Source organism: Lactuca saligna, chromosome 5, assembly GCF_052625555.1.
Source record: "Lactuca saligna cultivar CGN05327 chromosome 5, ASM5262555v1, whole genome shotgun sequence".
Taxonomy (NCBI): Eukaryota; Viridiplantae; Streptophyta; class Magnoliopsida; order Asterales; family Asteraceae; genus Lactuca; species Lactuca saligna.
Window position 1 is genome coordinate 114,863,420 of NC_136421.1, and position 72,089 is coordinate 114,935,508.

Sequence of the window (72,089 nt, forward strand, 5' to 3'; positions counted from 1 at the left end):
TTTGGAGCATTAGTCCGTCCAAACGACATAACTAAAAACTCGTAGTGTCCATATCGTGTTCTGAATGCATTCTTCTCAATATCCTACTCTCTCACCTTCAGTTGATGATATCCTAACCTTAGGTTGATCTTTAAAAAGTAGCTTGAACCTTGTAGTTGATCGAACAAGTCATCAATTCTTGGCAATGGATAGTTATTCTTTATCGTTGCCTTATTCAGCTCTCTGTAATTAATGCACATTCTCATACTCCCGTCCTTTTTTTTACGAATAACACCGAAGCTCCCCAGGGTGATGAACTAGGTCTTATGAAACCTTTGTCCAATAACTCCTGAATTTGCATCATCATCTCCTTCATCTCTGTTGGTGCTAATCGGTAAGGTGCTTTTGCTATTGGCATCATCCCTGGTAACAAGTCTATTCTGAACTCCACTTGTCTATCAGGCGGTAATCCAGGAAGATTTTCGAGAAATACTTCCGGATAATCACACACGATAGGAATGCTCTGCATCCCCTTTTTCTCTTTCTTAGCATCGATCAAGAATGCTAGATACGATGTACATCCCTTTTCCAAACACCTTAAGGCTTTCATTAGGTAAATAATTCCAGTACTTACTCTACGTTTGTCCCTATACACCATAAATTATTCTTTCCCTGGCAGGTTTATTTTTACTATCTTCTTTCTGCACAATATTTCAGCATCGTTGGCGCTAATCCAATCCATCCCCAGCACGATGTCAAAACCATTTAGCTCGACGGGAAATAATTTCTCATGGAACTTATTCCCATTCAAATCAATGAATATGTTTTTCATAATATATCTAACAGGTACAAACTTGCTACTAGCAACTTCGACTAATAAAGCATTATCTAGTCTATCGACAAGCAAAGCTAGTTTTCTACCAAATTCATGTGAAATAAAGGATTAGTTGCCTCCAGAATCAAATAAAATTTGGGCAGGCAATTCGTTTACGAGCAAGGTACCTGAAGCGACATCATATTCTTCTTTAGCAGCTTCCAATGTCATCTAGAAGGCTCTCACCTTTGGCTTTGGTGGATTGTTGGGCTTTGTTGCCTCCTTCTTTTTTGGACAATCCCTCGAGATGTGCCCCTCCTCACCACACCCATAGCAGACTTTCTTGGTAAGGGTGCAATCATTGGCATAGTGCCCTGGCTTTCCACATTTGAAGCATGTGGCTTCCCTACCATATTTCCCATGATGCTTCTTCTCGCATTTGTTGCAACATTTCACTTCGCCTCCTCCACCTCCTCTCGAACTAGACTTCGAGAATTTTCCCTTTTTGCTAGACCCCAAGGCTCCGTCGAACTTCCTCTTCTCACCAACCTTTGACCTATCCAGACCCTTCTCCCTGATCTGGGTCTTAGCATTTCTAGCAGCCCAAATTGCGGCTTTCAATGTGGTTGCTTTCTTAACCATTGCACCAAATTCCGCTGGTAGTCCGAGGGAAAACTTGTTGACCTTAGAGAGTTCAGTTGGAACTAAATATAGAATAAGCTTCATCTTTTCCGTGAAACTAGCAGCGTATTTAGTAACGCTCAATTTTCCCTTCTTCAAATTCTAAAACTCATTATTAATTTCCAGAAGGTCCTGCTTGGAGCAGTATTGCAATTTGAGTTGCACCACAAAGTCTTCCCAAGACTTCTTGCTCGCCTCTCCCTTGGGCATCGAGTCAGCTAACAGCTTCCACCAACTCAACACTCCATATTTTAACAGAGGGATCACAAGAGCGGTCTTTTGTCTGTTGCTACATTCGCAACTCTCGAACATTGTCTCCATTTCGGAGATCTAGTTTATGACTTCCACCGGCATCGGGCTTCCAGATAGACATGGTGGCTTGGATGCCACGAAATCCTTATACTTGCACCCACGCCCATCATTTCCTCCATCCTGTTTGATTTGCCTAATAATCGGTGGGTTGGCTTGTCTAACAGTCCCACTGAAGTTTCCTCCTTCCGAATGCCCTTCATTCAATTCGGGTTGTTCAATTGGAATAGAAGGTTCTTCACGATTTTGCTGAAGCAGCTGTCTATTTTCTTCCATTTGACGATCCAACATCATTTGGATCATTGCTTGTACCCTAGCCATTGTCATTGGCTTATGTGTTGCTGCTACAACAGGTACTCGCTCAATCACAGGTCGTTGGTTCCTGCCTTCGTTCGCGATTCCAACTCCACTTCTAGTTCTTTCCATTCTTCATCTATACACTGAATAAGGTGAATTTAGATCCTCATTCTTGATAAATATTTAAATTATCCAAATCACTCTAAAAAGTTTACATGCTAGTTCTAATATTCTCTTCATACGCTTGGAATCCTAAACTCATAAGGTTTCTAGATCCGGTTGGCAACAAACCGTAGATCTGAACAAATAATATCATATATGGCAAATATATAACATTTAGCACATAAAAGCATTTTAGACATCTTTCCTAAAATAAAGTAGTGCTCGTTTCTAAAATATAACAGACACTTATCTCACAATCTTCACTTAGCATTCTAAGTTTAAGTCTAGAAATCCTACAAATTCCTAGTTCGCTTAAACTAATGCTCTGAAACCAACTGTGACATCCCCAAAATCACGTCCCAAAAAGACCAATTTAATTTATGCTTTTAAAATAATTTTTAGAGTGATCCTTTAGTTTAAAAGAGTTGTGGAATTTGTTCCCAAAACATAATATGATAACTAAATTTATCAAAGCATTCCTTAAAGAAATGTATTTTCATATATAACAAAACTCGGGATGTCATGTTCAGATATAGACCAAAAGCATAAAAGGCACATTATAAGCGTTACAACAGTTATATACAACTACTGGCTTATAAACAAAATATCTTCACAAGTTGTCCAACTTATGCTCTCGCGCCACTACCTATAATACAAAGAAACTAAGTGGATCAGGCTTGGGAGCCTGGTGAGCATATAGGGTTTTCAACCCACAATATATAATTATATTTAATTTCACCAACCAACAATAACCCGATTACCCATTCCCGTTATCCTCACTTTACGTCCCTAAAACAACAACTATCACAAGGGACCTAGTCTAGGATTTTTCATTGGGATAAACATTACTGCAAAGGGGTTTCCTCAACAATAGATGTCCTAAACACAACCATGAGGGGGATAGAGTACACCAGTGAACACATCGTTCACAACACCTATAGATTATGAACCTGCTAGTGTTCCACTAGACTATCTAGAAAGAGTCCGTGGTCGTCATCCATACTTCGCTAGATGACTAGATCAACAACAACATCAAGGCCTCTCATCATTTTTATTTCATCATCCATCAACCATCTACCCATTTTTACCCATCATTTTTGTAGATATATATATATATATATATATATATATATATATACACACACACACATTCATACACAACTTAAAACCTGTATAATATACTCATTCAATGCTAATTCCAAATAACAGATAATATATAAACACATAGCACGTATTTTATATAGAAATAAGTCATATCTATGTGTTAGAACAAAGCAATTACACACTCACTTGATAAGATGATGCTCGGACAGCACTACGGCTCTTAAAGTAGTATTCTTCGGTGAAACTGTGATATCTTCACACATCGGGCTTCTCGAGGGTAGAGCTTCGGCTTGAAACTTTTTTCTTCTCGGGATCTTCGGTGCTTCGGGACTTGCTTCGGGTTTCGGGATGATACCGGGGCTTTGAGCGTACTGCAAGACAGCTATAGAGGGTATCGGGAGTGACAGAGGTAACGAATTAGCAACCATGGTTGGCTGCCCTTCGATTTCTATTTATAGGGCCATTTTTCTGGATTCACGTCGTGAATCTCAAAATTCACGTCGTGAGTTCAGTCATGCATAGGTCATTGTGTTCGTCATCAGTCCACTTGCTCTGTAAGGCATCACTTCTGAGTTCACGTCGTGAACACTGTGTTCATGTCGTGAATTTTGACACAGTATCAGGGTTTGTGCCCCGAACTTCAGAAATGCATATCTTTCGCATACGAGCTCCGTTTTCGACGTTCTTTATACGTATGCGTAGGTGAGATTATGTTCTACGACTCTCGTTTAGAATTTTTTGACTAACTTTGACTTTAACTTTTATTATATTATTTTTAGTAGGTCGGGACAGGAAAACTCCGTTAGGAATTCACAACTCCTCCATCTGACGTCCGTTTTCATCTGTCTTTTTACCGTTGGACTAATATCGACACAATCTTTGATTCTCGTTTAGATTGTTCCGGCTAGACATCACTTGATCTCATATTCAAACTTTGGGCTGCATACTGCTAATTCGAAACTTCAAAAAATCATAACTTCCCCATATAAAGTCATATTTAGACATTCATTTTATGTACGCTCTCAGTTTAACTTATTCTACAAATTTCGTTTAGATCACTAAGGCTAAATATCCCTCTATCGTAAATTCATAATTTACGTCACACAGTGCCGTACCGGTTCTGTCATGAAACATCGATAGGTCATAACTTCTTCGTTATAACTCAGATTTTAGCATTCTTTATATATCTGGAATCCTCGTCTCGACCACTACAACTTTCTTCATAGATATTGAGCTTATGTAATATTTTATTATTATGCTTATTCTTGTTCTTAATTCATTTAAGTTACACAATTAAGCATAAAACACATAACACTCAAAATAATACATTTTTTTTATATCACAATGGTTTACAAAGGTTAACCTAGACTATTACATCATCATTAATGCCTAGCCTAGAAACACAGGCATTACACTCTCCTACATTTTGTTCACCCGGCGTTTGATATTCATATATTTAGGTTTATCTTATTGTATATAGATCGAGTTGTTTCTTTTCGCAAATTGGTGATGTTAGAGAGACTGTTGAGTCCAATACTATGGGAGGTTTGGGTCAACACTAAGTTAATTGATTCCTACAATGGTGCCCCGGCAATAAAACCTAATCACACTTGAGAGTGGCCGACAAACGTGAGATAACGCAAAATGTAGAAGAGCTCCATACGAGCACGTCTATATGATTTCTCCCTACTACAGATGTTCTTCATTGTTTGCATGTTCCATTGGGGCTGCGACTGATCATCCCTCCTTACTCACCTAGAGGAGTTGTCCTAGTTATGGTTTATGGTCCCATTGTCATCGGATGAAAAGTAATAAGATGATAGCAAGATCAATTCTGATTATATTGACTAACTGTGATCAGGTTCCACGGTTCTATATATTCGTTTTATGTTTCTTAGGATAGTTCATCCCGAGTTCATTTTAGTCTTGTCTTACTTGAGGACAAGTAAGGTTTAAGATTCGGTGGATTAGATAGTTTCATTTTATTTACTTCTTTTCATAGTTTATTTTTAGTTAAAACCATCTCATTTTAGTTAATCGTCATGCATAATTTCTCTTTTTGTTATTTTTCTCCTTTATCGGGTGTTTTCCAGTCTTTTGAGCTTAATTGCAGAATTTACCATAGACTATTTTTCATTGGAGATATGGAAGGAGTGCGGGACTTTTGGAGGCTTGCGGTTTGCTTGTGGACTTGATGTGGTGCGATTGAGCTTGGTGTCAGCATAAACAAGAAATCAAGTTAGCTTTAATTTTTGGGTAAGAATGATGATGAGGCAGTGAGGACTCGAGTTATCTAAGATTAAAGGAGCATTAGAGCGTCTTTGAAGAATTTGTAAGGCATAATTATGCTCTCAAGAGTTTGTGCATATGGGCTGAAACATTAATGAGAAGATTGGGTTGGTTTTCTAATCAAATGGGCCAAAAAGCCCATTCAGCAGAATCCACGCGGTCCGCGTGGATCATACTGAGAAGAATCTGGATTTTTGACCTCTTTACTCTATTCTGAGAAGGTTGGTGGATGGATTTTGGGGAGATTTTGAATCCGCGATTAAACACTTTTTGTTGGAGATTTGAAGCATTATTCATCATCAAAACTTGGGGAGAACTACTCTTTTTCTCTCAAGAACACTTGGGAAGAACTTGAAGATTTTGAAGATTGGTGTTATTTCATTTCATCTTACACTTAGAACAATGTTGGTAGTTCTAAACTACCTTGTATTTCTTTTATTTTGGCCATCATTGGTTAAATTCTCATTTGGTTGATGAGGGTTTAACCCATGGATGATTAGTTGCTTTGAAGACTTATTATTGTCTTGTGTTTGAAGTTTAAGGAAATATTTTCTAGTTAAACATCTTATTGTGTTTATTTATCTTTGATCATGAGCTTAGATGAATGAATGCTTATTTTTGGTTACTAATTTCTTGGTTAAGTAATGGACCCTCAAATTAGTAACCAACAAATGGTTTATATGTTTGTTTTCATTTCATTTAGACCATGGAAATGTTTCCTCCATAATGATAATGTAAGCATTTGATTATCTTTTGTACTTGGTAACTCTTAGAACTCAAAGCTAATTGATTTTCACAAGATTATATGCTTCATTGATTTTGTGACTTTAATTAAGGGAATGTGTTAGAGCTCCTCTAACCATTTTAAAATCTAAGAAGAGTTGAGGTAATTTGTTCTTATGAATTGCTATAGCCAAGTTAAACCAATTCACAAGTGTTGTTCCTTTTACTAATGATAAGTCAACAATGTCATCCATGTGGTGTATCCCAAAATCAACCAATTTCATTTCATTGAATTTAATCAAATCTTTTACTTGTTTACTTATAATATTTACATTCTAGCTAGTTTTAATTTTGTTAAACAATAAAAAAGAATTAAACCCCCCCCCCCCCAATTTTATTTTTACTTTTGTTTTACAAGTACTTGAACAAGTGATTTACATAGAGATTTAAATTGAACCAATCTCCATGGATACGATCCTTTACCACTATACACTATTTTAGTGTGTAATATTTAGGGTATTAATTTTGTTGGCCTTGACAACCACCAAATTTTGGTGCTGTTGTCGGGGATTGGTTTATATTTAATCAGTTTGTTTCTCTATGCCTAGATCTCATTGTGCAAGTACTCTAGTTACCAGCTTTTAATTAAGATGTAATATTAAATAAAAAAATGTTTCTATATAATATTAAATAAAAAATGTTTTTTTATTATAATATAGTAATTAAATTAAATTAGAAAAAATAAAATAAAAAAATTGAGTGCTAGGAGTGTTATCACTCCTTACCAAATATCATGTTTAGGTGTTAAAAAGGAAAAAAAAAAAAATTATGTGGCATTTAAAATGCTAAGGTGGCAAGGTGTTAAAAGTGTCACAATTCCCCTTAGCCTAAATAAAAAATGACTAAATTATAGGCTAAAATCATGTATAAACTCTAAGCTACACATTAGACACTGCATGTCAATCTGAACTCAAAAAAAATTGTATATGTATTTAAAAATAAAAAAATAAAATAAAAATTGGAAGTTTCTAGCATTGATATTCTGATTTTGGAGAACTGTAATTCAATGAATATGAAACTAAAAATGAAAAAATTATAGCCTAAAATCATATACAAACTATAAACTATATGCTGGAAAAAAACTCATGTCAATCCGACTTCAAACGAATAAGATATACATGTTTAATTTTTTTTTTCACAAAAATTGGTTTCGCTTCTTAAACCTAATTTACCCGGACCTGACCGACCCAAACCCAGATAAAGTCATTCTTTAAACCCAAAACCCGGACCGTTTTACATATTCTGATTTTAACGGTTCCGATTCAAATTCTGATCTGATTTTCCGGTTTGAAATTTCATCCTAGTGTGGAATCTTTAGACCTCTCCTACAATCACTTCTTCGACAATGGTGGAATGGTGGTGTTTGTGAGTCATTAATTAATTAATAATAATAGTTTTAAAATAAAAAAGAAATGCAATGGTGTTTTAGTATGACATGCATTTTTATATTTCACTAGACGTAAAATATGTGTATTACACGGGTTGATCAAAGAAAATAAAATATTAAAATGTAAAATAATAAGTATTTTTAAAATAAAATTTTGAAATAAGGAATGAAGAAACATATTAATTGCAATTTATTATAATATTTATTACATTTGATATTTTATATATATATAAGTATAAGATTATGTATCAAAAGACTTCTAGCCCAGCTGTATCCGATGTTGCTCTCCCTTATTGAGGTTGAGGGTTCAACTCCTACTGTGGACATAGGTTGAATAATTTATGGGTAGTTTAGTGTGTGTGTTTGTGTGTGTGTGTGTGTGTGTGTGTGTGTGTGTATATATATATTTGTATTTGTCATTTAAAAAAAATATAAGATTATGTGGTTTTTAATTTTAAAAATCGAAATAAACCCGAAATTAACAAATGGATAATATTTATTTTAAAAAAATACTACAAAATGACACGTATTAAAACTGATGAGAGATTTTCATTTATTAAAAAGGACACATACTTAAAAGAAGGCGTCTAACCGTAACATGAACTAAAAATGTAATACAAACATACAATAAGGTCGACTTTTGACAAAATCAAGAAACAAGAACTAAAACTATAGAATTATCAACCACATGGACCATTTCTTTAATCTTCTATCTTAATAAAAAAAATCAATTTTGACACGTGGCACTTCCACAAACCATTTTTCGTCAAAGTGAAATTCCAACTATACCCTTCTTTATTCTAAACTAGGCGAATGCCTGCATGTTGCGCAGAAGCATTTATATAACTGAAATCTTTACATGTTTTTTTAAATATAACAATAATGTTATTGTTAAATTTTATATAATAATTAGTATACTAAGGAGATATAATATATTGATTATTTTGAAGAGTAATTACACGAATGGTCCCTATGGTTTGGGGTGATTTTCGCGTGTAGTCCTTAACTTATTTTTTTTTAACTCAAAAGACCCCTACTATTTGTTTTTGTTACGCGTTTTGTCCCCATTGTTTGTTTTTGTTACGTGTGGTTTATATCTTACCTAAAAAGACTATTATTTACATAAGGAAAAATTATGGGATAGGTAAGCTAATGTCAATGGGTGGGGTTGGGGTGTGTTTATTTAAATAAATTAGAAAATCAAGGAAAAAAATAGTCTTTTTAGGTAAGACAAGGACCAAGTGCGTAACAAAAGCTACAACTTTTGAACAATTCAAACTGTTCAAAAGTTGTAGCTTTAAATTGTTAATGATTTACATATAACAACATATTAAATCTAATAAATTAAGTAATGTTAAAAGTTAAAGACATAACTTTATAAGTAGAAGTAAAAATATTATTTTAATATTGAAATATAGTTTATTTATAATTACACTTTAGGTTTGATACTTATTTAACCTTATTAACCAACTTATAATCATTTTTAGAAAGACACTACAATTTATCTCTTTTAACTATTTACAGAATATTCTTTAGGTTGTTTAAGTTGAACTAAAATTTATATTAAAGTTGATCATGTAGGTCATATTTAATTTTACAATTTAAGTATTTTATACAAATTGTTCAATTTAAGTATTTTATACAATTTATCACTTTTAACTATTTACAAAATATTCTTTAGGGACCGGGGATGCGGTGGTGGTAACTGCACTGGTTACACCACGGAAGAATACCGGCATATCCGGTGATAAGTGCTTGAGCTGAAGAACCGATGATAGAAACAGTGGCAGGAGTAGTGGCAGCGTGGACTGCCACTATTTGTTGTTTCTTCGAGAACTCATGTGAAGGCTGACATTTCTCCCCTTCCTCCCAAAACTTTCTTTTCTCACCACTTCTTTCTGTCGGTTCAGGAGTGGTGGCTGCTTGCTCTACATCCTCACTATGGTCGATCAAGATTTGCGCTAGGCATTTGGCGTTGTCGTATGTATCCGGCTTCGCAGCTAAAACGTTCCCTTTGGTTGGTTGGGTCAACCCCCAGATGAACCTCTCTACCTTTTTTCTTTTCAGGGTAACCATCCCCGGACAAAGAAGTGCCAAGTCGTCAAACCTTGAAGTGTAAGCGGCGATATCGGAACCTTTCATCTTCAGGTTCCAGAGTTCATGCTCCAACTTCTGAATTTCACCCCGAGGGCAATACTCCGCGCGCAGAAGTTCCTTCATAACTTCCCAACCCATAGCATTGGCTACAGGTAGAGTTAGGGATTTGACTCGGCCGTTCCACCAAGTCAGAGCTTTATCGGTAAGAGTGCAGGCGGCAAATTTCACCTTGTCGGATTCTGAACAAGCACAGATCTCAAAGACAGATTCGATTTTCTCTAACCACCTAGCTAGAGCAATGACACCTCCTGTGCCATCGAAGAATGTAGGTTTCGCACTCATGAAATCTTTATAAGAACCCTCTTTTCGGTGTCTCTGGCTATTATCTAGGTTTTGGGGCTGGGGACCACCTCCTGAACTACCATGGCTTATTTGTGACTTGGCAGCTGTCACTGCAGCAGTAATGGCTGCCTGAAGTGTTACCAGATCGATTTGAGGAGAAGGTGGTGGTGGCGGAGGGTTGCTGTTGTTATTCTTTGAATTGGCTCTTTTTCTTGGAGGCATCTTGATCTAAAAAGATCAGGAAAGAAAGGATGGTAAGTCCTCTGAGTTGAATCAAGAGATATGACACAAGGGATATCTCATTATGACAGATATATAATTCTATTAAGCGATAAATAGGAAAGAGTTATCAAAGCAGATAAATTATCGCTAAAGCAATGATTGAGGAGCAACGATGAGATAAGGATTTCTATAACGGATTTGGCTTGAGAAATACTCCCATAGTATTTCTTGTCTCGCTGCAACGTTGGCTCATTGTGTGGGTATTGGGTAAGTTTTAGGCATGTCGCACACCACAGTCAGTCCCAAGCACATGTTGGCTGTGTCTCAAATGAATATAGTTGGCCATGCTATATTGATCCTAGACACGACTACATAACTGCCCAGGTTTAACCGCAGCGTACAACACCCATTTACTTATGTTTTGTTCTACTTGTAGTTACGAATTTCGACGGTTGGGTATACTTGTATACTTTTGAAAATACTTATATTTTGAGGTATACTTTTAGTTCAGAGCACTTAGGCCCCTTAGTGTTTATAGTCTTATACCATGTAAGGTTTGGTATACTGGTTTACTATAAACAAGGGCTCTGATACCAATCTGTCACACCCCGAAAACCAAGGCGGAAACATTCCCGGAGCGGACTCCACGTTGAGTATCAAATCCAATGTACATAGTAAACAAAGTAAACAACTATTACATTACATATTAGAATTTACAATTGTTCAAAAGTAAAGTGTTACAAGTGTTATACATATATCATATGAACAAAAGTAGAGACGAGTCTTCTATACACTTCGTCTTCTCCAAAAGGATCGATGGGTACGTGTCTAATATGGACCTAAGAATACAAGCAGTTCGAAAATCAGCATAAAGCTGGTGAGTTCATAAGATGTTTTTTTCTGAAAATGTACAAGTTCCCTTTGATTTTCCGAAAACGTTTGTTATCCAAGAAAAATCTCATATTTTCTTATATGTAAAGTTTGAGTAACTGTTTTATTACACAAATCTGGTTATGTACAATTGTTACCCCAGGAAAATCCTATATTTTCCTAAAAGTAAGTTTAGTTATTCAATTCCAATGTAATGTTTGATTATCTACCATGCTTGTCATATTAGCTAGGTATTCTGATATCCTAATTGTGTTACACTTGAATGTACCTAGATGCATACCTTCGTATTCGTATTCGTATTCCTATTCTTAATCATATTCACATTCGTATTTTATATTTGTATTTGTATTCATATTTGTGTTCCTATTCATATTCGTATTCGTATTTTTATATTTGTATTCGCATTCGTATTCGTATCCCTAATCCTATTACTAATCCTATTCGTATTCGTATTCGTATTTGCATTCATATTCGCATTCGTATTCATATCCCTAATCCTATTCCTAATCTTATTCGTATTCGTATTCGTATTCACGTTCGTATTCACATTCGTATTCGTATTCCTATTCCTATTCCTAACCCTATTCGTATTCGTATTCGTTCTATTTTTAGTTGTATTTTCCTATTCGTTCTGTTCCTAGTTGTACTTTCGTATTCGTATTCGTATTAGTTCTAATTGATGATTAATATGAATTATTCATAGATTATGAAATATAATTTAGATCGTAACACTTTATCAAGAAATCTATGATTTGTCTGAAAGCAAACTTCGTAATTCGAACTATTTGATTAGCACAGTTTTCGATATTAAAAACATACAGAATATAGACATTTGAAAATAATAAGTTTGAGTACAAGATTTTCTTGTACTTTTTCTTGAATTCCCCCCTGAAAACATTTGAAAAGGGGTAGGGGTATGAACTCACCAGTCGAGAAACGTGTCAATTTAGATGCTATGTGTCGGTTCGGGGCTTGATAATGCACGAGGTTCCTATGTAATATGAAATGGTACACAAATGTATCTAATTAGACTTTAAATCGCTAATTGGATATGATTATACACTCCAAGACGCGAAAACACTTCAAATCAAGTGTTTGGAGTGACCCGGGTGACATCTAGGGACGTATAAGGCTCGGTTAAGGAGTTTACTCCTCAAGAGTAAACTCATAAGAGAGTTTACGGTTCTAGTGACTCATTCCCCATGAGTTTACGGCTGTAAACTCATTGGTGGTGTGTTCTTGGGTGCCACAAAGTCTTACAATGCACACGGGAAAGTTCTAGGGTTGATTCCATGGCTTAGGAAGTGATCGGGACTTGAAATGGCCTTGCGATTGGAGTTTACGGTCTATGAAGGTGTTCTTGGGGATTTTACTACCTTGGACCGTAAACTCATGTTTGGTCCCTTCTTGTATGATTTGGTGCTTCAAACGATGGAGTAGAGGGTCCTAGACACGTTTGGAAGCTTGTGGTGGTGTTTAAGGGCATTTTTAACACCTTAAAAGGAGTTTATGGTTCATGCATGGGGGTTTACGGTCCAAGAAGGTTCTTGGGCTGTAAACTCATGTTCATACATCAAATGTAAAGATTTTGGGGTCCTTGGTTCATGCATGCAAGTTTCTAAGTCGAATCTAAGCCCTAGAAGTGTTTTGGAGGAGTTTTATGGCACAAAAACCCATTTTCATGAGTTAATGGCCTAGGGATGTTCTAGGACCGTAAACTCATGCTAATGGTCCTAATCCTCATAAAAATCTCTAATTTGAAGGCCAAAGATGTTAAACTAGAAGCTAGGATAATTACCTTGATGTTTTGAAGCTTGATTTGGGTGTTTTTGGCTCAAAATCGGATTTTAGAGAGAGAGTAAAGAGAGAAAGTAGAGAGAGAGTGGAAAGGCTTCAAATGAGGCTCTCTCAACTTTATATATGCTGAAAGTTTGGGATACGGTGGAATTCTACCCGATACTGTCGTCAAGTGAGGCTTTTGGTTGTAACCGATTTAATTATTTTGTTTATAACTTGACGGAATAAAATTATTATTCTTCCAAATGATAAATTGAGGCATTTCCATGGATTTCTAACGTGTTTGGACAATTATTAAGTCATAATAACAAACTTAAAATAAATGACTTAATTTAGAAACGAACGGAAACAATTTAAGACGACGAATTTTAATGACGTATCGGGTTATGACGACAGAACGAACTTCGGGTTGTCACATGTGAAATCTTTAGACCTCTCCTACAATCACTTCTTCGACAATGGTGGTATAGTGGTGTTTGTGAGTCATTAATTAATTAATAATAATAGTTTTAAAATAAAAAGAAATGCAATGGTGATTTAGTATGACATGCATTTTTGTATTTCACTAGATTTAAAATCTGTGTATTACACGGATTGATCAAAGAAAATAAAAGGGATTTTTACATTTATATCCTTCTAAACTATATATATTACTTCTATATCCTTATAAACTTCAATATTACGTCTATATCCTTTTAAAAATATAAAAATTACATCTATATCCAAATCTATTTTTTTAATTATAATTATATCATTTTTATATTTAGGAAATTAGATAAAAATAAAAAGTACATATAAGTTTACCAAAATACCCCTTTTGACATTAAACGAGTATCTATTCCATCAAAATGGGTCCTCTTCTTCATTGCTTCAATTCTCTGATATTCAGTTGCTTAATAAACATCGGCTGCCTCACCTTCTTCTCACCTACACCACAACCTGTAAACGACAATGCCCCCTTCGTTCCACACTACTTCGAGAAACCAGTAGACCGCCACTCCTCACTATTGTGACCTAGATATATCCTTTCCTTTCACAACAAAGACGTCACCCAGAAATTCCTCCTTGTCTTCTCACCGACAATTTAAGGTTTGATTCTCTTCCGTCTTCTTTTATTCAAGGGTTATTCTACGGTGGTGCCCTTAATAGTTTAAAGTTTCATGTGGATTTGATTTTGCAATTTCTTAATTCTTCTTGGTATTTTCTTATTTTGGGATTTGAAGGTCCGATTTACACATATCTTCGAGTAGATTTATCATGCTCATAGGTGATTGGTACAAAATTCGTTCCAATAAAAGCTTAGATTTGATCATGCTAATGTTTTTATTCCTGTATGAAGTGTTATGAAGTTTAGTATAGTTAGTAATTTTTTTTTGTAAAGCTTAAGATCGATATCAAGTTGGAACTCGACTTTACTTTTGATACCAAACTCTAATACAGCTATAAACAATTTGCAAATGGCTTCAAGTAGACCTTTACAACAGAATGCTCGACTTTTTGATTGAACCTGATAGAATCTCATTTTCTATTGCAGATTGATCTGACTTCCAAGGTATCTTTAATCTTCTCAGAACACCAAGCAAACAACCTAGCACTTTTAGTAGCAATCAGTTTGGAATGTTTCCTACCTGCTGACTCACCACCATCTAGAACTTTTGTACAGGAAATTTGGTATTGGTTTGGACTAATGAAACCAAAGATAAGAAAACATCAATTTTTCAGTATTATTTGGTTCTTTATTTTCTGATCATGGACTTGGTTTCGGATCTATGTTGTATGTAGAAGTTTACATGTTGATTCTTAAGTGCAACCTGTTTCAAAAGAGAGTTGTAATCAGGTGGAATATTTTACACAGATTCTAAATGTGGGGAGATAACTATCTCCTTTCATTCTTGTTGTTCAAAGCTTCTCTTTCCTATCTGTTATAGCAACCATAATCACTTTATCAGAAATTTGTAAGGATTTGATCATTTATTGTTTCGCGTTTCTAGCAACTGGATGGGGACTGATACTACCTAGTAAGCAAGCTCTCTTGATTTTGAATCAAAATCTTGATCTTTTCATTTCTTGAAGTAAAAGTAACTATTTTTTCTTCATTACTAGGTTGGTAAAACATTCAGGCGATTGATTCGATGCACGATTTTGTGGAAATTCACATCACTCTTAGTTATTCAATCTCAGGTTCCAAGGTCTTATCAGAAGTTATTACCAATATCAAGTTGCTACTTTCGAAAAGATCAGCAACAAAAGGCAAACAAAGGCTTTCGAAGTACATTGCTATTTTGGAAACATAAGTATGTTATTTTAGTCTTTTTCCACCTTGTTTCTGGTGGCTTTTGTCTATGTTAATCTAAATTTTGTAGGTTCTTGTTTTCTCTGTATTGTAACTTTCCAAGCATCCTGTTGGTTTTCTTATTTAATACATTTTAGTTATAACATAATTTAATTGTACAATTTATAGTTGAAAACTAAAAAAAATACTTCAAGCAAACATTGTGTTAAAATATTGTTTCAACATTTTGAGCGGTATCTAGTTGGAGCATTTCATCAGCTAAGTGGAAGGCATTGTGGTTTATGATTCTATTACCTTAATCGTCCCAAAACATAATTTCATAAATAGACCCTGTGGCAGAAAATGATTACATAAATGATCCCTATAAAGAAAAACAATTACATAAATGGTCCGAAAACAAATATAAATAGTTGATCAAATTCATAACAATTTTATCCCATGAAAAATCCATCCAAACAAGAAAACTAAAGAATTAAACAATCCATTCATCAAGCATTATAGTACTAAAGTCTAATCAAACTCTTAACAAAAGCTCATGATCTTTTTTGTTCTTTATTCTTGCTAGTGGATGCATCATCAGAACCTTGACGTTCGGGATTTTTGCAAGTCTTTTGATGGTGTCCAAACATACCACAATGGGGGCATCTATGTCTTTTCTTGGGTTCATCACGTGGTACAATTATATTCTTTTTAGGTCGTCCAGGAGGCCGTTTTATAATAGGTGGGTATATCTTCTCGATTGTCTTTATATGCACCCATTGATCCTTTCCCGGCATTGGAGCGATTTCTAAAGCATATGCTTCTTTAAATTTATCAACTGTGAAATATGTATCGACATATTTGTCCCAATCAGGATCCCTCGTAAAAGCAATAAATGCAGCCGCATGCACACATGGTAGGCCTTTAACTTGCCAAACTCGACAACTACATTTTTTCTCATCTAGTATAACCTCCCAACGTTTTCCCTTGTAGTTCACATGTGCTCGATTGTCACTGCTTCTACAAACTTCAAAGTTACCTAAGTTCTACATGAGAAAATAAGACAGGAATAAATTATAGAAGAATTTTTTCCATGTTTTCACAATCCTAAATAAAATAAAAATAGATAATACATGAGAAATTCATTAAACTTGCCTTATAGATTCTCTTGAGATAATTCTTTGCTTTTGGTACTAATGTTCCTTTCCATTTGTTTGCAATTTTTCTTTTTTTGTCAAATCGTTGCATAAGCTTTTCTTTAATTTCATCAAGGAGATCGAGCACTGGTTTATAACGTATGTCACCTACCCAGGAGTTAAAAGTTTCTGAAATATTGTTGGTAATATAGTCACACTTGACAACTGTACCAAACTTGCTTCTACTCCATATCTTCTTATGGTTCTCATTTAAATATAAAATTGCATCTTCACGTACACTTGCAATTTCATTTAACAATCTATCATGCTTACTAACAGAGTAGGTCTTTGCAGCACCCCATAGCTTGGTCATGAAATAATCACCTCGATAATGTTTCTTGAAGTTGCTATATAAATGTCTTATGCATTCGCGATGCTCAACATTAGGATAAACCTGTGTAATAGCTACTTCCAACCCTTTTTGCATGTCAGAGGAGATAACAAGACCGTCTGGTGTACCGATTGCTTTTTCTAGTGACTTGAGAAACCAAGTACATGAATTTGTATTCTCAGACTCAAGCACACCATAGGCTACTGGAAACATGCCATGGTTACCGTCGATACTTGTGGCAGCAGCTAGTACACCATTAAATTTCCATTTCAAATGACAAGCATCAATCCCAATGTAAGGACGACAACCAGAAAGAAACCCCTTAGAGCATGTTGTTAGTGATATAAAAAAGCGTAGGAAATGTTTCTTGTTACCCTGTGTATGCAAATCAATCTCCACAACACTTCCAGGGTTTCTTTGTTCAAGCTCCTGTTTGAAATCATATATATTTACGTAAGATTCATCCCACTTGCCATACATATCACTATAAGCTTGTTCTTTTCCTCTAAAGACTCTCATATATGGTACATCAACATTGTAGCTTTGCATAAGCCACTTTTTCAAGTTGGCGGGAGATACATCTCCATCAGATTTCAGCTTGTCAATTAGAACATCACCAATCCATCCTTGAGTTGCATGTTTGTTACCACACTTGTTGCTTCGAATACAAGAATGAGTTTCTACAAATTTCTTAACCTATAAAATTGCATAAAAACATATACTCATGTTAACGAAATAATCATGTCAGCAAATGTAGTATTTCTTAAATTTTATACTTACTTTAAAAGTAACCTCATCCTGCGTAAGAGAAGCATGGATTCTCCACTCACACTTTTTATCTTCACAACATGCCGTATGTGACAACCGTCAAATTCTGGTCAATTCAAAGTCAAATAAAGTCAACAAGTCAAACCGATCAGCTCAACTAACCCTTGTGTACTTGGACTTACGTTCAGTATTTACTAAACAACTCGCTATTCTGATAAGAAAACATAAATCGAAAAGTAGTTACAACTAGATCTCTTTAACCTAAAAACTGTAGTACGTGGCGAGCCAAACCGATAAAACAATGATGCTTACTCATCGGGAGTGTGTAAGATCCTTAAACGAGGCTTAACAGGGTTACGAACCATGCATTGCGATGCCGGACACTTACAACTATCCCACACGGAACCTCTCTCAATCGTTTTCACTCTATCTCTCTCAATGTCAAATCTCTCCCAAATCTCTCTAAGTATGTGAAATCTCTCTCAAATATCTCTCTGTATGAGAAATCTCTCCAAGAATGTCAAATCTCTCCCAAATCTCTCCAAGTATGTGAAACCTCTCTCAAATATCTCTTTGTATGAGAAATCTCTCCAAGAATGTCAAATCTCTCCCAAATCTCTCCAAGTATGTGAAACCTCTCTCAAATATCTCTTTGTATGAGAAATCTCTCCAAGAATGTCAAATCTCTCCCAAATCTCTCCAAGTGTGAGAAATCTCTCCCAAATCTCTCTCAAAAGCTTCCCGTAACTTTTTGGAATCATTCGGGTCATTCCGACCCTTAACCGGGTCAAAAACGGCTCAAAACGTGGCGAAAACGAGAAAAATAGGCTTTAGGAACCGAAACCAAGAGAGAAGCCTCTTAGGACCCGAAGGTCCTCTTAGGGACCAAGTGCAAGGAGGAGCCGAACCCTCCTGAGCCGAAGGTCCTCTCAGGGCCGAACCTCGCCCAGGAGGAACCGAACCCGAGAGCAAGGAACCGAAACCGAACCGAACCCTCCTGAGCCGAACCGAAACCGAAGGTACTGTTCACCACTAACCGAAACCGAACCTCGCCCTGGAAGAACCGAACCGAAGGTACTGTTCACCACTAACCGAAACCGAACCTCGCCCTGGAAGAACCGAACCGAAGGTACTGTTCACTACAGTTCGTTCGGTTCTGACTTCTCGCCTTTCATCGCCGGACCGAACCCTCGCCCTCGCCTCTCACCTTCCGGTTCGCGCCTTCTCGTTTCTCACCTCCTCGCCCCTTCGTTTCCCTCTGTTCTCTCTCTCTCCCTCTCGGTTCCTTCCTTCTCTCTTCCTCCCTCTCGGTTTCTGCCTCTCTCTCTCTCGGTTCAGCACCAGAAGGCCGAGCCTCGGCCAGAATTCGCATATTTGCCACTTTTAGCCCATTTTTGATATTTTTAACATTTTAAGCCCTTTTTTCATGATTTTAAAGCGGGATTTTCTCCAGAAATTATATTTTAACATAATAAACTCTAAATATTCATAATTTAAACATATTTTGATGAAAATCATTATTTAAATAATAAAAATCAAATGGGTGAATTATTAAAGGTGGAGTGTTGACTTTGCCTTATCCAATGTCACAAGCAACCACCCCACACCCACTCTTTGACTAACCACACCTCCCCACCTTACCTAGGTCACATCAATGTCATTTCCACTCAATTTACACTCATTCCCACGTTTTTGGAGCTGGAACAAACATCCTCTCTCCTCATTTTCTCTCATTTGCCCTCATTTCACTAAGTATCAAACACCACTTTCTCTCAAACTTTTCCCACTCCAAACTCGAGATTCAAGGCTGATCTTCACGTGTTCTTCCACTCTTAGTAAGTATAATTCATCCTCCTTATGATTATTTCACTTCATTCTACTCAAATCATGAATATCTTACACAAACTCCATCATATTAGCGTTAGAGCTTCGAATCTTCAAGTGATTCTTCAAGTGTTCTTGGGTTGAACACTTCTCTTCTTCAACACTTACCTACTGAAATCACTCAAGGTGAGTTCATACTCCTACATTTTCATGTTTTCTCAAGTTTTCAGGGGGGGAATACAAGTTAAAACACTAAGAACATAACTAAATTTTTCTAACAGCCTTCATCAGAAAAGTTCAACTCCATTCACGGACTGTTTTGGGCATCTTAAACATTTTTGTTTTCAAAACTGTACAAGGTGCAAATAGTTCAAGTTTTTAGCTTTAAAATGGCTACTTGCACATCTCCATACGATTTTTCTACAATTTATGGTGATTTTTACAAAACTGCCTATCATTTCAAACAACAATCCGGACCAGTCTGTGATTTTGGACTTTTTCACCCAATTTGGAGGTCATTAAAAATTGTGATAAAAATTATGAGTAAACTAGACACATTTTGTGAACTTTCAGAATTTACGGATCTAGTTTTTGACTTCGTATGATTTTTCTATGATTTTTGCAAAAACGGGGCAGAATGGCTAAAGTTAGCCAACAGCATGTAAATATCATAACACTTTGTATTATGTTGAGCAAAGTGTATAATCATAAGTTTTAATATTTGAATGTGTTTCCTTGTTAGTTTATCATTATGAACTGAAACTAAGACATTCATATTAAATATTATTCATTCATTTTGGAACACGTATTATTTAACTATAAAAAGTATAGTTTGAATATATTTATAACACTAATACATTTCCATAAAAGAGTTCATACATATTACATACATTTTAGATAAACTATAATAGGTATAGTTTATGATACATCACTCAACGCACTCGTACAAGAAGGGTACATTCATACAAGAAATATTTATATTCACACACATTTCACGTAAACTTGTTAACCTATATTGTGAGACTCTCTCTCTCTCTACCCGTACGTCCGAGTGCGGGATATAATTCCTGGTAGTTATAATCAGAATCTCCTTGAGGGAGAACGTGATACTTGTATATAGATCTATATTGGGATTGACACCCCACACCTTGCTGCTAGCTACAGTTGGACCTGCAGGTCTACGGGTGACAAATGTCATTTCATTTTTCGCGACACTGAGAACGTCGTGGCAGGTTCACATAGTCATAGTATGATTATAGCGACTCACATAGGGAACAATCCATAAGTTTACGGGATTTTATTTTTAAAACCTAAATGAGTTTTATGTCGATTTAAAATCACTTTTTATCTCTATGAGTACAAATATTACTGTACACTTTTGGTTTTGGTAGTTACGACTACACATCATTTGAAACCACATTTATACTTTTAAGTATGGACAATACTTGTTATTTCTCAGTCCTCTAATTTAGGACTACGTATATACAAAGTACCGGGTCTCTATACAAAAAGGGGTACAAATACAAAGTGTCGGGTCTCTATACAAAGTTATTCTGATATTAAAACTATACTTCCTCTAGAATTGTTAGACTTCAACTATAGTCGCTGAGCGTATATGTTTGAGTCATATAAGAATTTAGTCTTGGTTGGCCTAGAATTGGTGGTGCCCGCCTCATCTCCTGTTCCTCGTTGGGTTGTGGACCTAGGGCAGACCCACTATATTCAACGTTTTATCTAATTTAAATCTTATATAACTTATATACACTGGACGTTTATAGAGGAACTCTACGGGTCATTCTAGGGCTCATTAATGCATCATATAGGAATATTTCTATGCACACTTAACTAAGAAAATATTGGATTTTCTGGAAATCAAACTATATCGATCTTACAAGGAAAAACGGTTTCTACTTCAAACAAAACTCTTATGAACTCACCAACCTTTGTGTTGATACTTTTTAAAACTACTTGTATTCTCAGGAAATCAGTGAGACAGGAAAACTTCATCGCTTTGAGGATGGGACGTTAAACCGTCAACAATTTATTTTGACATCATAATGTAATTGCTTTTGAAACATATAAACATATACTTTGGTGTAACTTTTGCAATTATATATATGGTGGTTGTTTTTACTTTGAGCACTATTATACACGTTGTTGTGATACTGTACATGAAGTCCTCCACCCCCAGACGTTTCCGCCATCCTTGGTTTGGGGGTGTGACAGATTGGTATCAGAGCATTGTTTATAGTGAGCTAAGTATATCGAACCACATAAGATATACAAACTATAAATACATTGGGACTAAGGTCTCTGATTTTAAGATTTCAAAACCACTATACCTTTAGGAATAAATAGCTTTTGTTAAAAGTATACAGGCATGCATACATACTAAGGTCAGCATCATTTTAGGACAAAACAAAAGTAATGATTGTTGGATATCACAGGTAAGCCTGGGGATGTATGGTCAGTCTTGGGAGTGGCATAGCCTGATCAACTATGCTGGTCCGAGGAGTGATTAGCATATGCCCAAGAATGGTTGTGATGTGGCAACAAGTCTAAAAACTTACCAACACTACCACAATGAAATACCATAAGGGTATTTTGGCATCATTATAATTACATATGTGAGAACTAAATAGATCTTTATCAATAGGTCAATAGTTGCTTAGTGGATACATTAAAATTTTATGCATCCAGGACATCATAGACTTAGAATCTGTGAATCTTTGCTCTACTTCCTGTTCTCGTTGGATTGGGGATTTAGAGTTAGGGTCGCTTATTCGAAGGTCTATCCTGTCCCGAATACATATAACTAGTATGCACTAAAAAATATGTTGAAGTACCTGATAAAGATCATCGTATAATTAGCTAATTAGTACGTTTGCTTAGTTATTTCTTATATCCCCATTTCTCGCGAAGATATCATGGCTAGATTTCCATCCACACGATGACCCGTACTACCCTAACCACGACAATACCAAATGGCTCGGAGAGGAGCCAGAGAATGATTACCCAACCCCTGTAGATGGTCACCAAGCTGAAGGCTATGCTGATGGTTCTGACTTCGACCCTGAAGTGGAGAACTTAACCCCGATGACTCTTGTTCCGAATCCTAACCCTTGTTCAACTTTTCAAGGCCCGACGCCTCCTTGGGTAGAGTGCTTGGAAACCTGGAGCGAAGAACAAGACCAACATATGTCGTTTAATAGAGAACGAAGTTTCTACAACATAAACGAAGGAAGCTCAGCATATACAATTTTTCCAATCCTGGTCCATAGAGTTGCCCGAAACGAGATTCAGGGTAGAACAACTCTCTATAGTATCGCAAAGGTTGATAGAAATGCAAGAATACATACGATCCGCACCAATCGCCTTGAACACACTCGTGAATTGTCTAAGAGAGACCCTATAACCTTGCTGCGAGCACAGGCTGAAACACGAACCGAAGTTATAGAACTCTGAGTACGCCAGAGGGTATACAAAAGGCACCCGCCTGATATGGAGTGGCAACTAGCTGAACTGAGGGTTCACCAAAGGGATGATCGCCGCTAGTAGTAGATGCCTTACTTCCTTTCCCTATTAACAAGAATTTTTTTTTTCTTTTCCCTATCTATGTCCTATGTGGCATTCTATATGAAACCATCTTGTACTGTAAGTACTTTTAGTTAGGCCTTTAGGCGGCCAAAACTCTCCTACTCCGGATGTGATGTAAGACCCTCTCCAAGGTCAACTATCCCCAATTTGCTATATCTTAAACATCAATGACGTTCTCAGTCAGATGAATTCCGTGACACTCTTTGTTCAAATACTTCCTAATGAGTCTACCTGAAGCCCACTTTAGTCAAGTTGTTGGACTAGAGTAATCTAGCTCCGGGATCATTCCCAATTTTCTTTCAAAGGTTGAATCATGTTATTCACCAACCAATGGAACCCGGTTTGAACGACAAACGTCATTAGATCATTCTCTGATCTTACTTCTACTCTATAGGTGGACAATCGAAATACATCTAGGTTCAATGATAGCCCTTACTAGGAATTCTAGTTCATCAAGAAGGATTAGTAAGAATGTTATTTGTTATGATTTCCTCACATATACATTCCCCAGTTATATATAACGAAGACTTGGTAGACAATAGAATGTGAGATTTCTAACCTAGTTTCTTTTCCTCGTTGGGATGTGAAACTAAAGGAGAATCACACATTTTACTATCCGCCCAGTCTTGGTTATATCATAATGTGTATATGTTAAGTTTTCATGTATAATAACTTATCTTTAGTCAGAACCAAAATAATACAGAGCCAACCTTAGTCACTCACAATTTCCTTGTCTTTCGTATTACAGAGTCATGTCATCATCCGGAAATAGTCAGCCGAACAATGAAGCCCCTAACCTTCATATCGACGCCGCAACATTTCAAGCTGCGGTAACAGTTGCTGTGACAGCTGTCCTTACAAACCTCCACATTAACGACGCAATCACGACTGACAAAGGAATTGAAAATTTCGATTGTTGTATCGATCTTGGAAGCCAACAAAGGACAACAGTCTCGGACATACAAAGTCGTAAAACCGAGAAGAGGAAACGAAATCGCCGAGCTCAAAAGAAGCGTCAACGATCCCAAAAACTTGCCATGCAACAGCAACAAGTGGCAACTCCTGCCCCTTCAGCAGCAGCACGACCAATTCCTCAAATCCCTGGTATCGGGACAAACCCTACACACAAGGTTGATGGGAAAACCGGACCCCATAAAAGGAAAGTTTCGAAGTGGATGAATGAGGAGGGCACCCGTGTCCATGTAACTCTAACTAAACACCTCACTTCCACCACCAATGCTAGTGCAAGCCAGATATGTCATCAATGCGGCGAGATTGGACACCTTAGAAAGGACTGTCCAATCATAAAGAACTCTGGTGCAGACGGGAGGATACTAAGGATCACTACCGCAGGAGAAACCACTCCGAAACTGCCCGCAAATATCAGTACGTGTTTCTAACATCGACATTTAAATCCCGAATTTCTTTATATGCTAAATCTAGCATCGATTAAAGCATGCATAGTAGTAATCATGTGACATCAGGCGAGTTATTCCTCACCATAATCAAATTCTTATACTACGAAAAGTTATCCCCATCTTTCCCCTAAATCCCTGGATCCCCATTCGAAGTGCAAATTTCGGGACGAAATTCCCTTTAACGGGGGGATGATGTGACAACCGTCAAATTCTTGTCAATTCAAAGTCAAATAAAGTCAACAAGTCAAACCGATCAGCTCAACTAACCCTTGTGTACTTGGACTTACGTTCAGTATTTACTAAACAACTCGCTATTCTGATAAGAAAACATAAATCGAAAAGTAGTTACAACTAGATCTCTTTAACCTAAAAACTGTAGTACGTGGCGAGCCAAACCGATAAAACAATGATGCTTACTCATCGGGAGTGTGTAAGATCCTTAAACGAGGCTTAACAGGGTTACGAACCATGCATTGCAATGCCGGACACTTACAACTGTCCCACACGGAACCTCTCTCAATCGTTTTCACTCTATCTCTCTCAATGTCAAATCTCTCCCAAATCTCTCCAAGTATGTGAAATCTCTCTCAAATATCTCTCTGTATGAGAAATCTCTCCAAGAATGTCAAATCTCTCCCAAATCTCTCCAAGTATGTGAAACCTCTCTCAAATATCTCTTTGTATGAGAAATCTCTCCAAGAATGTCAAATCTCTCCCAAATCTCTCCAAGTATGTGAAACCTCTCTCAAATATCTCTTTGTATGAGAAATCTCTCCAAGAATGTCAAATCTCTCCAAGTGTGAGAAATCTCTCCCAAATCTCTCTCAAAAGCTTCCCGTAACTTTTTGGAATCATTCGGGTCATTCCGACCCTTAACCGGGTCAAAAACGGCTCAAAACGTGGCGAAAACGAGAAAAATAGGCTTTAGGAACCGAAACCAAGAGAGAAGCCTCTTAGGACCCGAAGGTCCTCTTAGGGACCAAGTGCAAGGAGGAGCCGAACCCTCCTGAGCCGAAGGTCCTCTCAGGGCCGAACCTCGCCCAGGAGGAACCGAACCCGAGAGCAAGGAACCGAAACCGAACCGAACCCTCCTGAGCCGAACCGAAACCGAAGGTACTGTTCACCACTAACCGAAACCGAACCTCGCCCTGGAAGAACCGAACCGAAGGTACTGTTCACCACTAACCGAAACCGAACCTCGCCCTGGAAGAACCGAACCGAAGGTACTGTTCACTACAGTTCGTTCGGTTCTGACTTCTCGCCTTTCATCGCCGGACCGAACCCTCGCCCTCGCCTCTCACCTTCCGGTTCGCGCCTTCTCGTTTCTCACCTCCTCGCCCCTTCGTTTCCCTCTGTTCTCTCTCTCTCCCTCTCGGTTCCTTCCTTCTCTCTTCCTCCCTCTCGGTTTCTGCCTCTCTCTCTCTCGGTTCAGCACCAGAAGGCCGAGCCTCGGCCAGAATTCGCATATTTGCCACTTTTAGCCCATTTTTGATATTTTTAACATTTTAAGCCCGTTTTTCATGATTTTAAAGCGGGATTTTCTCCAGAAATTATATTTTAACATAATAAACTCTAAATATTCATAATTTAAACATATTTTGATGAAAATCATTATTTAAATAATAAAAATCAAATGGGTGAATTATTAAAGGTGGAGTGTTGACTTTCCCTTATCCAATGTCACAAGCAACCACCCCACACCCACTCTTTGACTAACCACACCTCCCCACCTTACCTAGGTCACATCAATGTCATTTCCACTCAATTTACACTCATTCCCACGTTTTTGGAGCTGGAACAAACATCCTCTCTCCTCATTTTCTCTCATTTGCCCTCATTTCACTAAGTATCAAACACCACTTTCTCTCAAACTTTTCCCACTCCAAACTCGAGATTCAAGGTTGATCTTCACGTGTTCTTCCACTCTTAGTAAGTATAATTCATCCTCCTTATGATTATTTCACTTCATTCTACTCAAATCATGAATATCTTACACAAACTCCATCATATTAGCGTTAGAGCTTCGAATCTTCAAGTGATTCTTCAAGTGTTCTTGGGTTGAACACTTCTCTTCTTCAACACTTACCTACTGAAATCACTCAAGGTGAGTTCATACCCCTACATTTTCATGTTTTCTCAAGTTTTCAGGGGGGGAATACAAGTTAAAACACTAAGAACATAACTAAATTTTTCTAACAGCCTTCATCAGAAAAGTTCAACTCCATTCACGGACTGTTTTGGGCATCTTAAACATTTTTGTTTTCAAAACTGTACAAGGTGCAAATAGTTCAAGTTTTTAGCTTTAAAATGGCTACTTGCACATCTCCATACGATTTTTCTACAATTTATGGTGATTTTTACAAAACTGCCTATCATTTCAAACAACAATCCGGACCAGTCTGTGATTTTGGACTTTTTCACCCAATTTGGAGGTCATTAAAAATTGTGATAAAAATTATGAGTAAACTAGACACATTTTGTGAACTCTCAGAATTTACGGATCTAGTTTTTGACTTCGTATGATTTTTCTATGATTTTTGCAAAAACGGGGCAGAATGGCTAAAGTTAGCCAACAGCATGTAAATATCATAACACTTTGTATTATGTTGAGCAAAGTGTATAATCATAAGTTTTAATATTTGAATGTGTTTCCTTGTTAGTTTATCATTATGAACTGAAACTAAGACATTCATATTAAATATTATTCATTCATTTTGGAACACGTATTATTTAACTATAAAAAGTATAGTTTGAATATATTTATAACACTAATACATTTCCATAAAAGAGTTCATACATATTACATACATTTTAGATAAACTATAATAGGTATAGTTTATGATACATCACTCAACGCACTCGTACAAGAAGGGTACATTCATACAAGAAATATTTATATTCACACACATTTCACGTAAACTTGTTAACCTATATTGTGAGACTCTCTCTCTCTCTACCCGTACGTCCGAGTGCGGGATATAATTCCTGGTAGTTATAATCAGAATCTCCTTGAGGGAGAACGTGATACTTGTATATAGATCTATATTGGGATTGACACCCCACACCTTGCTGCTAGCTACAGTTGGACCTGCAGGTCTACGGGTGACAAATGTCATTTCATTTTTCGCGACACTGAGAACGTCGTGGCAGGTTCACATAGTCATAGTATGATTATAGCGACTCACATAGGGAACAATCCATAAGTTTACGGGATTTTATTTTTAAAACCTAAATGAGTTTTATGTCGATTTAAAATCACTTTTTATCTCTATGAGTACAAATATTACTGTACACTTTTGGTTTTGGTAGTTACGACTACACATCATTTGAAACCACATTTATACTTTTAAGTATGGACAATACTTGTTATTTCTCAGTCCTCTAATTTAGGACTACGTATATACAAAGTACCGGGTCTCTATACAAAAAGGGGTACAAATACAAAGTGTCGGGTCTCTATACAAAGTTATTCTGATATTAAAACTATACTTCCTCTAGAATTGTTAGACTTCAACTATAGTCGCTGAGCGTATATGTTTGAGTCATATAAGAATTTAGTCTTGGTTGGCCTAGAATTGGTGGTGCCCGCCTCATCTCCTGTTCCTCGTTGGGTTGTGGACCTAGGGCAGACCCACTATATTCAACGTTTTATCTAATTTAAATCTTATATAACTTATATACACTGGACGTTTATAGAGGAACTCTACGGGTCATTCTAGGGCTCATTAATGCATCATATAGGAATATTTCTATGCACACTTAACTAAGAAAATATTGGATTTTCTGGAAATCAAACTATATCGATCTTACAAGGAAAAACGGTTTCTACTTCAAACAAAACTCTTATGAACTCACCAACCTTTGTGTTGATACTTTTTAAAACTACTTGTATTCTCAGGAAATCAGTGAGACAGGAAAACTTCATCGCTTTGAGGATGGGACGTTAAACCGTCAACAATTTATTTTGACATCATAATGTAATTGCTTTTGAAACATATAAACATATACTTTGGTGTAACTTTTGCAATTATATATATGGTGGTTGTTTTTACTTTGAGCACTATTATACACGTTGTTGTGATACTGTACATGAAGTCCTCCACCCCCAGACGTTTCCGCCATCCTTGGTTTGGGGGTGTGACAGATTGGTATCAGAGCATTGTTTATAGTGAGCTAAGTATATCGAACCACATAAGATATACAAACTATAAATACATTGGGACTAAGGTCTCTGATTTTAAGATTTCAAAACCACTATACCTTTAGGAATAAATAGCTTTTGTTAAAAGTATACAGGCATGCATACATACTAAGGTCAGCATCATTTTAGGACAAAACAAAAGTAATGATTGTTGGATATCACAGGTAAGCCTGGGGATGTATGGTCAGTCTTGGGAGTGGCATAGCCTGATCAACTATGCTGGTCCGAGGAGTGATTAGCATATGCCCAAGAATGGTTGTGATGTGGCAACAAGTCTAAAAACTTACCAACACTACCACAATGAAATACCATAAGGGTATTTTGGCATCATTATAATTACATATGTGAGAACTAAATAGATCTTTATCAATAGGTCAATAGTTGCTTAGTGGATACATTAAAATTTTATGCATCCAGGACATCATAGACTTAGAATCTGTGAATCTTTGCTCTACTTCCTGTTCTCGTTGGATTGGGGATTTAGAGTTAGGGTCGCTTATTCGAAGGTCTATCCTGTCCCGAATACATATAACTAGTATGCACTAAAAAATATGTTGAAGTACCTGATAAAGATCATCGTATAATTAGCTAATTAGTACGTTTGCTTAGTTATTTCTTATATCCCCATTTCTCGCGAAGATATCATGGCTAGATTTCCATCCACACGATGACCCGTACTACCCTAACCACGACAATACCAAATGGCTCGGAGAGGAGCCAGAGAATGATTACCCAACCCCTGTAGATGGTCACCAAGCTGAAGGCTATGCTGATGGTTCTGACTTCGACCCTGAAGTGGAGAACTTAACCCCGATGACTCTTGTTCCGAATCCTAACCCTTGTTCAACTTTTCAAGGCCCGACGCCTCCTTGGGTAGAGTGCTTGGAAACCTGGAGCGAAGAACAAGACCAACATATGTCGTTTAATAGAGAACGAAGTTTCTACAACATAAACGAAGGAAGCTCAGCATATACAATTTTTCCAATCCTGGTCCATAGAGTTGCCCGAAACGAGATTCAGGGTAGAACAACTCTCTATAGTATCGCAAAGGTTGATAGAAATGCAAGAATACATACGATCCGCACCAATCGCCTTGAACACACTCGTGAATTGTCTAAGAGAGACCCTATAACCTTGCTGCGAGCACAGGCTGAAACACGAACCGAAGTTATAGAACTCTGAGTACGCCAGAGGGTATACAAAAGGCACCCGCCTGATATGGAGTGGCAACTAGCTGAACTGAGGGTTCACCAAAGGGATGATCGCCGCTAGTAGTAGATGCCTTACTTCCTTTCCCTATTAACAAGAATTTTTTTTTTCTTTTCCCTATCTATGTCCTATGTGGCATTCTATATGAAACCATCTTGTACTGTAAGTACTTTTAGTTAGGCCTTTAGGCGGCCAAAACTCTCCTACTCCGGATGTGATGTAAGACCCTCTCCAAGGTCAACTATCCCCAATTTGCTATATCTTAAACATCAATGACGTTCTCAGTCAGATGAATTCCATGACACTCTTTGTTCAAATACTTCCTAATGAGTCTACCTGAGCGTATATGTTTGAGTCATATAAGAATTTAGTCTTGGTTGGCCTAGAATTGGTGGTGCCCGCCTCATCTCCTGTTCCTCGTTGGGTTGTGGACCTAGGGCAGACCCACTATATTCAACGTTTTATCTAATTAAAATCTTATATAACTTATATACACTGGACGTTTATAGAGGAACTCTACGGGTCATTCTAGGGCTCATTAATGCATCATATAGGAATATTTCTATGCACACTTAACTAAGAAAATATTGGATTTTCTGGAAATCAAACTATATCGATCTTACAAGGAAAAACGGTTTCTACTTCAAACAAAACTCTTATGAACTCACCAACCTTTGTGTTGATACTTTTTAAAACTACTTGTATTCTCAGGAAATCAGTGAGACAGGAAAACTTCATCGCTTTGAGGATGGGACGTTAAACCGTCAACAATTTATTTTGACATCATAATGTAATTGCTTTTGAAACATATAAACATATATTTTGGTGTAACTTTTGCAATTATATATATGGTGGTTGTTTTTACTTTGAGCACTATTATACACGTTGTTGTGATACTGTACATGAAGTCCTCCACCCCGAGACGTTTCCGCCATCCTTGGTTTGGGGGTGTGACACCGTAAGTCGTGTCAAATCGCTTTTCTCAATAGTATTGGACATTCAAATGTCAGGCAAAGAGATTTCATGGCTCAACGAAGGTGAACCTCTTTCATCACTTCTTCTACGAATATATAAAGTAAATAGGATTTGGTACTCCAAATCTGTTGTGAATCTCATCTATGCAACTGATTTCATTTTTACCTTTAATTTTGATTTCAGGGCTGTTGGGATTTCAAGAGAGGAATTAAACGTCGTTAACAGAAGATCAAGGCCATTACCAAGGCAGAGGTCATTTGGGCAATCTAAAATTTTGCCTCCTGGTGTTACTAAACAGAGAATTCTGCAGTGGCGTTTAAGGTATAGTAAATAAAAGCCGATGCTTTGGAGATTAGTCTATGTGATTGTAACAATTTATGATATAATTTTGTACTTGCAGCATTTATGAACAGAACTTGCGTGCTGTTCCTTGTCCTACAAGAAGGTCGCTTGAGCAGGTATACATTTTATGAAACATTCTATCATATTTAACCTTAACTTGATCAAACCAATGCCTAAAGTTTTTAACCTTTTTAGGGTTTTATGGGAAGAAACAGTAACAAGGAAAGATTAGTAGAAAGAATAGAACCATGGATACACAGGGAACTCCATGCTATTCTTGGGGATCCAGATCCAGTTATGCTCGTTCATGTGGTGACCTCACTCTTTATCTCAACCCTTGAAAAAATGCACAACAACCATCTTCAACCTTTGCAGCCTTTTCTATTGGAAAAAACGAGTATATTCTGGCATGAACTCAGGTATGGTGTTTATAGTTGTCATTAAATATATATATTATTATTCATTGAATGTTAAATAATAATCTCTTTCATATAGCTAAGTTTTTTTTTTTTTTTTTTTTTTTGTGTATAGATGTTTTGCAGAAAGCTCATTCAATATGGAAACATATGACACAGTAGTTGAATATGTAAAGTGCTCAAATTGAAATATATTTGTATGATCGGATGATGAAGATGAAGATGACCATGTAGCAGCCACTCTTACATCATATTATTAAGCAAAAGAGTTGTTTAACGATGTAATATGTTTATCAATTGTTGTCTTTTTGTAAAGGTAAAATTATCTTGTATTAGAAAGAGATGAAAAGTGTATAAAGTAAATGATGAAAATTACATTTGAAGTAATACCCGGTTGTTAAGTTGATTGGCTAATATGATGTTGTAGGATAGTATTTATCAGTTGGTAAGGTGGCATTTCTTGCTTTGTTTTAAGGAGACATGAAAGTGGTGTTGATTTATAATGCAAGTATTTTTGCATTATTTTAAAGGTGTTGTTAAAATGTACATCTTCAAAAATAATTTGTTGAGGGTCAACATACATAGTCAAACACCGCATATCGATAACTATATCGGGCACTAAAACACAAAGGCATAGTGGGGGTTACATGTTAAATCAATATCATTACATTATTGTTAATAAGTTCCCACAATTACAAATTAAAGAAGCAAATATCCGATATGAAACATCATGCAAGTTAGATGAGAATAATGGTAGAGTTATCGCTGAATTTAAGTACGCAAGTATTATTCGTTGCCTGATTTATACCACATATTTGCATTTGGTGTTTGCAAACTTACAAGGTTTACATGTAATCGGAATAAAGACCATTGAAAGGAAAAAAATTAAACTAAGTTTCAAAATCGAAAAATTGTGAAAACTTAGTGTTTCTTGTGGAAAAAAAAATCAATTTTGACACGTCAGCATATCATCTCTGCATGTCACGTCATAAAAAACTGACGCATCATCATATCACGTCAGCATATAACCTGGTTGACCGGTCAAGTAATCAAAATTATAATAAATTGGAAAACGCAGTATCAAATTTAAAACAACAAAAAACAGTGTCAAGTTAAAATTTTAGTATAAACTTTTTTTTTTTTTTTTTTTTCATCGTTAAACCAATGGTCACTATAATTTCGAGGAATTTGTACGTTTGATCCTTAACTTATTTTTTTAATTCGAAAGATCCTTACAATTTGTTTTTGTTGCATGTTTGATCTCTATCTTACCGAAAAATACTATTTTACCCTTGGTTTTTTAATTTATTTAAATAAAATGGAATAGATAAAATAAGATGAGATGTAAATAGGGTTGAAGGTATATATATATATATATATATATATATATATATATATATATATATATATATATATATATATATATATATATGTGGGAAAAGTGAATATACCCTTAAAGGTATATAAGCTCAAGTACTCAAACTCACCATACTACGTCGTTTTATATCATATATATATACATTGTGATTGTCTAATATTCTTATAATTTAACTCCTAATTTGATTTATTTCTAAGATTTTTATAAATTTCACATTTATCTTTCTTTTACATAATTTTCATTTTCAACTATTATATATGCAGCCTAGTAGATGTTCGACACAAATATGTGATGTAAGAGAATGATAACTGTGAAATTTCGAAAATATTAAAAGTAAATTAAATTAGTGATTGAATTTTAAGAACATTATAATAAATATATTAAACAAAATAATATATTATGATGGGTTTGGATGCCTAAGGTTATATACCCTTAAGGGTATATTCACTTTTATATATATATATATATATATATATATATATATATATATATATATATATATATATATATATATATATATATATATGCTTCGATGAGAGAACCTGATTTACCTTTATTCAAAGTTAACCACCCATTCATAAATTACGAAATGAAAATCTCAAAAGATGGAATCACAAGTTTTCCCTCACACAAATATACAAAGTCCACATCTGAAAATCCAGATTGTAATCATGTCATTTTTACATAAGATACACACACACACAAATAGAGAGATTGTCCTAAAAAGCAGCGCATCAAGATATGTTAACATATATGGTTATTATTATAACTGTGACATAGTTAATGATTATGATTCTTCTTCTGGTTCTTCCTCTTCTTGTAGAAGGTTTTCTCTGTTATCATGTGCCCAAAAACCACGTACATCTATAAGCATACTGCAAACCGTTCCACCTTGTTTGCATGACAACAAATCCGACAGTGTGATTCTCAGTGGGTCCGCCGGCTTCACCATGTCCCATATTTCATCCCGTACGTCTTCTATGCATAACTCATAATTTCCACCCTCTATCCATTTTTGGTGCACATCCCTGTAGTGTACCAATCAATTTTTTATTTTATTTTTTATTACTAATATATGGTGAAAATATGTATCTAAAATATATGTATCTCAGAGTCAAGAGGCTTGCATACGTATCACACGTGCAACAAGTAGGAAAAGCAGAGATTTTTTTATTTTTTTTTTGTAGGAAGGGTATATCAGGCAACATTTAAACTTTAAATGCTCCCCTTCTTTACTTCCATTTTTCAATTTCCTATTTCCTAATAATAAATAATTAGTTATACCTGAAAAGGGTGTGAATATCAGCTGTTGTAAGGAAGCCTCTTCCATTAAGATCTAAACATCGGAAAAGATATGTAATTCCCTCTGGAGTGTCTTTGTTTTCAAGGGCTAGAACAAAGTCAAGGAAACTCTCAAAGTCCATCTCCCGAGCATTTCCTCTTCCCGTTTTACCCCTACGCACATGCTCATCAAAAGCTATTGGAGAAATTAATATCATAAGTCATTCAAAAAAACATATAATTTATCAGATTTTTAAAAAAAAAAAAAAAAAAAAAAAACTTAGTAATTGTTACTTACCCCTCTCGATAAAAATATCTGTGAGTGTCCCATCTGCGTATTCTCGAAGCTCTTGCTTGCTCAGTGTTCCGTTCATATCTTTATCAAGTGCAAGGAACATATCTGTAGTGTACATGAAAATATGATGAGGGTAGTTTCGTCTTTTTATATAGAATCAAATTCCATCCTCTTCCTCCCATTAGGATAGATGAAATCCATCAAAAGTGAAATTTAAATTTTTGTTTCATTAAGTATAAAGCGAGGGTATTTTGGTCTTTTGGAGACTGGAAAGGATATGCTTACCACATACACGCTGTGCAGATGTCATGGAAAACCAGTTTTCAGCCTGTTCGGTGTCTGTAACTTCTTCTTCACTTTCCTATCATCGTTAAAGCAACAATTTTTATTCCAATTAACAGAAAATATTGAAGGATTAACTTAAAAAAAATAAAATTAAGGAAAAAACTGAAATTACCTGGTGCAGTTCCATTAGCTCTTGAAGACAGTTACTAAGCAGCACCTTCTTTATGCATGCCTTCCCTGAGAAAAGGTATAGAGAAATGAGATCACAAGAATAAAATGATAATCAAAAAACTATTTTTTAGTTATTTGAAAAAAAAAAAAAAAAACCTCGTCTATTGGGATCACAAAAGAAAAAGAATTTGGGTGCAGCAATTCGGCAATACATTTGAACAAAAGCTCCAGGCATATCACGCAATTGAGCCAAATTAGGAATAAGACCTCGAATATAAGCTTCCATTTCCTTTTTTAACAATATTAAAAACAAAAAAGGTTAATAGGGAAAAGAAAGTAATACATTTATTTGTTTTTTATAGTATTCTACTTTCATTTTCTTTCTTTTTTTATTTTTGGTATTAAAATAACAAGGTACATACATGAGGTAGAAGAAAACCATCAGAATCCTCATCAAGCTCACTCATATCAATTCTTGCTTGAGTAAGAGAAACCTGAACATGAAGAATTAAATATTACTAAAAAGACTTGCAGAATGTTTTTGAAAGGAATGAAATCTGTCAAAAGAATTGGAAGTAAAAATATCAGTAAGGGTAACATAGTCAATTTACTCAGAACAGGGTCAAAAAAAAAGATTACAAAAACCACCAAGAAGGACCAAAAAAAATTATTACTCAGGGATCATTTTTGTAATTTACTCTTTTGAGTTGCTAACTTATATTTATTTCAATATATACATTACATATATACTAGGGGTATTTTGGTCTTTTAATAAAAAAGGATAGGATCAAATTCTTTAAACCCATCACTGAAATGACAAAATCAGTCAAACATGGAATATAAAGAATCCACAGAAACAAATTCCACATCATGGAATTGGAATGGAATCTCTAATTCCAATTCCGTTTTGAGCTCAAAGAAGAAAACTCACCGTGCGCATTACATAGAGATAAAAAGGCAGAATAGCAATCCTTCCTGATTCATCTTTTTCAAATTTCATAAAATTTGATGGGCTAAAAAATCGGCGACATTTTGGGCCTATTTGCTCTGTGCATACAGAGGCAATGTGGCAAAAATCTTCATAGTTCATCTACAGAAAGAGAAACATCAGCATAACATTAATGTTTAAACATTGGCATTGAGAAAACAATCAAATAAATGAGAATTTTTTGTAAGGTGGATGGAATATGGATACCTTTTCTGCACCAGTGGCATCATCAATGACACAATTTTCTCTTAAGCAAACCCACATGGCATCCAGGTCATCAGCATTCAGCAAAAGATCAGATTGTTTCTAAGTAAAGAAAATGAATCAACAAATTTATTATTCGAATTAGGAAAAAGAATCCTTGAAGGTTATAATAATTGCAAAAAAGTGGATTTGGGTACCTTTAAAAAACGAAACTTTGCCAACCTCTGGACTCTAGAACTAATGGAACCATCTTCAGGTTTCTGATGAGAAAAAAAGTTAGAAACTGGAAAATGAAATATTCTAAATAAATGTCATAACATTAAAGACTACATATTCAATAAGAACAAAAACAATCATCAAGAAGACCTTCTTATAGAAACTTGGGATTGTGCCAGCTTCAGCACTCTTTTGTTGCTTCTCTTTAAAGATATCAAGCAAGATTCTTTTTGTTTCAAGCTCTGCAAAACAAGGTATAGATGCAAGTTAGATAGCTAGGGAAGGAAAATAAAAAATGTAACTATAAAAAATTCCCAAATTTACCAACATAAACCCAAATCAAGATTATATATTACCAAACATTAACGTTGTCACGCAATTAATGAAAAGTTGGATAACATGGAAAACAAAAGTTTTGACTCCTAAATATGTAGGAACTGTTTCCTTCTATAAGCCTAAACCTTTTAGTTAAATCATCAATCACTCTTCATACAGACATTTAGACATTGGATCATAGAAACTACCCTCTAACTATTCCAAAACTCTGAATTTGCTAATTACATAATCACTATAATTGGATCCTGATTCATGAGGATGATGCAAGCAAGTTCGATATGATATTCAAACATGCTTTATCTGGCCCTAATATGAACTCGAGAAGTTGCCTCAAATTCACAAACCTAGACTCCAGTTTGCAGAAGCTCGTTCTTACAAAGTAAAAGTCTAACAAAGCGTACAATGAAAATGTCCTAAGTTTACAACTCAAAAGAACTTGTTTATTCAATCTCATAACTGGATATACTTGCGAAGCACATGGAGCATAAAAATTATCACTCATAAACAACCAAGATGTAAACATACTAACTCATTGCAAAGCACACGAACACGAGTTACAAAATGCCTACGGAATCTCGAATGCAAACTACAGATAAGTAAGCACACAAACGCGTTCAAAAATGAACAGTGATAGAAGAGGCAGATTTGGGGGAAACTGATTAATTTTACCCATTAAAGCTTCAGAGCCAAGACCAGCACCGGATCCGATGAAACGGCGGAGGTTACGGACCCACAGCATCGAAGAAGCCGGCGGAATCTTCCTGGACGCCACCGATGATGCATCAAGACCTTCCCCATCACTGGAACCGCTATACATTTGAGTTTAGTATGCGATTTTAGAGAGATAGGTAGAAGCTAAGTTGAAAATTGAAGGAAACCCTAGAGAGAAAGCAGAGACAGTAGTCCACAGCTAAAGAACCCGTGCTATTTATGTGGTCGGTGGGTCTATTTTTCAGGCGATGAATACTGGTAAGAGTTTTCCGATTTATATCTCATAGATATAGGGGTGTTTGGATTTCGGGGGAGTGGGGTACATTTTGAAAGTTTTCTATCTTCATTATATTTTGTTTTAGATTAATAATTAAATATTTATTTGTATTTTATATTAGGTTATAACTTATAAAAATTACGGGTTTAAAGTTATTATATTGACAAAAAAAATGTTAAATATTAACTAAAAATAAGCCTTTGGATTATAAATAACTTGAATTAATATGATAAGTAAAATAAACATCATATTTTAACATATATTTTAAAACACTTTTTTATATATAATATTGAAAGTTTTATCGATCAAATTAATATATATATATATATATATATATATATATATATATAAATAAAAGAAATAAAAATTAGGAATAGTATCTTTTTGGGTTTTAGATTGTTACCACAAATTTTTGATGTATTTAATACTTTTTGTTTTTAAATTTAAAACTTTTATATTTTTGTGTTTTGATTGAATTTTTCTGCCTTTTGGTTTTTGCAACAAATTTTTTGTGAGTTTGACACTTTTAGTCATTACAGTCAAAAATTTTATATTTTTTATGTTTTTCCACAAATCTTTTATGAATTTGACACTTTTTATCCTTGTATTAAAAAATTTTACATTTTGACATAAAAAAGAAAAAATAAACTCTCCTTTTGAATTTTGTCACCATATTTTTCCAACTTTTGCAACTTTAACATTATTGTCACAATATTTTTTAATTTTCTCCGGCAGTATTCATTCTTTTGGTTGTACACTTTTGACATTCAATTTTAGGGGTTGTCGACTTTCTCCCTTATTTGTGGTGATTTACAATTTCAGCACATATCTTTTAAAGTTTGCCGATTTTTCCCGTATTACCCCAAAAATGGCGTAGCCGCGGCCTCTTTACTAGTTATCATGATTATCTAAAATCAATAATTTCAATTCTTGGTTGTTTCATTATATAGATTAAGATTTAAAAGCCTACCAAAATGAGAGTGTATCGTGGAATGTTGTCAGTGAACAATCAATAACAATAATCATTACTATTAAAGTATATATGTAATGTATAATGTATATACACATTTTGAGTTTATATTTCAAACAAAAATCCCTTATTATTAAAAAATACTGATCTATTTTTTTAGCAGTTAAGATTTTCATTTTTATATGGTCTTATCTAATCAAAACATTATCATTAGGTAAAGTATTTGATGTTATTATGTTCCATCTATTGATTAAAATAAAGTAAAAAATAATTCATTAAAGTTTATTACTAAGGTTTTATATATGGACAAAAAGATATATAATAAACTAGGGAAGGGACCATGCTTCACATGGGTCCGTAAGAACTTCTTTTGGTCTTTTGGCAAGTTCCACTGGCACAACGCCTTATAAGTTATAAATATATGTGTTTATATAGAACTATTTTCAAATGGGGATTGATATCTATTGTGTAAACGTGTAAACAGTGTTATTATGTGAGAATGAAAAAGAAAATATGTTGTTTGATAATGTGAATACGTTCAGTCTTACATAATTATTGTTAATATCGCATATTCTCAATAATTAAATCGTCTATAAGGTTATTATAGACTTTTTTTTTATTATTCTCATTCTGTCAGAATGTTTGTTGAGTTGTATTCTGTAAGAATGAAAATGAGTGAAAAACGATACGTGAGAACAAAAATGAATAATAATTAATGAAAATGCATGAAATGACGATAGTTCTGCGAGGTTAAACGTATTTACATGACTAAATAACTTATTCTCTTAGTAATTCTCGTAGAATTGCATTGTCCACACGTCTGTACAATAATTGTTCATCCACATTATAATCTAGCCCTATTGATAACTATGTTAAAACTTACACTTACACTTTCTATAGAGGTGTCAACGCACTCTATCGTTTTATATGTTGCACCGGATACAGATATTTCACTATTATTTTCAATAAGGTTAGTCAACCATGAATTTTTATATATATCATAATAGTATGCATTTAGCCTTGTTACATATAAATAGTGTATAGGATCAAATCCCTTGCAAGCAGATAATCTTACATTTCACCATCCATCACAAATCTCGAGGTCTGCAATGGCCTTCTTGTGGAATAGTAATAGGGCATACGCCTTTATAATAAGGATTATCCTGTAATATTATGGTTATTTTTTAATATCTATTGAAAAAAAAAATCTTTGGAAAAAAGAGGTAACTATATACCTTGAAATTAGTACGAAATACTTTATGTTTTGTTCGTTCGAGAATCCCCTTATGATATCAACATTTTTGTTTGCAGTTTCATCACATGTGAATATATAGTGGTATCGTCAGGTATAATGACAATCTTGTTGCGATCCATAAACTCAAACATCCAAATTCATTTATATAAGCACTAATCATAAAAATAAGGGATTAGGTCATCTGATCCATATTTAAAAAAGGTAATATGTACAAACATAAGTAGATATGTATATTACTATTGTTGCCAAATTATTTCTTTAAGTCTCCTATAGCACTAGGGCCACAAACATCATAGGCCATGAAAGTTACAACCTTGACCCAAACATTCTCACTGGGGATCTGATGGGCTTTTAAGAAGTTTAAGAAAATATTTTTTGTCATCGCCATCCCTGTCTTTACCTGAAGAAAGGATACATGTAAGTACTCAAAAAACCCAATCTAAGTTACATAAAATACATTGATAGCAGAGCAAATTCACATATCTGCCATGAAAGTGACTTGAACAAAATCAAGTTAACCATAATCTCAAATATTAGCATGGAAAAATTTGAGATTCTACACAGATTTTGACATCTTGTCATCATTAAATATGACTTCATAATAAACATATAGCATCATTTAGTCTTTGCTTCAGTAGAACCTGCAAATAAAAATTACAGGACAAACACAATAAACATTAAAATTCATCACATCACTTGTTCACGTTAGGAAATCCAAAATATATCATCGTTTTCAAATTTCCAACAAATGTTCAGATGGTTCAGAATTGAGTCGAAATAATCATAAGTAGTTTAAACAGTTCCATGATATGCCTTTTGTTGATGTGAATGAGAAATATTATAATCATTTCCACTTCCAGCAACATCACATAAGATTAAAAACATTCATAATGAAAAATACATTAAATTCAAAAGTAAAACACTCCAAAAAAACTATAAGGTATAATACATAGTAGAAATTAGAAAGTCACATATCATAAGTACAACTACTAAGTTTGCTCCCATGTCCAATGAGTTGTACTGAAGTCACAACAAATGAATGATCACCAACACTTGTAATCAGATCAAAACTCCTAAGATATAAGAAACAGAGAAAGCATATAAAGATTCAGATTGATGAATGGAAGTTGGAAATCTATCAAGGGTAAAAGTGACACAATTCAAACCTGTTTACATCAAAAAGATGTATAATTTTATCATTCCCCCCTGAAGCAAGAAAACAATAGCTTTCAAAATCTTAAGTAGAGTTGTTTGTGTTTTTAACTGGTAAGTTGAAATTCAAAGGAAAGAATTTCTCCTTCATGAACATCCTGCAAGAGACATTTCCTTATAACATTACAAAAGAACAAAAGAAGAAAAATACAACATTAACAAAAATATATGTATACAACATTAAAAAAATCGCTAATAAGAAAAAACAGATCATATAAATACAAAAAATAATAAGCAGTCCATAATTTTTATTTTCAAAAAACTTATGGTTCAATCATTTAAAGCATAAGAACATTCACCTTCAAATTGTTCAACCTCGTTTAATAAAATCGAGTCGGAGGGAAATTAGCATTAACACCATCGCCATCGCCCTTATTTGAAGCCATTACTATGAAATTTCAGATAATCAAATAGCAAAAACACAAAAGAAACAAATAAAATGAAAATGACATTATTAGACTTCCTACTCCCACTTCCTCATGTACACTAATCAAATAAGAATCAAAACATATTGCAGTAAATGAAACACAAAATGAAAGAGAAAAATAAAAATACAGAGAAGAACGAAAACATAAAATAAAAACAGAAACTTGAAGACATAGAAATAAAAAAAAACTAATGAAAGAAAAAAGTGAGAAAAAGAACTTACCAAGAATCTGACAGAAAGCAACACAACATAAAATCGGCGAAGCGATTACCACCAGAAACCTGAAGGATACAATAGAGAGGCAGCAAGATGAATCGGAAAATGTCATAGGCAGATTAGAGGAATGAAGTAGTCCAAACTTCATATAAATGGGTTATGTTTTTCTAATTTCTTAAGTTTTAAGGAAAGGGGTAGAAATTGTAACCTAGAAAGGGAAGATGATGCAAGAAGGAAAATTGGTTGGGAGGGAAACGGATAAGGCTAACCTCTTGAAGCCCCATCAAATTCTTTGAAACCTGAAAAACGACATACATCAGGACCGGATCGATTCATAAATTGAAATAAGCCATGGTGGTGGTGTGAAATAATGATCGAGATGGCAGAGAAGAATGAAAGGTCTGATGGTTAGGGTAAGTGATCTGGTGGTGGCAGATAAAAGAAAATTATTGGCGATAGCGGTAGAGTGTTAGGTAGAGGTCGAAGAAGCGGTGGATGATACAGGAAGATAGAGAATGGTCATCGGCTCCAAACCACTAGCGATTAGGCCTGACAATCGTGTCATGTTCGGGTTGGCGTGTCGCGGGTTGACGGGTTGGCGGGTCAAAATATGCCAACCCAAACACGACCCATTTAAATATACAGGTCACGGGTTGGCGGGTCACGTGTTGACGGGTTTGGAACATAAACCCATATATGACCCGCCAACCCATTTATTTATACGGGTTCATAGGTTGGCTGGTTTGTCGGTCAAATTTGGGTTCGTGGGTCCGAATTTTAGACATTTAAGTCTTAAACATCCAAATGAAAATTATAAACATTCATAGAAACATGTTACAGACTTAGCCTTATAGGTTACGATTACGACCTTAGACTATTCACTACGACTCAAAATGTCAAAACAGTCAAATTGTCTATTAATCAATGGTATATATATTATATAATACTTATTAAATATTCATACTTGATACATAAATACATTTAAAAATAAAATAATTTTTTTATTAAGTATATAAACGGGTTGGCGGGTCAACCCGTTTATTTTTTGAGAAACCCATATATGACCCGTTTAATAAACAGGTTGGCGGGTTGACGGGTTGAAAAACTCAACCCAAACCCATTTATTTCGTGTCGTGTCGTGGGTTGTGTCGCGTGTCGTATCGAGAATTGTCAGCCCTACTAGCGATTAAAACAACTGAGGAGAAGGATTCGGCTTAGAAAAGTAACCTTCACCCTCTCTTTCAAGAGAAGTGAGGACCAACGTCGGATATGGTGTTGCATAGTCGTCCGGAGGAACTGGGTAATACCCTCAAATTAGCCGGATTTGTTTAAAAGGTATATAGCTTTTGAGGCGGTGAATTGAGTCAGTGGAGGAAGCGTGGAATGATCAGGGAATAACATAAACATAAGACATAGCCTTGGGGTCTTTTTTATTTAAAAAAAGGTCTAATAGGAACAAAGTATTGTTCCTAAGGGAACTTTATATGTGTTTATATGTGTTTATATATATATATATATATATATATATATATATATATATATATATATATATATATATATATATATATATATATATATATATATATATATACATGTCTGGGTTTCATTAGCTTCTAATGATATGAAGGTCTCACATGGAATTTATTGGAAAAAAGTATTTTTGGATTATAAAAATAATATCTCAAAGTCTAACGAACATATAATTTAATAATGTTAGTTTACCACTCATCGTATAAATAAATTAACTTTTTATATAGTTGTTTGTACCATGTAATCTATAACACCCCGACTCTCAGGTATAAACTTTACAACATTATATTTCCATTTTAAAGATCGACTCGACGAGTTGGATGCCCTAACTCATCAAGTTGGAACAGATTTGGCCGCATATTTTAATTGGCCAACTTGATGAGTTGGAGGACACGACTCGATGAATTGGAGCTGGAGCTGGAGGACGAAACCCTAATTTTCGGGGTTTTGCACCCTATTTAATGGGTCATTAGCCTCCATTACAACCCCCTTTGAGCTCAGAAACCCTAAATTGTGTATTCTCTCTGAATTTTTGTGTTATTAAGCATGGAAGGTGGATCTTGGTGAGAAGTACTTGAAGACAAAGGAACTTAGAGCAAGGAAAAGTTGTAAATCTAAACTCTACTCCATTTTAGTATCACTTGAAGGTAACAAGTCGTTACCTTGAACTTCCTTCTATCTAGATTTCTTCATGTTTGAGATTAGGGCCATTTTAACATGATTGGTGATGTATTTTGGGTATCGGGCAAGATCTGAAGTTTCAACTTCAGATCTAGGCTCATCTTGGGTCTTATAGTCATAAAGCTTCAACCTTTAGCAAGATAATTCCTTTTCTTCACCTAAAACTTCTCCTTTAGCTTGATCTGGCCCTTAACACCTTGAATGTACGTAAAGTTTGAAACTTTACCGATGAAGTATGCCTTAGGAGCTTAGATATGCAATATGGAGCTTTGTGGTGGCTTATAAGCATCTAAATGGAGAAAGGACTGAAGGGACTCAACGAGTTGCATGGCCAACTTGGCGAGTCTGATGAAGATCAGCCTTAAGGGTTTCTGCATGAACTCAGCGATTTAGTAAGATGACTCGACAAGTAAGTTAGGGTTTTCTTGATTGTGAACACGCATGGACTCGACGAGTTGTCTGGAAACTCGACGAGTCAATTGGGGGGTTTCATGACTTCTCAAGTTCTGGAAGGACTCTATGAGTTAGTGAGCTGCACTTGACGAGTTGGGTCTGTTGGATTAATGTCTAAGTCCATAACTATAATTGGTAAGACTTGACCCGACCCGGCATGGTCCATTTGGGTTGCATACCATCATGCACTTGGATAGACTAAATGAGAGAAATAAGACACTTATGGTTATTAATATATTATAAGTTCTAGTATATTAATAATAAGAATAATGAGATTATTTAATTAGTATTGATCAAGAATTAATCTAGCATTAATTGAGTGATCAAAAGAAGACTAATTAAATATATGGGTTGATTGTGTAAATCATCCATACTTGTATAGTGGGCTAATGCTCCATGGATTATCTAGTTGGGCCAAAACCCATATGATGCTCCATGGATGCTCCATGGTGTATTTGAACCCATGGATCCAAGGAAATGGAAAGTCATGACAATTAGGGTTTACCCTAATTGTATAACTATATAAGCATCTTATTCTTGAGGAAAAATCGGCCACTAGTGAGAATAAGAAAGGGCTAGCCGATTTCATGAAGTGTAGAATTCTCTCAAGCTATTCTAAGTGTTTTGATGATTGTGAACCATTTGAGGTGTCACACTTGGGGCACTAGGCACTCAAGCTTCATGAAGACAAGCACCATCAAAGAGGTATGTATTCTATCTTGTTATATTGATAGTTTTGTATGCTAGTTTAGGATAATACCTTGGATATTCATATTTGCATGTATAATAGAGAAAACATAGATCCAAGGTATTTAGGGTTGCATGTACACTTAGGAGTGTTAGAATGCTCATAACCCAACGGTGGTATCAGAGCCTAGGCTTGTTTTCTTGTTATACCTGCAATAGAAGCTGAAAAATCGAGTTTTGATGCTGTCAGCCCAGCAGACTCGCCGAGTCCATGAAGGGACTCGACGAGTCCAAGGCAAAATGCATCCAACTCGCTGAGTTGTGTTCATGCACTCGACGAGTTGGACCCCAGACAGCATATTTTCGAGGTTTTTTGGCTAGATATGGACTAGGAACATTACCCTAAGTTGTTTTTGAACTTATAAACTTGTTTTTGTTGTGGTAATGTTCATGCTAATCCAATTTCAAAGATACTTGTCAATAGATTCATGTTTTGTATTAGTTTAAAGGTTAGACTAATTACATGAAAAAGTTTGATTTGAATTATCTTGTTCTTATGAGTTGCTTAGATTAATAGAAAAGTTAATTGAAATAGTTGTTTTCAATCCATTTTAATCTAAGAGTTGAGTATAAAATGTGTTTGTGTAACTTGTCCTCAAGTTACATGAAGAGTCACATTAAAGACTCATAAAACTCATAAAATTGGCAAAGGTTACAAAAAAAAAATGAAGAGTCTAGTTCTAATTAATTGGAGTTATGACTCCATAGTTTGTCTTCAAGTTATGGAGGACCAAGAGTCTCTTCATTAAATAAATAAAATAAATAAATAAAAAAAATGTAACCTTAATTAATTCCATAAGTTATAAAAATAAAGAAAAGTTAATTCTTTTATTAGTTTAAAGTCTTCCATAAGTTATGGAACTTGAAGAGTTTTTGGATTAAAACTACTTTAAACACATAAGTTATGGAATTAATTAGTTTTGAATAGTTTCAAAACTTGCCCTCAAGTTTTGGAATTCGTAAAGTTTTCTCATATGAATACTTTAATTCCAAGTTAGCCCTTAGAATTTTAAAAGTTAAAATTCAACCATTATACTTTATAATATTATAAGTTAATCATATATATATATATATATATATATATATATATATATATATATATATATATATATGTATAAGATTAAAGTCGGTCTTACCGCTAGTACGCCTCATTCACGAAGCCGGTCTATAAGGTGGGTATAAGGTTGTTGCCTATAAAATGGCAACTTAATGGGTGTTCACTCTCACCCACCGCTTGCTTGACTGGTGGAGGGTCGTTAGCCGAACGGGTTTGACAGGACTATAATTCTCCCTTCATTAAAAGTATTAATGATAAATACTAAGTAACTAAACTCTTAATAATTCCCAATCTTAGTTACTTAGGAAAATGTGAAGAAGGTGCTAATCCATGAAATTACACTTTGCACTTTGTTTAAGTCGGTTAGTGGAGCGTGTGTGGTTAACCGGCACACTAACTCGTATTTAACAAGGTAGGCAAAGGGTGACTTAATGTTTATCATAGTATCGATGGAGCGTGTGTGGTTAACCGGCACATCGATTGAGGGGTAAACACTTAAGGGTACCAAGTAATTTGCATGGTTACTTCACACCTTGTTTTGTGATCCTCGGCATCCCAGTCACAAAACCTGAAGGGCACACTCGAGATTGAAACATGCCATTGAACAGTTCAATGAATCTCAAAAGATCTAGGAGTTTCAAAAACCAATTAAAACCTAATAATACATTTCGTTTATCTTGGTGGAAATTGGTGAATCATCATTCACCTACCATCAAATTGTTTTATAGCTTGGATTACGGCATACCTCTTCTAAGTTATAAAATAGTTTGTTGGGTCCTAGCCTTAATATTTCATATTGGGTGTCATATTAAGGACTTTAAGATCAACTATCTTGAATATCTCCCAAAACATGTCTGGTTTAGACATTTATGATCTTCCCAAATCTCTTGAAACTAGCTTTCCTAAATGAAGATGATATTCCAATGGAAATCATACTTCTTTCACCTCCTCCAATTATTCTCCCTACCCCACAAGTTCTTGAAAAGTTTAAAAGTCACTCAAGCCCAATTGGCAAGGCAAGGTCTAGGTGTGATCACATCTTGGAGATGTAGTCACATAGTGACAAGCCGGGAGAGTTGGGTGTCAAAGTCTTGAGAAAGTTGGTGGTTCAATCACTTTCTAAGTCACATAGTGAGTTCCTTTGGGACACCTATGAAATAGACTATGACAAGACCATTAATGATCTTGTCTATTTGCTAAGATCAACTTCCTGAAACTCTATGGACATTGACAATGGTGACACTGGAAATACAGAAAAAGCACTCTCTTCCCAAGGAAAGGGATTAACCATAGTCAACAAGGTTGACCAAATGGTAAAGAGAAAAGGCTAAGTCTGTAATAGTCCCGTGTACCATTATCAAAGGGTCCATATGGTTATATTGCCAAAGGAAGGGTTATTAGTTGCGAAGCTGCCAAATTTACCTAAGGATGTTAAAGTCAATAAGGTTGACTCTACTTCAGGTAAAGTCCACTAATCTAACTCTGTTAAGTTTCTATTATGAAATTCCTGATACATAATGTGACTGGGTCACATGGTAATGTTTTAAGAATCAAATAAAAGTAAAGGAACTTAAAGAAAGAATATGTTGAATCTGATCGCATAGATGGATTTCTATCGCGTAGTTTGAAAATTAGATTCTTGAGCTACTTCTTAGGAGTTATGAGATATTGCTAAGGAACAGATAACAACAAGTTTTCATATGGATTGTAAGGATAAATTTTTCCGCATAATTTTTTAAATAAAAGAAAATTTTGATTTTATTTATTTTAAAATATCCTTACAATGGCATTTGAGGAAAAATTGTTGCTTATATAATTCCATTAATAGCAAGAGTGGAAATATGAAATTGATTCTTTCATTTGTGGTAATGTCTAAATTTACCAAATAAGGAAAGATTCTCATCACCCAAGTCTCAAGTGGACCGGGACTTGGATTCATGCAAGTTCTATAGCATGATGAATGAGAACTTTCAAGTATTGGAAAATTAAGACTGATTACTTATTCACATGGATATGTGAGTCAAGTAATGGACTAAGGCGTTGAGTACATAGTCATGTGCACTGATTAAGTCCACCACAAAAGATTGATAAGACTATTCGTCATAGTTTACTAAAGCTCAGTAAATATGATTATACTTACAAGCTTAAGTGTAACTCTGAGACATTGGAAAAGGTTCCAATGTAAGGCAGAGCGAATAAGAAGAATCAAATTAGGCAGAAGGATAAAAGTTTCTCAAATCTGAAAAGATAGGAGAGTACTTTAGTATCAGCTTTGTGATCATCTTAATGATTAAGAATCCATATCAAAATTAGTTCTCTAAGGAAGTCTTAGTGCATTCTTATGACTAAGAAGAAGGGATCTTGAATTGTTGAAATGGTTAAATCAAGAAGATGAGTCATAATTCGTTCCAATACAAGTCTTAGAGTCATACTCCAAGATTGTGATTTGAGTGACATGTCTTTAAGAAGGTTTAAAACACGTGTCAAATGTAAGAGTAAAAGTGTCCTACTTTTGTTCATTTTAAGTTGGTAAGTTGTGATGTTTTGGATAAAACAAAGACCAACTTAGGCCAATTGTGTGAAGTGTTTGTCTTGGTTAGAATCCACACTATCTCTTGGATGTTTGACAAGGGAGTCTTATAGGTCAAGAGGACAGTGGGAGTCTTAAAGGTCTTGAAAGTCTCAAGAACTAATCAAGAATAAAACCTGAAGTTCTTCACTAGCACACGCCTTGAGGTTTATAACCTATCGTGTTGACATAGTCTATGACCATTCCAGTTAAAGTTGAGTTCTTAGAGTTCTCAATTGGTTGCACAACAACTTGGAAGCAATGGCAGGCCCTTGAGCTACCAGGTGGCAAGAAATTAAGATTGAGTTCAGTCCATATGAGTTTGGATTTGTCATTATCCTTGTCTTGTGACTATGGTTTTGACAATTCACATGGATAAGAACACATACACCATTAAATCTAAGTGTCATAAGGTTTCTCTCCGATTCATGAAAATGATGGTGAGGAAACACTTTCACTAAGTAGATTTTAGTTAGATAGCAATTGTGATATTTGCATTCTCAAAGTCGTTAGTGGAGCGTGTGTGGTTTACCGGCACACTAACCTGAACTTGTGAGAAGTGGCAAAAAGGTCTAACCATTATGATTACGGCATCCCTCTTCATAATTGTTTAGACACATAAGTGTGCTATCTAAGGGAAGGTGTATGATTTTGATAAAGTTCTATCAAAACAATCCAGTATCAGAAATCTGAACTTTGGTAAGAAAGTCAATAAAGTATTGATTTCTAGAAGTCCAGCTGATTTCTGAGTACATGTCAAAGCTAGTGGGAGCATAAGTGTTATGCTAATAATCATCATGTTAGTGGGAGCATGATAATTATGATAAGTATTGCAAGTTAGCAATGTTAATTATAGAAAACAAAAGGTTTCAATTGGGAAAAAGTTGTTTTGCTATAATTAAGGGAGAGGAAATTATACTTCATCTCAAATCTATAAGCTTAGATCGTGAGGTTTTAATCATTTAGTCAAGGATATATATGAATTCATGTTGGAATGGCTCAACATAAGGAAATTCTGTATATGGGTCCATTATTTGCGTTCTAAAATTCGATTATGATTACGGCATCCCTTTTTATAATCTGAATTATGAGAACTTGGCAAATAGAAATGGAAATGTTATAGCAAAAGACTGGTTTAGTCTTTATGTGAGACATCATGAATCGTGTCCCATATGCCTCGGATATAGGCTCGATTACATGTGCTATATTCATCCTTTCTAAAATTTTCCAAATGCCTAGGGCATTATGAAGGGAAAAGGTTTAGAACTGGATATGACTAAAAGGATTAAACAATTGTCGAGGACAATCTAAGGTTTACCAAAGATTGGTTGCTCAAGGACAGTTGGAAGTGTAGTGATAATTCTGGAAGGACCATATTGACATAATCTGTAAGGAGGCAACTCTTGTTCAGAAGTGATAGTCAAAATGGAATCTGGAAATGTTTCAAAGTTAGAATTTTTCCAATCTGTTTAAGATTAGGAAACTTAATGCAAGAAGGATGTTTCTAAGGAGCTGATCTCCTTTGGAATACTCTGTAATGATTGTTGCCAAGTCTTTCTGACTTTGTGCATAATCATTACAAGAGGATCAATGCATATAAGTTTAGAATCTAACAGATTTCAGTAAATGACATGAATTTGGAATTCTTGTATTTACAATAAGGATTTAGGAGTGTGAAAAGAGAATCATTGAAGTTATGTTCAATTGATTTAGTTTACAAAGTAAAGATCATAGACAAACATAGTATGCATACTTGGTGTATGGCATGACTAGTGTTTAGAAAAACATAGTGTACATGCTTGGAGCATGGGACAACTATTGTTTTAAATTCAAGAATAAAGTTGATAGCTGAAACAACATACAATGAATAATGTGTAATCATATGGTGATAAATAAAAGGTGTTTTATTTATATTCATAAGTTCTGAGACCATATTGGATTCAATTATTATTGTGTTTCACTTTGCATGTTTTGACTTCCTGAATAAACTAGGTTATTCTTCCAGAATGACTAAGTTATTCAAACCATCCACAGTCGGTCATATGTTGGAAGTAGATATGAATTAAGACTGTCATGGGTTGGCTTGTAGAGGTCTAAGGTGTTGGACAAAGGGCTACAACACTCATGAGTGCTCATAAGTTCTGAGTATTGGATTCAACCCGCGCTCATTGGAATCACTTCATGGGTTTTATCACGAGTGATCATGAGACGATAATATCTTATATTCTTCAAACCTAGAGATATGAGTTGTTACTATGAGTTGGTTGTACATTGATTGCACGAAACTACATTTGGTAACTCGATGCTATAAAACGTGCATTTGTGTATGATTCAACAAGTAGTAGAACAAGCCATATGAGTCGAATTTTATCCATTCCTTTTACCTTCGGGATAAAAGCGATATCTGTGGGCCCCTCGATGATTTGATGATGATAAATGGAAGTGCTCGGCCGGGTCAGGACTGATTTGATTTGTTCAATTAGTCAGTCGTCATAAATCGGAAATCGGGAAACAACTAATGGACAGAGAGAATGATTATAATCCATGTCTCAGTCCATATGATATCTAGAATAGAGGAATATATGATCCCTTATCTAATGGACAAGTCATTGACAAGATCAGAGTTCATCTACAAGGTCAGAGTTCGACAGAAGCTTTTGAGAGCTACGATTGCCAGTTGGTTCCTGAAGTCATACGCAATAATAGTTTTAGACTTATCCAAGTGGGAGACTGTTGGATTAATGTCTAAGTCCATAACTATAATTGGTAAGACTTGACCCGACCCGGCATGGTCCATTTGGGTTGCATACCATCATGCACTTGGATAGACTAAATGAGAGAAATAAGACACTTATGGTTATTAATATATTATAAGTTCTAGTATATTAATAATAAGAATAATGAGATTATTTAATTAGTATTGATCAAGAATTAATCTAGCATTAATTGAGTGATCAAAAGAAGACTAATTAAATATATGGGTTGATTGTGTAAATCATCCATACTTGTATAGTGGGCTAATGCTCCATGGATTATCTAGTTGGGCCAAAACCCATATGATGCTCCATGGATGCTCCATGGTGTATTTGAACCCATGGATCCAAGGAAATGGAAAGTCATGACAATTAGGGTTTACCCTAATTGTATAACTATATAAGCATCTTATTCTTGAGGAAAAATCGGCCACTAGTGAGAATAAGAAAGGGCTAGCCGATTTCATGAAGTGTAGAATTCTCTCAAGCTATTCTAAGTGTTTTGATGATTGTGAACCATTTGAGGTGTCACACTTGGGGCACTAGGCACTCAAGCTTCATGAAGACAAGCACCATCAAAGAGGTATGTATTCTATCTTGTTATATTGATAGTTTTGTATGCTAGTTTAGGATAATATCTTGGATATTCATATTTGCATGTATAATAGAGAAAACATAGATCCAAGGTATTTAGGGTTGCATGTACACTTAGGAGTGTTAGAATGCTCATAACCCAACAGGGTCAACATGGACTGTTAACCTTAACCATTGACTTTGAATTTGACCAAGGGTTGACTAGTTTAACTTCTGGGGTATTTTGGTATATTGGAAATTTATGGAAATTGTCTTATGGTATATATAAGTGGTGGAGTTTGTGGCTGTGATTCGAGAGTTTGATCTTATCACTTCAGTTTGACAATTTTGAGGTGAGTTATCCTCACTATACTAAGGGGTCGAAGGCACCAATGTAGGCCCATTGGATCTATTATCCTAGTAGTTGCTGATATGTTGAGTATGAGTTAGTTATGCATGCTAGTTGTTATGCCAGTTTGGTAGATCTGTAGGGTTACATGTATTTTTATCTGATTATCTGTATGTGCATTAATTATGTTATATGTCGACATGTTATGTGGGATGGGTTGAGGTTGTACTGCTCTGTGTGGTAGCCAACAAACCTTAGAGTATTCCAAATATGAGCTGAGGGCCGAGCAGCGCTTGCCAGACTCATACTGAGGATTGAGGAGCATTCTAGATGCGAGCTGAGGGTCGGGTAGGGCATGACACACTCGTACTGTAGGCTCAGGAGCATTCCAGATACGAGCTGAGGGCCAGGCAGGGCATACCAAACTCATATTATGGGCTAAGTTGCAAGCCAGATGTGAGTTGTGGGCCCGGAAGGCAAGCCAGACTCACACTGTGGGCCCAGGGGTAATCCAGTCTATAAAGTTGTGGACCCATTACATGTTGTTATTTGTATATGTTCTATTTACTGTGTATCAGTATTTTGGAGGAACTCACTAAGCTTTAGGCTTACAATTTCAGTTTTTGTTTCAGGTACCTTAGATGATCGTACAACTCCTCATATTTTCATGACTTTGTTTATGGGATACTCTGATATTATACTATTTTGAAAACAAAATTGTAACAACTGTTGGTTTTGAATGATTTTAAAAAGTTTAAATTTGGTATGAGTTTTATGGATGTTACATAATCTTATTGAAGGCAGGCAAGCTAGCTAGTTGTTAGTTTTAGTTTAATGGTTAGCCACAAAAGAAATGTAAAGGTACTACAAAAAAAACTTAACAAATAGTTTTTAAACATTGTCAATATGTGTGTTTTAGTTTAGTGTGTTCGGTTTAATAGGATTTTTAAAAATATTAATTTTGCATAACCAAAAAAATATATTTATTTATTTAAACAAACTAATAACATGGTGATTATTTAAATTTGTATCAATCAGTTTTAAGGAGCATGATTTTGAGGTTTTCTTTAGCATTTGGGCGAAGTCACGAGTGAGCAATGTCTCTCACGTCGTGAGTCATGGTTAACTTGTTGACCTGCATTCCTTGAGTCTCACAACGTGAGCCCTTGTTGGTCACAACGTGAGAGTGGTCTGATGACCAAAAACCCTAATTTTTTGGTATTTAATGGAATGAAAGGTCTAGGGTTGTTCACCCTTATCCTCCCTCACACTCTAAGCCTCCAGAAACCCTGATATCAATCATTCTTGAAGCCCTTAGTCATTTTTGGTCCATTTTCTAGCTTGAATAAGGAGAGAATAAGAGGAAAGAAGTGCTCTAGTGGTGGATTGGGAAAAGTATCATCATCATCATCTTTTCTTATTGTTGGACCCTTGTAAGTATCAAATGTTCAAACTTTATTGCATATTATGGTTAGATCTAGGATTTTGTCCATATTTCTTCATGTTAAGCATGGATGAGTGAAGTAAATCCATAAATTTAGAAACTTTATAGATTCTAAGGGTTCCTTGATCAACATATTGTCTATATCTGGAAGTTTGTGAAGTATAAGAGCCATGCATGATAGTTTAATGCATATTTTCCACTTTTTGACATAGAATGGGTTGGGTCATGCATGGTGCAAGCATGAACATAAAGCAAACACTTTTATGGACCTTAGGGGTCCTCTTTAGCTTCTGGATGATATGGTGTTAAGGGCTTAACAGAATAAGGACTTAAAATCTTAACTTTTGGCTTCAGATCGTAGTTACAACGTGGAACATAAGGTCTTACGACGCGACCAAAGATTAACCCCGTATATCATTGAGTTCATGGAACTCACAACATGACTTTGTGATTCTCACATCGTGAGGTCATTTCAGTAAGAATTCTTGGTTGGGTTGTCTAAGTCAAGGACGAGTTGTAGGATCCGACTTGTATCACACCCCAAACCAAGGATGGCGGAAACGTCCAGGGGTGGAGGACTTCATGTGTAGTATCATAACAACGAGTATACTAGTGCTCAAAGCAATTACAACCATCATAAATATAACTGAAAAAGTTACATCATAGTATGTGTCACATATTTCAAAATCAATTACATTATGATAATAAAATGAAATGTTTGACGTCTGAGCATCCCATCCTCAAAAGTTGTTGTTTATCTGGTTCACTGATTTCCTGAGAATACAAATAGTTTCGAAAAAGTGTCAACAATTAAGTTGGTTAGTTCATAAGCTTTTGTATGTGGTGTTTGAAATTTTTTCCCCGTAAAAGTAATGTTTGTTCCAGAAAATCCAATATTTCCCTTTTTAAAATATATTGTTGGTAGTGTTTGTTTTTTGTCTGCAGATCTGGGTGGCCTCTTCTGTCTGCGCCATGTAGACCACGTGCAGACATTAACCTTCGCAGATTGTTTGTTTTTTTGAAGACTGTAGACTTAAAAATGTTTGTCCGCCCTCTTCTTGGTGCAGATGTGAACCAGAGTCTTCTAACATCTTTAGACATCTTCTAGCCTAAAAATATATATATATATATATATATATTTTTTTAAGTTTTTTTAATTTATAATTTTTCTAACTTTATTAATGATAAACAGTTTGAAAAAATAAATTACAAAACTTAAAAAAAGGTTTGACGATACAAACATGATTTTTTTTGACAAATTTATAAATAAAGATTTATTACAATAATAGTCGTTGAAGTTGTTTATATACATATGAAAAAAAAATCATAATATATGCGTATATGTTTTCTCCAAATTTTATAAAACATTATTTAATACAGTATCGTCAATTTCTCAAGAAAATACTTACGGTACGTTTTTAATGGATTTAATTGAAAAAATCGAAGTTTATTTCCATTCATTTATGTATCAAATTTTTTGATCACTAATTAGAATGTTTAGTTATAATTTTGCAACCAAAGTTGTTGGTTTTTATCAAATATATACGTTAATTCATACCATTTTTATTTTTATTTTTTATACAATAATACATAAAAGTTGATCTAGATTCGTTACTTATTTATAACAAAGTGATAAAAATATTAATAAGTCACTTTGAAGTTTAAAAAAAATCAGTTTATTTTAGTAGCCCGCAAATGTTAAAAAAATAAACAGACTTCTTTTTTCAGACTGCAGACGTTTGGTCCACCTCTTCTACTTCAGATGTGGTCCGCAGACTGCAGACATTTTTCCTCAAAAAAAACAAACAACACCATAGTCTTAAATGTCAAGACCAAAATGTACAAGAAAATTTTCTATACTTAAAGAAATTTATGCAAGTTTAAATCGACATAAATGCATTTAAATTGAAAGTAAAACCCGTAAATATCATGTTTTGTTAATACCCCATGTGAGTTATTATAACCATGCTATGACCCAGTCGGCCTTGTATACGACGTTCTTCAGGCATTGCAAAGTTAAATGACATTTGTCACTTCAGACCTGCTGGTCTAGCTATTGCATGCAACTCATGTGTGGGTTTGTCAGACCCAATATAGATCTATACATAACTATCACGCTCTCCCTACAAGAGACTCTGGTTACAATTTACAAGACTTTTGACTTTGTTACGTTGGAAGTAACGCGAAGTGAATGTCTCACAAATTTATTCATTAACATATTTACGTAAATTGAAATGAAAACCTCTTTTTGTATAAACCTGGTGCTTTGTATCTGTACCCCATTTATACTAGCTGAAAACCTTTTATAATGAGTTCGAAATGTAAATGAAACATAAATTATACCTATTGTAGCTTAACATAATTGTTTGTAACGTATGAAATATAACTATACTTACTATAGTTTATCAAGATTGTTTGTAATGTATATGAAGCATAAACTATACCTATTGTAGTTTATCATAATTGTTTTTAATGTATATGAAACATAAAGTATACCTATTATAGTTTACCCAAAATGTGTGTAATGTAAATGAAACCTTTTATGTGTAAGTCAAATGTATAGCAAAAACATATCTATGTATATCATGCCTTATCTTGTATTATTTGAAATGATAAAGAACTCTTACAAATAAGTGAATGTTTTTTGTTATATAATTATATCACAACAGAAAACACATGCAAAATATGAAGTCATCAAAGATTTACACTTTGCTCAACATGTATCAAAGTGTTATGAAAGTTGTAAACTGTTAATTTGTTTTTACCATTTCTGCACTATTTTAGAAAAATCACAAAAAAATCATACTAAGTCGAAAGCTAAATCCGTAAACTCTGAGAGTTTAGAAAATGTGTCTAGTTTGTTCATAATTTTTATTACGATTTTTAGAAGTCTCTAACTTGTGTGAAAATGTCCATATTCATAGAGTGGTCCAAATTCGTAGCTACAGTGATAGACAGTTTTATAAAAATCACCATAAATTGTAGAAAAATCGTGTAAACATGTGAACGTAGTCATTTTAAAGGTATAAACCTGAAATATTTGCACTCAATACAGTTTTGAAAACTAAAAAGTTTAAGATGTTCAAAACAGTCCGTGAATGGAACTAAACTTTCCTGATGAAAGCTGGTGTTGAGTTTAGTTAAGTTGTTGGTGTTTTAACTTGTATTCACCCCCTAAAACTTAAAGAAAACATGAAAAGGTGGGGATATGAACTCACCTTGAGTGATTTATTAGGTTGGATGATGAACAGAAGAAGTTTCCAAGTCAAGAACACTTGGGAGATGCTTGAAGATTCGAAGATCTAGCAACAATTATGATGATATTTGGGTAAGGAACCCATGAATCTCGAAATCTTGGAGAGAAGTGGTGAGAGAAAAGTGTTTAGCTTAATTTGAAAGGAAGGACTTCGTGGAGGTGAGATAAGGAATTCCCAGCCCTTGTGCAAGATAACTTGTTGGGGAAGGGTGTGAGGGGACAAGGAATAGACTAGGGATGATGGTATTGGTGACTTAAAGCATGAATAGTGATATGGAGTGGGTATGGAAGGTTGCTTGTGTCATATAAGTCAACACTGTACCTTCATATCTTATCCACCAGATATTATTCCTAGAAAAATATTGTCACACCCCCAAACCAAAATGGCGGAAACATTCGGGAGTGGTTGACTTCATGTAGTACCATAACAATTGAATATCGTAAAGAAAGTAACACAACCATCATATATATAACAAAACGTACATTGTTGCATAATACATGTTTCAAAAGAATATTACAAATATGATGATTTAAAATGTTTTAATAATAGATGCCTTAGCGTTCCTTTTTTAAAAGTTGGTAGTTACCTGTATTACTGATTCCCTGAGAAATACAAGTAGTTTTGAAAAAGTGTCAACAATAAAGTTGGTGAGTTCATAAGCGTTTTTGTACTGAAAAATGTATGTCTTTTAGAAGAAGATAGATGAATGTGATTTCCAAAAAATCCAATATTTTCTACGTATAGTTTGAAAAAGTCCCAAAAGTTAGAGGGCGTTAGTATCTTTCGTGCTCAAATGATGAAGGTGAATTTATACTCAAAATAATGTAAATACTAAATGCATTCATGAGTCTCGTAAATCAAACTTATTTTTATACTTCCGTGGGAGTTTTATAACCATGTTATTGACACAGACTGCCTGTAACAACGTTCTTCAGGTGTTGTAGTGTTATAACATTTATCACCCCAGACCTGCCGATCTAACTGTTGCTAACAATTTAGGTACGGGATTGTCAATCCCGTATACATTTATACACAAGTATCACACTCTCCCTCCAAGAGATTATGATTTATAATACATGACTTGAAATGCATACTTGAGAGTTCGTTGAAGTTGAATATCTCACAACACCTAGTATAAATAGATTTACACAAAGAAAGTCTTTATTTCATTTCAAATGAAAGTATTTCATTTTTCACAATGTTTACGTAAGAATGTAATGAATAACCCATAATCTATTCCCATTATAGTTTTTCCAAAAGTGGGTTCCATTTGGTGATAATAACTCAATGAAATACTAACTTTTCATGCAAAGTAAAATGTTGATATTGAAGCATTTTAATAATATAGAAGTTGTATTTAAATCTATATAAAGCGATATGTTTTCTCGTATTGCACTTTTATCCCCCCTCTAAAACATGAAAAAGATGTGAAAAGTAGGGGTATGAACTCACTTGTTTGGTTTGAAGAGAGTGAGACTAGAATCGAGCAGAATCTTGACTGCGGAAAGCTGCGTCTTCGGACTCTTCGGGGATCTCGGTAGCGTAAAACCTTCATCGGGGCTCGGGTATGGAATCGAGGGTGTCGGGATAGCCTCTGGAGCATAGGAGAGTGCAAGAGTGAGAGGGAAGTTGAGAATTGTGTGCCAAAACACGGGGCTCATGCACTCTATTTATAGTGCTGAAACACCCTGTACGTTGGGCGTACTCTATGGGTACGCTGGGCGTACTCCAGAGTCGTCATCTCTTACGACTCGAGCCTAGCTAGCCTGTTAGCCGATGGGACGCGACACTATGTCTGAGTACACTGAGCGTACTCTAAATTACGCTGGGTGTAATTCGTATTACCAAGTTCTAAATTTCGTAACTTTCGTGTACCAGCTCCGTTTTTCGCATTCTTTATATCCACGCGTAGGTGAGACTATGTTCTACAACTTTCATTTAGACTTCGTCAACTAGTTTTGACTTTATTTTTAATAGTATATTTTTAGTAGGCCGGGACTGCTAAAGTCTGTTAAAAATTCGTAACTTCTTTATCCGACGTCTGTTTTCGTCTGTCTTTTTACCATCGTACTCCTGTTGTGGAGACCTTCTATTCTCGTTTAGGTTGCGTTAGCTAAAAATCGTTCGATCTTTAATTCGAGTTTTTAGCTCTCTACCGCTATTACGAAACTTAGAAAATTCGTAACTTCTTCATACGAAGTCCAATTTGGGCATTCTTTTTTATGCATGTTCATGGTTTAACGTAATCTACAACTTTCGTTTAGATACCTAAGGCTAAAATGCATCTTATTGGAATTTCACTTTTTACGTTTAATAATGTTTTACCGGGTGTGTCATGGATTTTTGAGTGGTCATAACCTTTTCGTTATAACTCGGTTTTTAATGTTCTTTATGTTTTTGGAAACCTTGGCATGATATCTAAGATTTGATGCATCCCAAATTTAAATTTTAGAACACTTTATTTTTGAAGTTAATTTTGTTGATTCCAAATAGTTCGTTGTATTTGACTTTTGAGTGTTACATTGATTTGGAAAAATATAGGGTTGTCACATCATCGCCCCGTTAGAGGGAACGTCGTTCCGAAATTTAATCTAAGATAAGGTTTATGGGTTAGGAAAAAGATGCAGGTACTTTTGTCTGATCCTCGCGTTCCCAGGTGTATTCAGGTCCTCGCTTGGCGTTCCAGCGGACCTTCACAATAAGTATGTGACTTTGTTTAGTTATTTTAATTTCCCGATCCATGATATCTACTGGTTCTTCTACGAATTGGAGATTCTCATTTATTGCGATTTCATCCAGAGGGACGACGAGGGTCTCATCGGACAAGCACTTCTTTAGGTTTGATACATGAAAGGTAGGGTGTACATTGTTGAGTTCCTATGTTAATCGAAGTTTGTAAGACACCGGACCGATCCTGGCAAGGATCTCGAATGGTCTGATGTACCTTGGGTTCAGCTTCCCACGCTTTCCGAAACGTATTAATCCCTTCCAGGGCGAGACTTTTAGTAGGACACTATCTCCAACCTGGAATTCCAAGGGTTTCCGTCTTTTATCCACATAACTCTTTTGTCTGTCTCTTGAAGCCTTCAGACGCTCCCGCATCTGAATAATCTTCTCCGTAGTTTGTCTTATGAATTGTGGACCAATGAGAGTGTTGTCCATTGCTTGTCCTCTTGCTAGCTGTGTGTCACCCACTTCAGCCCAGCACAGAGGTAAGCTGCACTTACAGCCGTAGAGGGCTTCGAACGGGGCAACCTTGATGCTAGTGTGGTAGCTATTGTTGTACGAAAACTCGACCAATGGTAAATGGGTGTCCCATGCTTTGCCAAAACCGATTACGCAAGCTCTCAGCGTATCTTCTAGGGTTTGTATGGTTCTCTCACTCTGGCCGTCGGTTTGTGGGTGATAAGCGGTACTCATATCCAACCTCGTTCTTAGAGATCTTTGTAGCGATTGCCAGAACCTCGAGGTGAATCTACTATCTCGGTTCGAGATAATGTATATTGGCACACCATGCAGTCGTACAATCTCCCTGATGTAGGTTCTAGTTAGCTTATCCAGTTTATCCGTTTCTTTGATTGGCAGGAAGTGCGCGTATTTAGTTAACATGTCGACGATCACCCAGACAGTGTCAAGTCCGCTTGCCATCTTGGGTAGCTTGGTTATGAAGTCCATGGTTATCTATTCCCACTTCCATTCGGGTATTTCCGGTTGTTGTAACAATCCCGAGGGCTTTTGGTATTTCACCTTGACTTTGGCGCATGTCATACATTTGCTCATGTAGGTAGCAATTTCGACTTTCATATTCGGCCACCAATACAGTTTCTTGAGGTCCAAATACATCTTATCGGAACTGGGATGTGTGGAGTATCGTGTCTTATGGGCTTCGTTCATGATGACTTCTCTGAATCCGCCAAACTTCGGCGTCCAGATCCGATTCATGAAGTAAGGAACTCTGTCATCCTTGACTTCAAGATTCTTATCCATTCCCCTTAAGGCTTCACCTGCCAAATTTTTGGAACTCAAGGCTTCTATTTGGGCTTCCTTGATTTATGTGGATAGGTGTGAATGGATTGTCATAGTTAGAGATTTCACTCGGCCGCCCGAGTATTCCTTTCGGCTGAGTGCATCCGCCACCACGTTAGCCTTTCCGGGATGATATCGAATTTCACATTCGTAATCATTTAGTAGTTCTACCCACTGTCTTTGACTCATGTTGAGTTCCTTCTGGTTGAGGATATGCTGGAGGCTTTTATGATCGGTGAAGATTGTATCTTTCGTGTCGTAAAGATAGTGTCTCCAGATCTTTAGAGCAAAAATGACTGCTCCTAGCTCGAGATCGTGTGTCATGTAGTTTACTTCGTGCGTCTTTAGTTGTCTTCAGGCGTAGGCGATGACCTTCCCCCGCTGCATCAGAACACATCCAAGTCCTTGGTTTGACGCATCACAATAGACCACAAAGTCTTCTGTTGCGTCTGGTAAGGTTAAAATGGGCGCACTGCACAAGGCTTGCTTTAGTGTTTGAAATGCGATGTCTTGTTTTTCTCCCCAGTCAAAGGTCACACTCTTCTGAGTTAGGGTGGTAAGTGGCTTAGCAATCTTCGAGAAGTTTTGTATGAACCTTCGGTAATACCCGACGAGTCCCAAGAATTGTCGGATTTCCGTTGGAGTCTTTGGAGTCGTCCAATTCTTGATTGCCTTGATCTTGGAAGGATCCACGTGTATCCCCTCTTTGCTGACTACATGACCTAGGAAATCTACTTCCCGAATCCAAAATTCGCACTTTGAAAATTTTGCGTATAGCTTCTCTGCCCTTAATGTTTCCAAAACTTGGTGGAGGTGTTGGCTATGTTCTTCCTTGCTTCTCGAATAGATGAGTATATCATCTATGAACACAATCACAAATTTATCCAGAAAGGGACGACATACTCGGTTCATCAAGTCCATGAATACTGCTGGTGCATTTGTCAATCCAAAGGGCATCACTACAAACTTTTAGTGACCATAGCGAGTTCAGAACGCCGTTTTGGGGATGTCTCCTTCCAGAACTCGCAGTTGGTGATAACCAGATGTTAGATCGATCTTTGAGAAGTAGCTTGCTCCTTGTAGTTGGTCAAACAAATCATCTATGCACAGTAGGGGATATCGGTTCTTGATCGTGAGTTTGTTCAGTTCCCGGTAATCGATGCACATGCGAAAAGATCTATCCTTTTTCATTACGAACAGGACTGGTGCTCCCCATGGTGAGAAGCTCGGTCTGATGAAGCATTTTCTCAGCAAATCGTTTAGTTGACTGGATAGTTCCTACATCTTGGCTAGGGCTAGACGGTATGGCGATTTTGCTAGTGGGGTAGCTCCGGGAATCAAGTCGATCCTGAACTCGACTTGGCGTTCTGGTGGGACTCCCGGAAGATCTTTTGGGAAGACGTTTAGAAAGTTGCAGACTTCCGGAATGTCTTTAATGTCTTTCGATTCTCGTTTCTTGTCTACCATGTGGGCTAGAAAGGCATGATATTCCTTGAGAATATATTTTTGAGATTTGATGCAGGAGATGATTTGTAAATTTGTACTAGGTTTGTCACCATAAATGACAAGAGTTTTGCCGCTTGGAAGATTGAGGCAAACGGCCCTTTCGTGACAAAGTATATCAGCATGGTGAAGGATTAACCAATCCTTACCGATGATCACATCAAAACTTCTTATTGAAATTGGCATAAGATTGATTTGAAACAAGTGCTCGTTTAAATTTAATGTACATCCTATGTATATATCGTTTGCGCTTTCCGTTTTACCGTTTGCCATTTCTATAGTGAATATTTTTTTTGAGTGGTTGGGGTTAGGGCTGTAAACGAACTGAACGTTCGGTGAACAGTTCATGAACCGTTCGGCGGGAAGTTCGTTTATGTTCGTTTATTTAATAAACGAACGAACATGAACAAGATATCTGGTTCGTTTAGTTAAACGAACGAACACGAACAATGCTCTTGTTCGTTTGTTTACGTTCGTGAACGTTCGTTTACGTTCGTTCCTTCACGTTCGTTTATTTATGTTTGTTTACATTCGTTTATTTATGTTTGTTTACGTTCGTTTGTTTATGTTCGTTTGTCTATTCATGATTATTCAATTATATATATATATATATATATATATATATATATATATATATATATATATATATAAAATCAAATATTGATTATGTAAATTTGTGTACATGCAATAAAGTACTCTAGTGAATTAGTTATAGGTTTGAAAAAGAAAAATGATTTTTTTGTAAAAGTGTCTAAGTTAAGGGACCATTGGTTACAAGTGTTTAAAAGTAACGTGGCTAATTTTGATTAAAAGAAGCAGGTGAAAATATTCAAAATATTCATTACGCTCTTTTGTCTTCGTCAAATTCGTTAGGGTTTGCTTCCTCACACGCCGTCTCCGCCTCAGACGAGACGATCAGATTTGTCTTCAAGCCGTCTACACCTCAAACGATAGAACTTCGTCACGAGACCATCAGACTTCAGGTCACGCCGCTTTTGGACTTCTTGTGAGCATCTATCATAGACCATCGTCTCGTACTCTGTTTTCGACTTCTACTCAGACATAGGCAGTTTCATCAGCAGGTAAACATCTACTGAAGCTTTTTAAGATGTATAATTATGTTGGTTATTTTTTTAACACTTCCATGATAAGATTTGATTATTATTGCATGGTAGATGTCCGATGTTTCTTGTAATCGACCGCCTCTTTTTGATGATGATCAATATTTAGACTCACACTCGCCATTCGAATCGACAGAATTTGAATCAAGTACAAACACTCTAGTGATGGAAGACACTCCTTGTCCTGAAGTTATTGTTATTACAGCTGATGATGGAGATGTCGATACAGCTGCAGCAATGGATGACCTTGTTGGTGGTACAGAACAAGCAAATGCAGCTAACAATGAAGAACAAATTCCATTTACTAAAAGAAAACGGAAAAAGACTTCAGAAGTTTGGGAACATTTTCGTGATATTAAGTTGGAGGATGGAACAGAAATGTGTGAATGTATCCACTGTAAAGAAAAAATAAAGAAACTTAAAGAAGGAACAACCACACCATTGCTTAGGCATGTTGCGAAAGATTGCCCGATTTTAAAACGAAAACGAGAAGTACAAGGTCAGTTAAATTTAAAGATGTTTCCAGGAAAGTCGGATGCTTCATCAATGGTTAGAACTTGGAAATTTGATAATGCTAGGATGGGAGAGGTTATTTCTCATATGCTTATGATCCATGAGTTGCCTTTTAACTTTGTTGAGTATGATTTGTTTAATGTGGTAATGAAAGAAGCTAATCCCGCGTTTAACAAGATATCGCGTGCATCAATTAGAGAAGATTGTATTTCTAGTTATGGAATTGCAAAAAAAAGAGTTTAGAAGTTGTTGAATAATGTCAACCGAGTGAGCATCACTACTGATATGTGGACATCATGTCAAAATGTTCATTACATGGTAGTGACATGTCATTTTGTAGATTCTGATTTTAAGCTTCATAAAAATATCTTGAGTTTTGTTGATGTGCCTCCACCTTATTCCAGAGTATGTATATATGATTCTCTCTTTAAGTGTCTAAAAGAGTGGAATATTGAAACAAAGGTTGTTACGTTAATGGTGGATAATGCTAGAACTAATGATGTAGTGGCTAAGAAGTTGAGGGAAAACTTGAATCTTCAAGAAAAACTTGTTCTTGGTGGAACGTTGTTCCATGTACGATGTTGTGCGCATATACTCAATTTGCTTGTTCAAGATGGTCTAGCAGAAATTGAACCTATTATTCACAATGTTCGTGAAAGTGTGAAACATGTGAATGCGTCCCCGGGTCGATTGCATATCTTTAGTGAGCTAGCTAAACAACTTTCAATGTCAAAGAAGCATTTGATTCAAGATGTTTCTACTCGATGGAATGCTACATATGCTATGTTGTCTAATGCTTTGGAGTTCAAAGAAGTGTTTGTAAATTATGCCGATCGAGAGTCCACATATAAAAATTTGCCAAGTGATGAAGATTGGAAGAAAGTTGAAGATGTTTGCTCTTTTCTAGCACTTTTTGAGGAAACTACAAAAATCATTTCAGGTATTATTTATTTTTATATGTTTTGGTTTAATTATCACTTTTAGATTAAAAACTAATCTGATGCCTATATCATACATCTATGTTTATTTTGACTAAAAAACAATCTGATGCATATATGTAAGTTTATTTTTTATAGGTTCTGAATATCCTACATCCAACTTATTTCTTAGCGAGTTGTTTGGAATAAAGGAAGCTTTGGATGCAGAAGCTTTAGATGGAAGTGAATATATGAAATCAATGGCCATTAAAATGAAGACAAAATTTGACAAATATTGGGGTGATTGTAATTTGTTGATCTCAATTGGTGCGGCATTGGACCCAAGGTATAAAATGAATTTAGTTGGGTTATTTGGTTTTATTTGATGTTTTTTTTAATTTTAATTGTTACTCTTTTTGTACCAGGTATAAAATGAAATTGATCGACTTCTCTTTTAAGGCCATATATTCTGACAATGAGGCTCCTCGACAAATGCAAATAGTTCGGGATACTTTGTATCTATTATTCGAAGAGTATGTTGATGCCCATAAAGCATCGGTTGTTGCTTCATCAAGTAGTGGAACAAACAGTGGTGTTGCCGCTCCCAAGAGTAGTTTTGCTTCGTTAACCGGACGATTGGGTAGAGGTCTTAAAACTGGGACAGCTAAATATGATCAACATATTAGAAGTGTCGATAGTTTTACTGCTTCAAAATCAGAACTTGATACTTATTTGGAAGATGGAGTTTACATTGGTGAACCAGGTGCAGATTTTGATGCATTGGCATGGTGGAAAGAGAACAATTTGAAGTTTAGAATTCTTTCCAAAATGGCTGCCGATATCTTGGCAATTCCGGTCACTACTGTGGCATCTGAGTCTGCTTTTAGTGCTGGTGGGAGGGTTATTGATCCACATCATTGTTCTTTAGGAAGAAACATGGTAGATATGCTTATTTGTTGAGCTGATTGGTATAGACATTATTATGGGTTAGAGAGAAAGAAAAACAAGGTATATTTCTTATTATTAATTTTTTAATATTATGGATTTATTGAGCTAATAACTTTTTGGTGTGAAATAGAAAAATGAGGATATTGTAACTATTGAACTACCTTGAGGAGGAAGATGATAATTGATGTTCTTGATGGTAAATGTAAATAAATTGTTTATACTTTAACGCTAATTACTTTTTTACTTTTTGATATAACTTTAATAATTTTGATATGTTTTATGTTTTTTTGTTAGTAGAATGGATGTTGAATTGAAAGGATGGATGTTGGATTGAAGGATCGGCTAGAAGGGAAATGGTTTTTTGGTCTTTTTGAAGTATTATTTGGTTATTTTTGTATGGAATGGAAAACAACTAAGTAAAACTTTATTGTAGTGTTATGTTTTTGGTGAACAACTAAGTAGAATGTTATTATTGTATGGAAATATTGAAGACGTGTTTGTTTTCATTTAAGTTCATGGTTGTTTATCTATGTTCGTTTAAGTTTGCTTGTGTTCGTTCATATATGTTCGTTTAAGTTTGTTTGACTTTGTGTTCGTTTATGTTCGTTTGTGTTTGTTTATGTTCGTTTGTGTTCATTTATGTTCGTTTGTGTTCGTTTATCAACTAAACGAACGAACATAAACGAACACGAACACCCTAAATTGATTAACGAACATGAACATAAAAAGTTAGTTCGTTTAGTTGTTCGTGTTCGTTTGTTGTTCGGTTAAAGTTAAACAAACGAACACGAACAAGCCTCTGTTCGTGTTCGTTTGGTTCGTTTACAGCCCTAGTTGGGGTTTTTGATTAAGTAAGTGTTTGAATTTATGACTCACAAAACTTCTCTCCGCACCGCAATCAAAGAGTATGCATGCATAAATGTCGTCGAGGTGAAACGTACCCGTAACCACCGTGGGGTCAGCTATTGCTTTGTTCTGCCCTATTGCCAGCACTCTTCCTACACCGCCAATATTCTTTGTCTTGGGGCAATCCCTCTTGAAGTACCCAGTTTCTCTACACCCATAACATGCATGGCTTACTCCAGTACCAGAAACTTGGGTGATTGGTCATGCCGGTGCCTTACAGAAACGGGCAGTGTGCCCTTTCCTATCGCAGTTTTTACAGTGCATTTCTCGGAAATTACCGTCGTGATGGTAATTGCATTTGTTGCACTTTGGCAGGTTCCCAGCATATTGCTTCGTTGGTGCGGGGGTAGCGGGAATTGCAGTGGGGGCAGTAGCGGCATGGACCGCCACCATTTGTTTCTTTGAAGGTTCTTGCAAAGTTTGACCTTTTCTCTTGTTCCAGAACTTCTTTTTGTTGTTGGCATTGTTGTCATTGTTGTTTCTTCCTTTGGTTAGTTTGGGGATGACGGTTGTGACACTTTGGCAGACCCCATGGTCAACCAGAGATTACGCCAGTTCCTTGGCGCTGTCGAACGTTGTGGGTTTGGAGGCTAGCACACTTTCTCGAAGCTGGGGTGACAATCCCCAGATATACCTTTCCACTTTTTGGCTTTCCAAAATCATCATTCCTGGGCAAAGTACTATCAAGTCACTGAATTTATTTGTATAGCCTGTGATGTCCAAGCCCACCATCGTAAGGCCCCAAAGCTCCTGTTCGAGCTTCTGAATCTCGCCTCTTGGGCAGTACTCTCGTAGTAGCATTCGTTTCAGGTTTTCCCAAGCCATAGAGTTCGCCACCACCAAGGTTAGTGACTTGATGTGGCCGTTCCACCACGTTAGGGCTCGTTCGGAGAAAGTACTGGCGGCAAATTTTACTTTGCTTTCTTCTGGGCACACATATATTTCTAACACAACTTCCGTTTTCTCTATCCATTGGGATAGAGCCATCACTCCCCCAGTCCTGTTAAAGGGGATGGGTTTGCTGTTGGAGAAGTCTTTGTAAGTACATTCCCCAGAACGGCCTTGGCTTTGGCCATTTGTAAAGTTGTTTATTCCTCCTCCCGACCCGTTGTTACTCATTTTTTCCATTGCTACGGTTACGGTGGCTGTTACAACAGCCTGAAAAATAGTTGCATTCATAGTTGGAGGGGGTGGTGGAGGTGGTGTTGGAGCTGTGTTTCTGCGTGCTGATCTACGGGGAGACATGTTCTGGTAAAGAAATAACAATGAAGACTATAAGTTTTTAGTGATTTGACATTCTTGCATTAGAGGGTTAGTTCTATCTGTAATTTGTTTTGACCTTAGTTAATGGTTTCGAAGTTGATATAGCAATTTAGATAATCCGATGAATTTCGAGAGGTATGTAAAGAAATACTTCATATATATATATATATATATATATATATATATATATATATATATATATATATATATATATATATATATATATATATATATATATATATGTCAAACATATGGTGCGTTACATTTTTCTTTGTGGTTAGGAAAATTTGACTTATCTAAAGTTCTCCGATTACAAGTTTAAGGAAGGTAAAAACTTTATCCGATGTCCTATTCTATATCAAAATTGTTGGAGTTGGGCAAGTCCTACTTGCTGCGTGTTGTGCGTTTGGAGCTAGCCTCCATGTCCGATTGTTTGACTCCTATTAAACGTCTTTCTAAGACCACTTGTTGTTCCTTCATCTCTCTTATTTCTGCAAGTGCTGCCTCCATTTGGCTTTGAAGTGTCCCTGTGTGGAGTTGGGTATCTTCGTGTAGTCCGTCCAAACGATGAATATCTGCAGCGTTACCCTGTACAGCAGCATTGATCTCAAGAATTCGGACCGCTTGAACTCCTGATTGGTAGGTCTAGTTGGCTATTTTGCCCACAAGGATGGGAAGTGCTCGATCGGCTGAACCTCCACCACTAACGTCGTAGAACTCCCGACACATCCCATAGGGAGGGCGTACACCCTGTTGCTGGCTCCAATGGTGGATATGGCTTCCCCAAACGAGGGTGGGACCTTGGTAGCCCATTCTAATTGTGGGAGAACGGGGAGCTAGTGGGTTGATTATTTTCGGCTCTGAATCTGTTCCATCCGTACTTTCCTCTTCCTCCTCCATAGGCTCTTCTTCCTCTTCGACTTCCTCTTCGATTTCCTCTGGGTCTTCTTCCGGATCTTCTTCTAATCATCCATCATTACCTTGGTTCGGGTAGTGGGGATCTCCCGGTATATGGAATCCGACCATTTTGTCTGTACTAGAATAGAGGTATGAAAATTTTATAAAAATTTGGGAGTAAAAAATAAAATAAAATTTATTCGACGACTTCCTAAATTTAACCAAATCTTGAGGTTTGCATGATTATTGTTGTCCTTATGTTTTTGAAACACTCCTATAGTATTTCAAATTTGTATGTTTAGTATTTTTTTTTATTATTTTGTATGTTTTTGACTTGTTGCCCACTACGACCATTCCTCGACATACGTTGGTCACATCCAGGATAAATATAGTTGATCAGGCTACATTTATTCTCGATTTGATTACATACCCCGAGGCTCAGTCGTAGTGTCGCAACTTGCCTTAATAATTTTTATAAAACTTTGCTATGATGCGAGACCAATGCATGCGTGTAAAAATGTATATCACTTTAATTTATTAAACATATCGTTTATGAAAACGTTTTATCAGAGGGTTTTTGGTCCCTTTTGCATTTATAGTTTGTATATCTTATGGGGTTCGATATACTTAGTTCACTATAAACAATGCTCTGATACCAATCTGTCACACCCCCAAACCAGAATGTCGGAAACATTCGGGGCTGGGTGACTTCACGTAGTACCATAACAGTTGAATATCGTAAAGAAAGTAACACAACCATCATATATATAACAAAACGTACATTGTTGCGTAATACATGTTTCAAAAGAATATTACAAATATGATGATTTAAAATGTTTTAATAATAGACGCCTTAGCGTTCCTTCTTCAAAAGCTGGTAGTTACCTGTATTACTGATTCCCTGAGAAATACAAGTAGTTTTGAAAAAGTGTCAACAATAAAGTTGGTGAGTTCATAAGCGTTTTTGTACTGAAAAATGTATGTCTTTTAGAAGAAAATAGATGAATAAGATTTCCAAAAAATCCAATATTTTCTACGTATAGTTTGAAAAAGTCCCAAAAGTTAGAGGGCGTTAGTATCTTTCGTGCTCAAATGATGAAGGTGAATTTATACTCAAAATAATGTAAATATTGAATGCATTCATGAGTCTCGTAAATCAAACTTATTTTTATACTTCCGTGGGAGTTTTATAACCATGTTATTGACACAGACTGCCTGTAACAACGTTCTTCAGGTGTTGTAGTGTTATAACATTTATCACCCCAGACCTGCCGATCTAACTGTTGCTAACAATTTAGGTGCGGGATTGTTAATTCCGTATACATTTATACACAAGTATCACACTCTCCCTCCAAGAGATTATGATTTATAATACAAGACTTGAAATGCATACTTGAGAGTACGTTGAAGTTGAATATCTCACAACACTTAGTATAAATAGATTTACACAAAGAAAGTCTTTATTTCATTTCAAATGAAAGTATTTCATTTTTCACAATGTTTACGTAAGAATGTAATGAATAACCCATAATCTATTCCCATTATAGTTTTTCCAAAAGTGGGTTCCATTTGGTGATAATAACTCAATGAAATACTAACTTTCATGCAAAGTAAAATGTTGATATCGAAGCATTTTAATAATATAGAAGTTGTATTTAAATCTATATAAAGCGATATGTTTTCTCGTATTGCACTTGTATCCCCCCTCTAAAACATGAAAAAGACGTGAAAAGTAGGGGTATGAACTCACTTGTTTGGTTTGAAGAGAGTGAGACTAGAATCGAGTAGAATCTTGACTGCGGAAAGCCGCGTCTTCGGACTCTTCGGGGATCTCGGTAGCGTAAAACCTTCGTCGGGGCTCGGGTATGGAATCAAGGGTGTCGGGATAGCCTCTAGAGCTTAGGAGAGTGCAAGAGTGAGAGGGAAGTTGAGAATTGTGTGCCAAAACCTGGGGCTCATGCACTCTATTTATAGTGTTGAAACACCATGTACCTTGGGCGTACTCTATGGGTACGTTGGGCGTACTCCAGAGTTGTCATCTCTTACGACTCGAGCCTAGCTAGTCTGTTAGCCGATGGGATGTGACACTGCATCTGAGTACGATGGGCGTACTTTAAATTACGCTGGGCGTAATTCGTATTCCCAACTTCTAAATTCTGCAACTTTCGCATACGAGCTCTGTCTTTTGCATTCTTTATATCCACACGTAGGTGAGACTATGATCTACAACTTTCATTTAGACTCTGTTGGGTAGTTTTGACTTTGTTTTTAATAGTATATTTTTAGTAGGCTGGGACTGCTAAAATCCGTTAAAAATCCATAACTTCTTTATCCGGCGTCTGTTTTCGTCTGACTTTTTACCATCGTACTCCTGTTGTGGAGACCTTCAATTCTCGTTTAGGTTGTGTTAGCTAAAAATAGTTTGATCTTTAATTCGAGTTTTTAGCTCTTTACCGCTGTTACGAAACTTAGAAAATTCGTAACTTCTTCATACGAAGTCCAATTTGGGCATTCTTTTTATGCACGTTCACGGTTTAATGTAATCTACGACTTTCGTTTAGATAACTAAGGCTAAAATGCATCTTATTGGAATTTCACTTTTTACGTTTAACAATATTTTACCGGGTGTGTCGTGGATTTTTGAGTGGTCATAACCT

General features: G+C 35.7%; 4 protein-coding genes, 1 long non-coding RNA gene and 1 other non-coding gene across 7 annotated transcripts; 2 read left to right on the plus strand and 4 right to left on the minus strand.

Moving 5' to 3' along the window:
• Positions 1-15,980: 15,980 nt before the first annotated feature.
• On the minus strand, positions 15,981-23,945 carry LOC145045623 (protein FAR-RED IMPAIRED RESPONSE 1-like). The gene is made up of 3 exons (XM_078993949.1): positions 23,940-23,945; positions 16,582-17,649; positions 15,981-16,472 (listed from the first exon to the last, which is right to left on the minus strand). Exons 1-3 carry the CDS (start codon positions 23,943-23,945, stop codon positions 15,981-15,983), a joined length of 1,566 nt encoding a protein of 521 aa, XP_078850075.1.
• A 7,009-nt stretch (positions 23,946-30,954) lies between these two features.
• On the plus strand, positions 30,955-32,129 carry LOC144998263 (RING/U-box superfamily protein). The gene is made up of 5 exons (XM_078958062.1): positions 30,955-31,007; positions 31,129-31,266; positions 31,346-31,403; positions 31,483-31,706; positions 31,819-32,129. The coding sequence occupies exons 1-5, from the start codon at positions 30,994-30,996 to the stop codon at positions 31,889-31,891; spliced, it is 507 nt and encodes a 168-aa protein (XP_078814188.1). The 5' UTR covers positions 30,955-30,993; the 3' UTR covers positions 31,892-32,129.
• Positions 32,130-33,671: 1,542 nt separating this feature from the next.
• Positions 33,672-37,841, minus strand: FASS (tonneau 2 (TON2)). Its single transcript, XM_078956980.1, has 12 exons — positions 37,527-37,841; positions 36,672-36,763; positions 36,503-36,565; positions 36,309-36,407; positions 36,045-36,203; positions 35,536-35,607; positions 35,270-35,402; positions 35,115-35,179; positions 34,943-35,018; positions 34,661-34,762; positions 34,366-34,558; positions 33,672-34,109 (listed from the first exon to the last, which is right to left on the minus strand). The coding sequence occupies exons 1-12, from the start codon at positions 37,672-37,674 to the stop codon at positions 33,869-33,871; spliced, it is 1,443 nt and encodes a 480-aa protein (XP_078813106.1). The 5' UTR covers positions 37,675-37,841; the 3' UTR covers positions 33,672-33,868.
• Positions 34,182-34,309, minus strand: LOC144999314 (small nucleolar RNA snoR104). Its single transcript, XR_013660826.1, has one exon. It is a non-coding gene; the product is annotated as a small nucleolar RNA snoR104 (small nucleolar RNA).
• Positions 37,842-40,972: 3,131 nt separating the features above from the next.
• LOC144998428 (uncharacterized) lies at positions 40,973-42,443 on the minus strand. 2 transcript variants are annotated; one of them, XR_013660314.1, is made up of 5 exons: positions 42,134-42,443; positions 41,932-41,990; positions 41,582-41,670; positions 41,237-41,380; positions 40,973-41,143 (listed from the first exon to the last, which is right to left on the minus strand). It is a non-coding gene; the product is annotated as an uncharacterized LOC144998428 (long non-coding RNA). The 2 variants fall into 2 exon arrangements; XR_013660313.1 differs by having other exon boundaries at positions 41,932-42,442.
• A 23,235-nt stretch (positions 42,444-65,678) lies between these two features.
• Positions 65,679-66,378, plus strand: LOC145045624 (zinc finger BED domain-containing protein RICESLEEPER 2-like). The gene is made up of 2 exons (XM_078993950.1): positions 65,679-65,764; positions 65,844-66,378. The coding sequence occupies exons 1-2, from the start codon at positions 65,679-65,681 to the stop codon at positions 66,376-66,378; spliced, it is 621 nt and encodes a 206-aa protein (XP_078850076.1).
• The last annotated feature ends 5,711 nt before the right edge of the window (positions 66,379-72,089 follow it).

What these genes read in the sequence shown, in the direction of transcription:
- FASS (XM_078956980.1), bottom strand. Translation starts at nt 37,674, where the DNA reads ATGTATAGCGGTTCCAGTGATGGGGAAGGTCTTGATGCATCATCGGTG. An exon ending in ATGCCACTGGTGCAGAAAAG is followed by an intron (nt 36,204 to 36,308) that starts GTATCCATATTC and finishes CTCTTTCTGTAG; the next exon opens with ATGAACTATGAAGATTTTTG. An exon ending in AGATATTTTTATCGAGAGGG is followed by an intron (nt 34,559 to 34,660) that starts GTAAGTAACAAT and finishes TTTCTCCAATAG; the next exon opens with CTTTTGATGAGCATGTGCGT.
- LOC145045624 (XM_078993950.1), top strand. Translation starts at nt 65,679, where the DNA reads ATGGCCATTAAAATGAAGACAAAATTTGACAAATATTGGGGTGATTGT. An exon ending in GGTGCGGCATTGGACCCAAG is followed by an intron (nt 65,765 to 65,843) that starts GTATAAAATGAA and finishes TTTTTGTACCAG; the next exon opens with GTATAAAATGAAATTGATCG.
- LOC145045623 (XM_078993949.1), bottom strand. An exon ending in ATCTCAAGAGAATCTATAAG is followed by an intron (nt 16,473 to 16,581) that starts GCAAGTTTAATG and finishes TTTCTCATGTAG; the next exon opens with AACTTAGGTAACTTTGAAGT.
- LOC144998263 (XM_078958062.1), top strand. An exon ending in ATTCTGCAGTGGCGTTTAAG is followed by an intron (nt 31,267 to 31,345) that starts GTATAGTAAATA and finishes TTGTACTTGCAG; the next exon opens with CATTTATGAACAGAACTTGC. An exon ending in ATATTCTGGCATGAACTCAG is followed by an intron (nt 31,707 to 31,818) that starts GTATGGTGTTTA and finishes TTTTGTGTATAG; the next exon opens with ATGTTTTGCAGAAAGCTCAT.